At 43.9% G+C, this 60,948-nt stretch overlaps 1 protein-coding gene across 5 annotated transcripts; it reads right to left on the bottom strand.

The window, feature by feature from the left end:
• Positions 1 to 366: 366 nt before the first annotated feature.
• DAO (D-amino acid oxidase) lies at positions 367 to 50,393 on the bottom strand. 5 transcript variants are annotated; one of them, XM_056528796.1, is made up of 11 exons: positions 50,252 to 50,393; positions 22,348 to 22,560; positions 20,643 to 20,757; positions 17,737 to 17,813; positions 12,964 to 13,029; positions 11,994 to 12,048; positions 11,613 to 11,717; positions 8,316 to 8,398; positions 8,056 to 8,173; positions 3,919 to 4,017; positions 367 to 1,324 (listed from the first exon to the last, which is right to left on the bottom strand). In XM_056528796.1, exons 2-11 carry the CDS (start codon positions 22,539 to 22,541, stop codon positions 1,196 to 1,198), a joined length of 1,041 nt encoding a protein of 346 aa, XP_056384771.1. In that variant the 5' UTR covers positions 22,542 to 22,560; positions 50,252 to 50,393; the 3' UTR covers positions 367 to 1,195. The 5 variants fall into 5 exon arrangements, with proteins under 5 accessions (XP_056384771.1, XP_056384773.1, XP_056384774.1 ...); XM_056528798.1 differs by lacking the exon at positions 50,252 to 50,393 and adding an exon at positions 48,768 to 48,851; XM_056528799.1 differs by lacking the exon at positions 50,252 to 50,393 and adding an exon at positions 42,334 to 42,490.
• Positions 50,394 to 60,948: the final 10,555 nt, after the last annotated feature.

Below are 60,948 nucleotides of genomic sequence, written 5' to 3'. Positions count from 1 at the left end.
CATAGCAACCAATCAGATCGCTTCTTTCAGTTTGCAGAGGCCTTGTTAAGAATGAAAGAAGCGATCTGATTGGTTGCTATGGGCAACTGGTCAACTTTGAATCTCCACAGGTTTTTTTAAATCTCCCCCAATGAGAATAAACCTCTTCAAAGGATTTCTACATCTTCTCTTACAATACAGCCCATCTCCTGCAATGAGTCGAATTGAGCTGTTAGTTAGGGAGTGAAGCGCACAGCTGCGTGCTTCTCCTGACTATATCTAATGATCAATTAAGGTCTCAGCACTAACACGACATGTCAAAAATGTTTTAAATGACAGTTATGCTTCAAGAGTCCATTCTTTATTTGTATATATTCATTCGAATAAGGGGTGGTGGGGTGGGAGGGCAAAATGCCCTCAAACACCATAGTAGCCTTCTAGTCAGAAGTAGAAGTTGTATCTGAAGTGCTACCTGAATACTAAAGTGCTATCCGTAGAGAAGCAACAGAGTCATCCATCTCAAAAAACAAGCAAAGCTATTTATTTATTTATTTTAGTACCGTGGTCCCCTAAGTTACAATGGCCTCAGGTTACAATATTTTCAACATATATCTGTCTTTCTTGGACCATTGTTACTTAAAACCATATTCAACATACAATGCCAGGATAGTCTGCATATGCAGCACACGTTAATGGCTGGAATATCTCACCAGTTAGTGTTGGCATTTCAATGGTAAAACATCTGTTTTACTGAAGTTGATACAGAGTGGCTGTCTAGAAGTGCCTTTTTACATTACTGTACAGAACTACATGTACAATACTGCTCTGTACCTGTGCCAGGGTTAGCTGCTCCTTTGAACACTGGGTGTTTATTTTTCCAGTACCCTGAAGAAGCTCCTGTCCTCTACATAGACAGTGATTTACAGCTTCCAGCTGCTTTTCCTGACTTTTCTATGTAAGGACTTGTTTTATCTGTGTTAGTTATTTACTTATTCTCCTTAATTCTTTTTTTCTTATTTTGATATGAAAATTTGGAGGCTTTAGAACCTGTTATTAGTATTGTCTAGTTTTCTGTAGAGTTATAGTTTACAATAGATACAATAATCATCCTGGAACCAATTATTATTGTCATGTGAGGGAACACTGTATCTATACAGTTCATCAGTATTATCACAGATCTCATGGGCTTTGTCATAATTGTTCAGACTATTCATGATCACAGAGAAGATTTAGGTATACTTTTTTTCTTTTCTCCAACAATTTGTGCAAAGATTTTGGCTGCTTCCTTAGCACAGCCCCAATGGATAGTGAGGCCATACCCTCCGTGTCCATAGTTGTGTATGATCTATGAAGAAAAATATATAAAATGGCTGGTTTTAGTGAACAGGTAAATAAAACCTTCAGGCTAAATGCAAGCCAAATGTAGACAAGCCAGCTAATATACTTAAAAACAAAAATGTAACTTACTGTGTAGCTCCACAAACAGTGGCATACACAAAAGAGAGGGGTTCAGAAGGAGGTTTTTCCCATCGAGGACAGAAGGGTCTGGCATTTGTTTAAATTACACTCCCTTTTTATCACCCATGGCATGCAGTTACTTAGAAGGGAGAGCTCCTAAATTGGTTTACACTACCCAGTAGCACACCAGGGTTGGGTCCCTTTTTTCCATGGGCTCATAGCAGCCGCATGGTTTGCCACTATACATTTCCTAACAAGGAAAAATGCACACATAAAGAAGTAACATACAAATTAAAGAAATTCTGGCTCAGAGTCTTGAATATTGGATTAAATTAAAACATTTATTAAATATGATATAAAATTGTACATATAGGTATAATATACTGCGGATCACAGGGCTCTTGTGATCCCACAGTAAAATTAGTAAATATTTAATCCTTGGCAATTTAATATATAATGTTAAAATACAATCATTATAATAAACAAATAAAAATGTATCAGGTTCCAATCCTCTGTGCAAGGGGCTCACTGCCGTCTCCTATATATGCAGCAGCAATTTTGAATGTAAAACAGCGCTTATGAGATAAGTTCCGATCCTCTATGCAGAGGGCTCGCAGCTGGAGACACTGCTGTCTCCTAGTATGCAGCGGCAGTACGATGTAAGGTACAATGCTTATGTCTTATAATCAAAGTGGGTACCTTATGTGGTTAGCACTGGTTGTCAGACGGGTCCTGGTCCCTAAATAGAGGGTGCGCTGCTGGAGGCTCGGCAGCCTCAGGTATGCAGCGGCAGAAGTGGGCTCCGTTTATGGGTACTGCAGCAGTTGTCCTGCTGGCAGTAATGCTGAGCCAGCGGTCTCCTCGTGGTGGGAAGTAGCACGTACTTTCAGAGGTTGATTGACAGATATGGTGAATCCTTTTAAAAAGCTGTATTCTTTGATAAAGATAATGTGGCACTTAGAATAAGTGGTTAAAGCTGGACGCGTTTCAGGTCCTCTGTAGGACCTTTCTTCAGCAGCAAAGATAAATTTATACTGCGGATTTATACTGCGGGTCACAACTGCTGCAGTACCCATAAACGGAGCCCACTTCTGCCGCTGCATACCTGAGGCTGCCAAGCCTCCAGCAGCGCACCCTCTATTCAAGGACCAGGACCTGTCTGACGACCAGTGCTAACCACATAAGGTACCCACTTTGATTATAAGACATAAGCATTGTACCTTACATCGTACTGCCGCTGCATACTAGGAGACAGCAGTGTCTACAGCTGCGAGTCCTTGGCACAGAGGATTAGAACTTATTACAAAACACTGCGATTTTATTATTCATTTGTCATATTGCCGCTGCATAAATCAGGAGACGGCAGTGTCTACAGCTGCGAGCCCTCTGCACAGAGAATTGGAACCTGATACAAAAGTATATACAAATTGATACAATTACCATTCATTTTTGCTGTATTCTATTCAAGACTTTAACCACTTTCTCTTCCAACTGGATACAAATATTTGTGAAAATAGCAACTCAAACTGTTATATTACCGCTATTCACAAATCACCAATTCCGATCATCCTTATAGATACGTGGACACTTATTTATTGTTGTACATTTTTATTTGTTTATTATAATGATTGTATTTTAACATTATATATTAAATTGCCAAGGATTAAATATTTACTAATTTTACTGTGGGATCACAAGGGCCCTGTGATCCACAGTATATTATACCTATATGTACAATTTTATATCATATTTAATAAATGTTTTAATTTAATCCAATATTCAAGACTCTGAGCCCCAATTTCTTTAATTTGTATCTTCCCCTTTTTCGGCACCGTGGGTATAGGTGAGATTTGGGTAGCTCGAGCCATTGGTCACTAGGTTAATACGAGCCTCTCTACCATTTTTTTCCACACATAAAGTGTCAGAGGAAATATGAGGGAATATAAAGAAAGAGAGAGAAATCATGAAACTTTCCTGGTCGAAAGTCAAAGCTTGATGTGTGGGATAGAAGAACACTTTGTCAACTTGTAGACATAAAATACATCTTTGTGCAGTACATGCCTTACAGTTTTCACTGGTGCTTGTGTCCTTAGGCTCGGTTTATGCACAATATTTTGCTCAGTATTTTGAGCAGTGTCTTTATTACTATGTTTTGGAGCCACTCCTGGTATTGGCAAAAAGACTAACCAAAATACTGACCATAATACTGTGTATGAACTCAGCCTTAACTTGCTTTTAACTCAGTAACTCAGCAGTAATATAAGGGCCTGTAGTTTTGTATTTTTTGGCTACATAGTACTATGTTATAGTTCTTTTGACCAACCCCTGTATAGCCCTAGTGGCTTGTTGATTGTAGAGGGTGATATTCAGTCAGAGCCTTCCATGCAACATGTATAAAGAGCTAGTTTCAGATCATTAGTAAAAACTCTGGGTGACGTGTATACAAAGTAAAGTGCATTATTTGCTGCAATGTGTACTTACATCACTCCTAATAGATCCAGACACAAATGGCTCTCTCTCCAGCCTTACTTTGCTGCGTGATGGTCTCAGTCCTGCCCAGTCATGTACAATCTTTGCCTTCTACAATAGTGACTGTGGTTAGCACAACTATCAGTCAACACATCACATTTACACTAAACTCTCAAGAAGACAGAAAAAACGGCACCACACGTAATTCCTTGTGCGGCAAACAGGTATGACAGCCTAAAAATGGATTCAGGTGTGTTCAGGTAGCAACGGCGGGGCAGCGCTGCACGCCGACTGTAGAAATAATGTATATGTCACCAAAGAAAAGCAAAAGCGGAGTGCTCACCGTCAGTAGTTGCAGACAGTTCACCGTAGATCCTCGGTGAACTGTCTGCAACTACTGACGGTGAGCACTCCGCTTTTGTTTTGTTTTTTTGTGACATATACATCACATTTACAGTTTGGTAATAATCCATATGCCTGCATGAATTTTCAGAATGAACCAAAAAGGTGTAAAAGAAAAATATGTATGAGATGGATCTGTTTGTTCCCTGACATTTGCCATTGGGATACATGGATGGATATAGACATGCATGATCCTTTATTATCTGAAATCTAGACATACATGCTTATGACACAGTAGAAGGATATGGCCATGAGTTAAAAAAAAGTGTTTGGCTCACAGCCATATGTATTGCTAGATTCAGTCTGCCCATAAATACTATATAAGTGCAGACCTAAAGTTGATTTGCTGGCAGCTTTCTCTCTTCATCCCTATTATCTATCTATCTATCTATCTATCTATCTATCTATCTATCTATCTATCTATCTAGCAACAGAAGAATGCAGCAGCACACTGCCAGCACAAGGATATAGGTGCAACATGAATATGCAGTTAAAACATGGAGAGCTATACAGCTATGGTGTAATAGATGCAAATGTGAAACTATGAAATAGTGAGGCACTTAGCTCGCAAATTTGTCTCCGCCGGCGGTCAAACACATGTACACATGTACACATGTTAGGGCGGCTGTCTGCTCCCATTAATTAATGCCTGTTCTGCAATCATTTTGATAATTTTTCAAACACGTTGCAAATGGCTGTAAAATAATCCCATTGATGTCAACGGGATTTTTTTTTCAATCCTTTATCACCCGTTTGCTTCCTGTTCCGTTTTTTTTGATGGGGGAAAAGACTTTGCATGCAGTATTTTTTTCTCGTGAAAAATAACGGAATAGAATTTTTTTTAAATTGATGTCTATGGCAAACGGATGAGCATATAATGTTATCCGTTTGCACCCAGTTTAAATATCCATTTTTGAACCGTTATTACTTCTGAGCATGCTCAGAAGGAGTGAAATCAGCAAACTCTTGCAGTGCTACGGGATTACTACTACCATTATGGAACAGACTTGTTTCCATGATGGGAGTAGTAGTTTCCAGGCTGCAGAGTCTGGGGAGGCTAGATTAGTGCTTGTACTACTACCCCCATCATGGAACAGAGTCTGTTCCATGTTGGGGGTAGTAGTACAGGGGCTGAGAGATTGATCACACTGGGTCTCACTTCTGAGACCCGATGCGATCAGAAGTTTTTAACCAGGGGAGCAGGCGGCATGCTCTACTCCCCTGCGATGTAGATCGTGTGTGATCATTTTACTTTCATTTTCAAATACCCCGCCGGGAGCCCTGAATAGCTGGCCCCAAGGAGCCATTCAGTGCTCCCAGCGAGGTTTTTAAAGTCATTAGCGAAGATTGTTATGTTGCACTACACTGGCGGCTGGGGAAGCATTGTGCTGCAGGAGGGTAAGATCTATAGGTAGCGCAGCGGGGGGCAATATTCATAGCTAGCGCAGGGGGGGGGGCAGACATATAGCGCTATATGTCTGGCTCCCCACTGCGCTAGCTTTGTATATTGCCCTCTGCTGCGCTAGCTATGTATATTGCTATATATATTTGCCCCCCGCAACGCTTACATATGTCCCCCCCCCAGCGAGCACATACATATGTCCCTCGCAGTGCTATCTGTGAATAGTATGCTATCAGCAGCGCATCTGCCGGCATTGCGCTGCCAACCCCGGCAAGCAGCATGATGCGCTGCTGATAGTATGCCTCACAGATAGCGCTGCAAGGGACATATGTATGCGCTTGCTGGGGGGGGGGGGGGACATATGTAAGCGCTGCGGGGGGGGGGGCAAAATATATAGCTAGCGCAAGGGGGGGCAATATACATAGCTAGAACAGCGGGGGGCAATATACATAGCTAGCGTAGCGGGGGGCAGACATATAGTGCTATATGTCTGGCCCCCCCACTGCGCTAGCTATGCATATTGCCCCCCGCTGCGCTACCTATAGATCTTACCCTCCTGCAGGGCAATGCTTTCCCAGCCGCCAGTGTAGTGCAACATTGCAATCCTCGCTAATTACTTTAAAAACCCTCGGTGACAGCCATTCAGGGCTCCCGACGGGGTATTTGAAAATGAAAGTAAAACACACACAATCTACATCGCAGGGGAGCAGAGCATGCCGCCTGCTCCCCTGGTTAAAAACTTCTGATCGTATCGGGTCTCAGAAGTGAGACCCGGTGTGATCAATCTCTCAGCCCCTGTACTACTACCCCCAACATGGAGCAGACTGTGTTCCATGATGGGGGTAGTAGTACAAGCACTAATCTAGCCTCCCCAGACTCCACAGCCTCCCGCAGCGTTTACATATGTCCCCCCCAATGGGCGCATACATATGTCGCTCGCAGCGCTATCTGTGAAGTATACAATCAGCAGCGCATCATGCTGTTTGCCGGGTATGGCAGCACAATGCCGACGGCTTCCCGGCTGGCAGATGCGCTGCTGATAGCATACTATTCACAGATAGCGCTGTGAGGGACATATGTATGCGCGGGAGGGACACATATAAGCGTTGCAGGGGGCAAATGTATAGCTAGCACAGCAGGGGGCAATATACATAGCTAGCGTAGCAGGGGACAAAATCTATATAGGAGATGTGAATGTATGACGTATGAACGACATGTGAACGTAGCCTTACTTATATGTCAACAACAAACATAGGCTAGATAAATTAACCCTTACCCACTCCCATTTGTGACAGTCAGGGTTTTCGTTTAAAGTCCCATACAAGTCTATGGAAAATGTATGTTCCAGCATAACTTCCAAATGGCTGGATATATTTTGATGAAACTTAGTACATATGATACTTTTATGTCAATTAAAAATATATGATAGTTAAATTAACCCTAAACTACCCCCTTACGTGAAGAATGGGGTTTTTGTCTTTAGTCCCATGCAAGTATATAGGACTTCCCGTATCTTACTCCATAAGCTCTGCTCTGCAGATCCTGGTGGGTGCGTCAGTCTGGCCACACCCCTACCACATGCCACACCCCATCTCACAAAGCCACACCCACCATTTAAGCCACACCCCTTTTATTTTCCACCCTTTTTGTGCATTGGTCCAGCTTGCAAGTCATGCCCACTTCCACAAAACCCCGCCTCCTTCTATTTATATGATATGAAGTCGGGATATGAGGACGGGATATGAGGTCCGCATATGAGGATGGGATACGAGGCCCAGATATGAGGACAGGATATGAGGTTGGGATACGAGGACGGGATAAGAGGTCGGGATATGAGGTCGGGATATGAGGACGGGATATGAGGACGGGATATGAGGTCGGGATATGAGGACGGGATATGAAGACCAGATATGAGGATTGGATATGAGGACGGGATATGAGGTCGGGATATGAGGACGAGATATGAGGACTGGATATAAGGATGGGACATGAGGAGAAGTACTTCCTCCTATGTTGCTTTTCCTCCCCCACAAGAATAGGTAGGAAAAACTGGGCAACGCCGGATACTCAGCTAGTGATTTATATTATACGCTGATGATAATGTGAAGGGAGGAGAGACTAGGGGTTACTGGGCAACTTCATCTGCACTCATCCCCAGAATGATCAAAAGACAATTGGCCTATTTAGAAATCCAACATGGCTGATGCCCTGTTTTGCTGACAAGGAAACCCCCTGTTACCCCCATATCACCCCCTTGTAATATTTTTCTGCATGTATTATAAATAACTTTACTCTGAGGAACTAGATAGAGCTAGAAGTAAGGAAGATTCAAGCTAATTTTTTACCTTTAGGCTAGGTACCAGTTTACAGCAATTCTCCCAGATCCAGTCATGATCAGTAGACACTTCCTCTTCACTCCAGTTCCCCAGCTGGTAAATACCTCCCAATGTCACCATCTGAGACCTGCATGAGCATAAGACAGGAAAATGTGTAAGACTTTATCTCCATAGGGATTACGCATTAAAGCCTATGCATAAAATTATGGATTTCAGTTTTTGTATGACAAAATGAAATGTATCTATAATAGATTTCTTATAGGACTCACCCTGGAATGATATAAGGTGTGGTATATACTCCTGTCTTCAGATCATGGGTCACTATAAAATGTTTCATCCATGGAGCAATGACCTATTACACAAAGTAAAGTAATGCAAATTATTTAAAATCCTATGTATGGTACGGACATTTTTTTTTTCTGCATGACAGTTAAGTTTCCGATTTGTATGCAAAATTTTATATTAGATATGCAAATAGCTGGAGCTTGTTCGTTCTCCTCACTTTCTCAGCAAGTATACCTGCTGTTTATAGGCTATGTCTACTTCTGCATGTGCTTTTATTGCTACAAATGTTCTTGTTAAAAAAACAAGTACTGTTCTATGTGAACAGTTTCTATACAGGTCTATGTATCTGACTAAAAAACTGTCCACTACCATTTCCTTCTCCTAACCTAGGTCAGTGGTCGGCAAGCTGCGGCTCGTGAGCCACATGCGGCTCTTCACGCACTTTAATGCGGCTCTTGCAGTGCCGTCAGGCCGCGGCGGCTGCCCATGCACACTGGTAACATACAAGGGCCTGATACTAGTATCAGGCCCTTGTATGCAGAGCAGCAGCGGCCGCATAGTGCCGACCACTGCTGTATACTAAAAACCAAGGTGCCTCCAGCTGTTGTGAAACTACAACTCCCAGCATGCCCGGACCGGCAATGGCTGTCCGGGCATGCTGGTAGTTGTAGTTTCACAACAGCTGGAGGCCCCCTGGTTTTTAGTATACAGTATTAGTTTTTACCTGCTCTGGCCGGCCCTCGCCTGCAGCCGCACACAGGAGCCGACCCGGGCAGATAATCATAGGTTTTCCTATGCCGGACATCCCTGTGTCCCGAAACATCTTTTCGGGACATAAGGATGTCCGCAGGTCACTAACCATTCCCCGAACGCCGCGCGTCCTCCTCCGGTCCTCCTGCGGTCTTCCTGCGATTCTCCGCCTCTCTATGGTTGTACGCAAGGGACCTCAGTGACGTCCCGTGCGTACAACTATAGAGGCGCAGGAGGACCGGAGGAAGACGCGTGCCGGCCGGAGCCTGGTAAGTGACCGGCGGCACGTCATCTTCAGTGTTCCGGTCACCGCTCCTCTGGTCCCGGCACCTACTGCTATGGTCCATAGGCCATAGCAGTAGATGGTGACCCCGGGCCGGAGGAGCGGTGACCGGAACACTGTGGGGGGCAGACATATAGCCTCCAGACGTACACTGTATATGGCTTGAAGCTGTATGTCTGTGGGGGGGAGCGGCCTACCATTGTGGGGGGAACTATACTGCCAACTATTGTGGGGGGACTATACTGCCAACTATTGTGGGGGGACTATACTGCCAACTATTGTGGGGGGAACTATACTGCCAACTATTGTGGGGGAACTATACTGCCAACTATTGTGGGGGAACTATTCTGCCAACTATTGTGGGGGAACTATACTGCCAACTATTGTGGGGGAACTATACTGCCAACTATTGTGGGGGAACTATACTGCCAACAATTGTGGGGGACCTATACTGCCAACTATTGTGGGGGGGGGGGAGCTGCCTACGATTGTGGGGGAACTATACTGCCAACTATTGTGGGGGGGAGCTGCCTACTATTGTGGGGGAACTTCCTAATATTGTGGGGGGGGGGGGAGCTGCCAACTATTGTGCGGGAGTTACTGACCTAATGTGGGGGAGCTGTCTACTATTGTGGGGGAGCTGCCTACTATTGTGGGGGAGCTGTTGACCTAATGTGGGGGAACTGCTGACCTAATGTGGGGGAGCTGTCTACTATTGTGGGGGAACTGCTGACCTAATGTGGGGGAGCTGCCTACTATTGTGGGGGAACATGCTGCCTACCTAATGTGGGGGGAACTATACTGCCTACCTAATGGGGGGGGACTACAAGGTACCGTACATCACGGTAGGAGGGGTAGTCTTATACTGCGAGTATATCCCAAACTCTATATTTTAACTGTGCAAGTTGGGGGTCGTCTTATACACCCAGTCGTCTTATACGCCGGCATATACGGTATATGTGAGGGGCATTATATGTGGGGGCACATGACAGGGGGCATTATAAGTGAGGGGCACATGACAGGGGGGCATTATATTGTGAGGGGCACAGGACATGGGGTATTATATATAAGGGGCACATGTCAGGGGGGCATTATATATGAGGGGCACATGGCAGGGGGGCATTATATGTGGGGGCAAATGACAGGACCCCCCCCTGTCATGTGCCCCCACATATAATAAAAACTTATTTAAACTAAAAACAGTGTACCATCCTATGTATTTTCGGTTTTAAAAATGTGGCTCTCAAAATAAATTTCAATCGTTGTTTTGGCGAGATTTGGCTCAGTTGAAAAAAAAGGTTGCCCACCACTGACCTAGGGCATCCTAACCTGCTGATAGATGCTAATGTTGCCATGATCACTATAGTACATTTAATATGGTGCTGCACTGTGTCGTTTATCTGTCATTTCAGCTTCATTTATATGCATATCAGGTCATTTGGTGCACCTTCCTTTACCCCATGTGTAACAATATGGCCACTTGCCCATTTCTGTAACAATTTTCCTAATGAATACTGAGCTGTCTCTTTGTAGTGGCCTTAAGTTATGTTACTGCGGATAAGTGGCTCATTATCCATGAGGGGACATTGTTAAAGGAGCTGCCGGGTGTCCAGATTGGTGTACCAAGGGGTGAATCCTTTTCCCCCCAGATCTCCAGAATGGGGCCAGAATCTTCCCATTGCATGGAGCATGAAAATACCAAATATGTACTGTACTTGGTGTATACTGTACTAAGGTATCCCTTGTGCTCCTATAGACAATGCATGGAGCGCATGCTGACCTTGGACTTTGTGCTGTGGCAAGATTTACACCCCGTTCTGGAAATTGCAGAGGGTCCCAGAGGTCAGCCCAGGATCTTTTACCTTCCTGATAGGGGATATGTTTTTAAATGATGGAGTACTTCTTAATATAAGTTCAGAGGCTGAAGCTCCAATTTACTGTTACAGACCTCAAAATCTTCTGCTTGACCATATATTTAATAAATAACATTTTGACTGACTAATGCTGCCAATAATGGGAGTTTACTGCATCCTGTTAGGACAATGAGATCAATAATAAGCCAGTTATGCAGAAAGCTCCACAGTTTCATGTAGTTGTGGTTAGAAGAAGTCGGCATGTTATCTATTAATTGAAGGCTATTGAGGACATTTGGAGGTCTGTACCTGACATACTGAAGTTTACCTCTATAAGATATAATAAAAATAATCAGCATGGAGTTCTGAATATACTTACATTGGATCCAACTTACCTTCAGGATCTGTCCTCTTCCTGGTTTTAGATCTGGGTCAGGCTGCAGCTGCCCTGAGCGCATGCCTGTACAGTTAATAATGACATCTGCCCCTAGTGCCGCCAGCTGTAGGTTAAGCACAAAATCCACGACAATTCATCTTGTAACATGTAACACTAGATGCTATGGCTAGCGCTTGTGAACCAGAATTATAGGTGGGACCTGGGCTTGACTCTTTAAGCAGTCCAGGTGCAGCCTGCAATAATGGATGATTCACAAGTGATACCGGCCACAGATAGACCATTATCGGAACAATTCAAGCAGCAAGCCCGGGTCTAAGCCCGGGTGTAAGAGCACCATAAAGCACATATCTGAATTACTTAATATAAACAATGAACTTACCTCACCAAAGCTTTTAACTGTCTTGTGGATAAACCTGACCCCTCGGTCTTCTAGTCTACAGACAAATCCCAGACAGAATGAGCTATGAACATTTTGCTAATCCAGCTTCTTTACAGCAAATACTCTAACTATGAAATTCTACTGTCAGAACCTGGATCTGATCTGTATCTAAAGTGTTTAGGTCGGTGCAAATGTAAGTAATTAGACCAGGCGATAAGGAAGACTATAAATAGGCCCCAACCAAGAGGGACGTACATTCATAATAAAGATAGGGCAAAGTTTCGGGAATGATACTACATTTAGGATGTTGCTAGACAAAGTCACAGAACCTGAAAAAAAAAAAAACTGGAAAATATTGCATGAGAGGTCTCTCGAAAAAAGAATCTGTCAGAAGGTTTCACATATTATAAGTAATCATTGTGCTAGACAGGGCTTAACCTACCATTAGAGTTCTCCATTTCTGCTTCTTAGCTAAGCAATGTCCTATATTTTACAAATGAAAATGAGCAGCAAGTGTCCACAGGCCGATCCTAACACCCCAAGTGTCCACAGGCCGATCCTAACACCCCAAGTGCCCACAGGGTGGAATCAATCTCCTTAAGTGCCCCTAAGGTGGGGTCCAATTACCCTAAGTGCCCAGCATTACCATCTCCTACAGCACAGACTGACAAACACAGGACAAGGAGACAAAGCAACAATAGGGAACAGAAATGCTGGCACTTGAGACAATCGGCCCTATCCTGTGGAAACTTGCTGCTCATTTGTATATATGAAATAAAGTATATAACTCACACACAAGCAGAAGTACATATCAGGCTGTGGTTAAAAGTAACACATTAGGACCTAAAATGTTCCAATGTATATTGTACTATTATACATCCTGAGAACGGGAATTTATCACGTATACAGTGCCCTTTGTGAAAACAGGTTTACTGCAACATACAAGACTGTTTTAGTAATGGAGACATACTTTTTGGTAAGCCATGGCAAGTAGCTCTTCCCCTCAATCATCAGCGCAGTGTTGAACCACCCATAGCTGTAATAACAAAGATATAAAGAATAATGAATAGATACAGTAAGTGTACATGGTGTCCCAAGAAGAACAAGGCCTGTGTAGTCTCTTCATGTAATCGTGGAATAATAAACAATAATATACACCTTTTTTCCTACAGTGCATCAGTCAGCAATAAAAAGCCTAATGTACCAGCAGCAACAAAGGCTGTGAATTCTGGGACCCAATCTGTCTTCAATAGCAAACATTCACGTATAAGTTTTATATTGCTTTATCCAAAATGTCCTCATTTATTCTCAAGTTTTTATAACTAACATGTTCTGTTTATGTGGTTAGGGCGTGATTAGGGGGAGATGAAATTACCCTAGGGGCAGATGGCATTAACCCCTTGTGTTCGTGACACCAGGTCGTAATTTACCTTCCACACCACCCGAAGGTTTACCGCTGGATCCTGGGCTAGGCACGGGGAAAAATAATGACTCCGGTGCCAAGTTACGGAACAACGACAGCTTTACTGAGTCAGACAAGTGTAACAGTCTATACAGCTTGGCTAGGCCTACGGAGGTGACCAGTGACTTCAGAGACCACAGGGCTTGCTGGGACTTATAATGGACTTGGACAATTTGATGCAGGGTCACGCTGACTGGAGACAGATTTATTTTGACTGACTTGACTATGACAGACTTCACCCCATTTGTAGCTTACCAGGTTTTGACTTTCACCTGTGGGGTTGTGGACATGTGGATTCATGGCTACATGGCAGACTTTAGGCCTCCTTAAGACACTTGACACTCTCAACGGACTTGACCTCACTGCAACTCAGCTAAGCAAGAAAAGAGACTGGACTAGCTCCACCCAGCGTTTATATGGAGGAGACTGTGGAGGGGTCCCACAGGTCACTCTGTAGGTCACATGGTCACTGGTACCTTCCTTGGTTACAACACTTAGCAACATTACTTAAAGGCATATAACAATATACGTACATTACAATACATAACATAGGCACTGCTTTAACTAATTAGGGCACATAGGTGAAGGGGAGGGCTAAGGAGTCACTGAATGGGGTCTGCCTGACAGGGCAGCAAGGGTACAGGGGTGCAACTCCTGTACTGGGCCACCACATTTACATGTAATGCACTATACAGAAAATTACAGTTAATTAAGTGTTTATTTTATTTTATTTTTATTATTAAGGATTGAACAATTATGTTGTTTTATTTAATACAGTGATGGAGAAAAACATAAAAATACCCAGCATTGTCCACTAGATGGCACATATTCTCCAACCTGGACTAGATTTGTACTATAAACCACTTAAAGGGGTATTCCAGGAAAAAACTTTTTTATATATATCTACTGGCTCCAGAAAGTTAAACAGGTTTTGTAAATTACTTCTATTAAAAAATCTTAATCCTTTCAGTACTTATGAGCTTCTGAAGTTAAGGTTGTTCTTTTCTGTCTAAATCCTCTCTTATGACACCTGTTTCGGGAAAGGCCCAGTTTAGAAGAGGTTTGCTATGGGGATTTGCTTCTAAACTGGGCGTTTCCTTAGACAGGTGTCATCAGAGAAGATTTAGACAGAAAAGAACAACCTTAACTTCAGAAGCTCATAAGTACTGAAAGGATTAAGATTTTTTAATAGAAGTAATTTACAAATCTGTTTAACTTTCTGGAGCCAGTTGCACGAAAAGCCTTTTGTTTGAGATACTTTTTTTAAGTGAATAGGCACGTTGCAGAACAACATTTTTATGTTTTACGTTATTTTTACTGAATGCTTATTCATGGCTACAATGCACTACATAATGCAATGTGAATTGAGCCGAACTTCACAATGTATATGTTGCATATGCAGTTTAAGCCCATATAATTTTATAATATATATATATATTATGCACATAATATAAATTAACAGTCATGTGTAGTATACTGTATATACACAATAGTTTTTCTTCTGTATGAAAGAATAATCTGGAGGGCATGTATAATGGTATTTGCTCCTCAAATGGAACAGCTAGTTAGCGACCATTCATGCCACTTTGTTTATTCTATTTTATATATAATCTGAAGATATTTTGTGCAATGTATGTATCTAACACAATAAACCCATCATTTTTACCTATGAAATGAAGAAATAAAAGGAAGCCCACTATACCATTTTGTATGTAGCAAATATAGAGGAAAGAAAAAGAAGTTGTCACTCTAGCTTTTTATCTTGGTCCATCTGGTACTTATCATGGGACACACATGGAATTAGAAAATTACAGTATCAACCAATGTCCTGGCTATTATATCCTCGGCCAGATCAGAAATGGAAAATGAGCACCATGGTGTAAATACACAGTAGGCAACTGTAGGCAAGGATTGCCATTAAAGGGGTACTCCGGTGGAAAACTTTTTTTTTTTTTTTTTAAATCAACTGGTGCAAAAGATGAACAGATTTGTAAATTACTTCTCTTTAAACATCTGTGATATCCTGGGGGGTGTAGGGTATGGGGAGTGTAGCTGTGCAGTAATCAAAGGGTGCTTGTTAACCCTTGCTATTCGTGACGCCAGGGTGAGGGCTCCCCAATAAAGCTTTTCCTACCGCCGCCTTTCCCAGGAACGATAGAGAGGTAGATGATAATGGGTTAGGTCCGGTCCAAAACCGCATACAGGTCAAAACTGAGCTGACCGGAGTCACCGTTTGACTCCGGTCGGCTCATTAAAGTAAATGGAGTCAGGGGCTGATCCGGCTAGGATACGGGAGCGCCCGGTTTGCCCCTCCCCCAGCCGGATCCGTTGCCCGTATGTACAAAACGAGATGTGAATGCAGCCTTACAGATTTGCAGCATGTAGAACCAGTTACAGCTGATGTGTATATTGTATATCATTATTTTCAGCCAGTACATAATGCTTAGTGAGTGACTGAATTTTTCTTAACTATCTCTATGCTATTTTGACACCTATCATACTATGATGACACTGTGATACATTGTGTAGCAATCAGAAGAATACATTCATAATTAACCCCTTAAGGACCGGGGAGTTTTCCGTTTTTGCATTTTCGTTTTTTGCTCCTTGCCTTTAAAAAATCATAACTCTTTCAATTTTGCACCTAAAAATCCATATGATTGCTTATTTTTTGCGCCACCAATTCTACTTTGTAATGACATCAGTCATTTTGCCCAAAAATTTACGGTGAAACGGAAAAAAAAATCATTGTGAGACAAAATTGAAAAAAAAAACGCCGTTTTGTAACTTTTGGGGGCTTCCGTTTCTACGTAGTACATTTTTCGGTAAAAATGACACATTATCTTTATTCTGTAGGTCCATACGATTAAAATGATACCCTACTTATATAGGTTTGATTTTGTGGTACTTCTGGAAAAAATCATAACTACATGCAGGAAAATTAATACGTTTAAAATTGTCATCTTCTGACCCCTATAACTTTTTTATTTTTCCGCGTATGGGGCGGTATGAGGGCTAATTTTTTGCGCCGTGATCTGAGATTTTTAACGGTACCATTTTTGTATTGATAGAACTTATTGATTGCTTTTTATTCATTTTTTCATGATATAAAAAGTGACCAAAATTGCAAAAATGCGTACGCCATTGACCGTGCAGTTTAATTAACGATATATTTTTATAATTCGGACATTTCCGCACGCGGCGATACCATATATGTTTATTTTTATTTACACAGTTTTTTTTTTTTTTATAGGAAAAGGGGGGTGATTCAAACTTTTTATGGGGGAGGGGTTAAATGATCTTTATTCACTTTTTTTTTAAAACTTTTTTTTTGCAGTGTTATAGGTCCCATAGGGATTTATAACACTGCACACACTGATCTTTCACATTGATCACTGGTTTCTGCCGCTTGACTGCTCATACCTGGATCTCAGGCACTGAGCAGTCATTCGGCGATCGGACAGCCAGGAGGCAGGTAGGGACCCTCCTGCTGTCCTGTAAGCTGTTCGGGATGTCACGATTTCGCCGCGGCTATCCCGAACAGCCCACTGAGCTAACCGGCATGGTTTCACTTTCGCTTTAGACGCGGCGTTCAACTTTGAACGCCGCGTCTAAAAGGTTAATAGCGCACGGCACCGCGATCAATGCCGTGCTATTAGCCACGGGTCCCGGCCGTGGCCCCGCATTATAGATCGGGAGCGGACACATGACGTTCCAGTACGTCATGTGTCCTTAAGGGGTTAAATTTAAATAAAAATGTATGCAAAATAGGGCCGTAAAAATCTGACCTCTGGACAAACTGATAATAAAAAATAATGGCAGTAAGCTGATCTCTTTCCTTTTGTGGGCATACAATTAAGTGCCATAACATCTTTTGGGCCTTTTTCGTGCCAAAATATATTGCATTTTTGGCACATACTGTATTTCTGCACGTGTTTTAGCACATAAACATTTGCAAAGAGCCATTTTTGTTTTTCATTTTTTGGGGCAAAAACTTTTTCAGAAGCCAAAAATTTATGAACAAAATGTCAAGAAAGTTTAAAAAATGTCTCAAAAACTGTGCAAATGAAAAGAATAAGGCTTAAAAAACATTTTGAAAGGCAAAAAAAAAAAATCTAAAATGTTTAATGTTTTTAGCCTAAAAAATAGACATTTGTTTCACTCTCATAAGCGAGACAAAAACTTAGTGGGTACGGAGAGAGAGAGGTAAAAAACAACCCATACACACACACACATATATATATACATATATATTCATAGTTTGAGATAACACTGACAAACCTATATCCAGGGAATAATTCCAATTCTTTTGCTGTAAGATGCCGAAACCCAAGGACATCATCTTTCCATGAAGGTTCCTTGAAAACACAAATCACAAGGATAATAAGCAGCAGGTAAAATCACTTTTTAGTCATGAAGAATATGGTTATATTATTAGACCATTTTATATGTCTATAGATAAAGTTTCTGATGCTGTACATGACATGACTTATCTTGCACTGACCCTTTTTTGCCACATGTATTTTAGCCCAGAGTTATAGTCAGACTTCTGGTTACAACTCATATAGTTTTCCACATGCCAACTAAATTCTTTCCAAACTTTCTACAAAGGTACTTTAGTTCCTAAATATTACAGCAGAGTCATCCAAGTGCAATGCCATCATGCAGTAGATTTCAATGGTCCCTCAACTTACCCTCAAGTACAATGGTCCCTCAACTTACAACGTCCTCAGGTTACAATATTTTCAACATACAATAGTCTTTTCTGGACCATAGTAACTTGAAACCAGAGTCAACATACAATGCTACAGACAGTCTAGATCTAAAAGAACTGACCAATTAGAATAGACATTTAGCTGATTAAACACCTGTATTACTGAAGCGCATGCACTGACAGGCTGTCTGGTTGTCCTTCTCTACCCTACGATATGGTGCGGAATGACCTATACCACTCTTTATCTGTGTCTTTCAACTCCAGGTAAGGGCTGCTCCATTTTACTTTTTTGGGACACTGTGTGTACAGTACAGAACCCTGAAGAAGCTCCTGTCCTCACTATAGACAGTGATTTACAGTTTCCAGCAGCTTTTTCTTTTATAAATAAGGACTTGCTTTATCTGTACTAGTTATTTACTTATTTTTCTTTAATCCTCATTTTCCACTATTTTTGGTTGAAATATTTGGGGCTTCAGAACTAATTACCGTTTTCCGAAATTGGAGAATAGGTAATGCCACATTATTTACCCTCATATTTATTGTTGTTGCACAGAGCTCTCAGGTAAATAAAACTGCTTTCACAGTGCACAGGCTGCAGAAGAACACAATGGGCTCATGTGAAGCACTGCTATATATATATTTGCATTATATTTGAGCCCTATGATGGTGCTACTACGGCCGGACACATTTTTGGACAAACTGTCTACATTTTGTAGTGTCTGGATATACTAAATTCTGTAGGTTGGAGTTTGTGCAATGTATGAATTTTACACAATAAACCTATCATTTCTACCTATAAATATGAGACAAGAAATAAAAGCTAGTCCCATTGTACAACTTATAGGGGGAGATTTATCAAAGTCTGTGCAATGGAAAAGTTGCCCAGTTGCCCATAGTAACCAATCAGATCGCTTCTTTCATTTTACAGAGGCCTTGATAAAAATTAAAGAAGCGATCTGATTGGTTGCTATGGGAAACTGGACAACTTTTTCTCTGGACAGGTTTTGATAAGTCTCTCCCATAGTTTTTATGTAGTAAGTGTACTTACAGTTTAGTAATATTTTGTGAATATAGGGGAAAAGGATGTACTTACTTCTACTCTACAAAATTGACTTTTTATCTTATTCCACCTGGTACTTATCATGAGACACACGTGGAAATAGGAAAATTATAGTACCAAGCAATGTTCTTACTATTATGTCCCCTGCCATATCAAATGGAATACACGCATGCGGCCATGGTGTACATACACAATAGGTAACTGTAGGCAAGGATTACCATCAAGTCAACTTTTATCTTGACCTACATAAAGGCAAAGTTGAATCTCTTTAATAGGCCAGTTACACAAGAAACATTCATGTAATGATATAGGCTTAATCTTATTGAACTATCGCTGTAACCTGAAGCTGGATTGTAGCACAGAATCCATAGTATGACTCAAAAGAGATTAAAGATCCACAATATGAAGAACTAGTTACAGCTGATGTGTTTATTCTGGATAAATGTATTCAGTCAGGACATATGAGGGCATTTATCATTGTTAGGTGTAAGGCTGGGTTCACCTATGTCTGGCATCCGGCATAGGTGAACTCAGCCTAGATCTCGACACAACTGATGCCACAACTGATGACAACATGCATCAGTTGTCATCAGTTGTGTGGCATCCAGCGTCCAATGTTTCCTCTGTCCGGCGTGTCTAACCATACGGCATTTAAATAAAAACGCTGGATGATTGTGAGCTGTCCCATTCAAGTGATGGGGATCAGTTCTAGAATCAGAGGGAAACTGTGCCGGATGCCGGACATATGTGAATACAGCCTATGTGAAGCATTTTTCTACACCTTTTTTGTGTTCTGGTAATGTGTAGGAGCACCAAATCTATTAAATGGTCGCAGGGCATTTGCAAAATTTTGTCCAGGTCACATTTTCTGAAATTTCATTCTTCACATACACCAAAAAGCCAAACTAAGTCTGGACTGGTGTATTTTTGCAACTTTTTGGTGGCTTTTGCACCAAAATTCTAAACTTTTTTAAAAAAAAGTCCCAGTTAATTAATTCAATACCACTGCATAAGCCTAACCTTAACAGCTGGTCTGTACACACTAGTGTAAACCAAAAAGTCGTAAAAAATTGCCCTAGGTGCAGCTATGCACCAAATGTGCGACAAATATACACACAAAAACAGGTGTGTAAATGTCCCCCATAATCCTCAGTGAGTAACCCTCACCCTTTTTCCCTAAATATCTCTATGCTACTTTGACATTTTTCATACTGTGAGGACACTATTATACATTGGGTTGGCATTCAGAAGAATACATTCATATTTAAATTTTAATAAAACCTAATGAAAAAGGTTTCTTTGAATGTAAATTTTGACACGCATGACGTGCGCCTAAATTCAGCCGCAAAACCTGACAAACAAAAAATCATCGAAAACACATTAGTAAATAATCCCCAATGTTTCCTTACGTACAGGTGCAGGTTCCGTCAGCAGATTGTATCCAGACTGTAAAAATATCCCCATGTCTGGGGCTTCGGCAGAGTGCACAAATTTTAGCAAATAGTCAAACGTTTCTTTGTTCCATTGCCTAAAAAGGAAAAACCATTAAAAATGTATAATAAATACAATAAAAAATCATACATAAAACCAATTTAACAGTAAATGTGATTGTTCTTTATCTCTATCATACTTTCATTGAAAAGGTTATCGCACCATAAAAGAACAGGTGTATCAACAGTTTTTATTGTGGTTTGCCCACATATGAGGCCACACTTTTTTGAATAGAAACAGTGCATACCATAGGACTGCCATTTGAAATATATGGGCCCCATGCATGTAAACACTTAGAGTTCCAAAAACATATTTCTGCAGCAATTTGTGCCGATTACAGATGAAAACGTGCATGTAAAATAGAATATGTGGCCAAATTTTACACTGTGTTAAAAGCCTTAGCGCCTTAAGGAAAACAAGATGATTACAACGCAATACAGAAGTCATGCTTTGCTCTACTTTAGGTTTAATGTAAAAGAATAATATTACAACTGGCTCAAACCAACCTAAAATTTTTTTGTTATGCTTTGCTAGGTTATGTTTAGGCTAAGTTTCAACCTTTGGCGTTTTTTAAAGAATTTGTTGGGTACCAAAAAAAAAAAAGAAAGGATGCCGTAGGGATATAAAAATTGTATTTCTTGGTCGCTTCATTCGGGGACACAGGATACTGATGGGTATATGCTCTAGCCACTAGGAAGCGCTGACACTTGGAAAAAAAAGTCGGCTCCTCCCTGGCAGGATATACCTGCCCACGTGCCATGAGGAACTCAGTTTTAGCTAGTGTCAGTAGGAGGCAGACACAGGTCCTGAGTTCTCCAGACCTGGTCTTTTTCTTGTTTTATAGTTAGGGATGTTTAGTTAGTTTTTTTCATTCCTTTTATTTTCTGTTTTTAGGTGGGGGATCAGGAGCATGGCGCTTCTGCGATGAAGGAGCACGGAACATAAGAGTATGGGTAGTTAACCCCTTCTCGTCAACAACCAGCGCCAGGGTAGTACCTCGGGTCTGGGTCCCCTCTTGCCCCTGCTCGCCCCGCTATGACAGCCTGGCATGATGCAGCGTGGCATTAAGCTAGCCGAAGACTCCATCAGATGAGTATGAGAGGACATCTTCCCGGTAGGTGAGTATTCCTTCCCTCATCTCCACCCCCCCCCCCCTCCCAGACTTCGCTACATCGGCACTTACGCCTTGCCAGCTGCCATGTTGGTCGCACAGGGAAATGGAGCATGGCTCCACTCCCAGTCCTTTCTCCTGCAGCGCGAGAACTAGCGCAGGGGTTTTCTTTTCCCCTACCCCCCCCCCCCCCCCCCCACTCCCGGCGGCCATTATATCTGAGCCGGGGGAGTCAGGGCTTAGCACCGCCCTTCTTTCCCACTTCGGCAGCTGGGGACATTCCTGGCAACAAGTCCCTTATTTTATGGCTGTTATAATTATGGTAATAAAATTAAACTACATATGAACTAACAGATATTTGTTCCCATTTAATTAGATGCAAATGAATGGGTAAACAAGTCATTTTGGGATTTTTTAAGGCATTAGAGTGTGAATATAACTTTAGCATATAGTTACTAATGAATAGTAGAAAATGATGTATTAATAGGAGGTCAAAAGTAGTGTTTAAGAACTTACGTCTCCTGTTTGTTTCCATTGTCATACAGATATGGCTGCCAAAAGCCTGCTGCTCCATCACTTGTGGTGAGTGGCGTAAACTTGTCTGCATACACCTCAATCTTGAGAGGATGTACTGAATGTTCATACTGTTCATGAATACATAGAGCAGTGGAGAGTCCAATCACTCCAGCTCCTATTACAGCGACATGCATGTTCCTGGCTATTATGACCCTGCAGGACAAAGTACAGAATACATAAAGATTGGTCATTTAGGTCCAAAAGCTCAAGTCATCATAAGTGTGGTTACTCTGGCTTCATTAGTAGGACATACAGGAAGGAAAATTATAAGTCCTTCCTTTATACTTCCCATTCATTTCTAAAATATTTTTGGCTTGCGGCTCAAAAAACAATAATAAAACTCTGCACCAAAAATTGACACATAAACTGCATGTGTGATTCTAACTTAAAAAGAAATAAGAAGAGCACCAGCTATTTTACCTTTACAGTCATTAAATTGTAAAGTGCTGCCGAATCAGTTGGAACTATATAAAATTATTATTATAATAATTTTTATTATTACAGTTAGCATTTAGTGTGAATGTTTTACTTTGAACTGCATGGTTGCTTTAAAGGGGTACTCTGCTGCCCCAGTGTTCGGAACATTTTGTTCTGAATGCTTGGAGTGAGCAGTGGGGGTTGTGACATTAACCCCCTCCCACATCCCCTACCATAAACTTGCATTGAGGGGGTGTGGTGTCAAGTCACAAGGGGCATGGCCATGATGTCATGACCCCCGCAACCCGCACGCAATGTTCTAAACGAACACCAGGTGCTGCACAGAGATCAAGGGGGTGCTAGCTATGGGACCCACGCCATTAGACATCTTATCCCCTATCCTTTAGATAGAGTATTAGATGTCTAGGGGCGGAATACCCCTTTAACATTTAGTAACAGAACAAGCTTATTGCAACATATGCATATGCAAATCAGTCATGTCCTCTTCCTTGTATTTGTCATACAGTGAATCATGTTTGACCAAGGGAAACATCTACATGGAGTTTGTATGTACCTCTTGTCTGGTGAGTTTTCTCAAAAAAACAGATTTCCCCCCACATGCGGGAAAAAAAACAAACACACAAAAAAACATACTTCCTATAACATTTGCCTTAGTGTGTGTTTGGAAAATAAGACTGTGACCCCAATTGGGGACAGGGATATGAGTTATAAAGGTGCTGTGGAATATGTTGGCACTATAAAAAATGGAAAATCAATCAATGTGTTGTTCATGTAATGCATGGACATATCAGGTCCCCCATCTTGTCTATCTAATAGATGAGAACTGAGCAGGGAACATCTATTAACTCAACATATGGATTTGAATATTGGTTCTTTAAACTAGGCAATCCCTGTAAATACAGCTTTAAAATAAGGATTAAGATCAAGTGTAGTATCTGTTCTTATCAGTTTATGCCAGTGTCCCGAAACACCAGTATTGGGCTTGTGGGTCTAGAGCCGAGGTACTTTAGTGCCTCGGATAGTGGTGACCCCAAGGTGGTGAAACTCACTGGGTGTACTGGCTCACTGAGTTGAAGCACTGGCACCATGAACTCTTCACCTTGTGGCACTCACCTCTTGATTCCCGGCCTTCTGGCTAGGATCAGAGAAATTTTTATAGATCCGGCCGGATGTCCGGGCAGTATATCTGCACACATTCACTTATTTCTTTCTTTTTGTCACTGTGTCACTTTTTGCTTGTTGTGTGTCCACAGGGTTGTTAGAATGTGGTAGCCCTTCAGGGTTTCCCTCCTGGCGGTCTAGGGGAGGTGTGTGTGGCCATCAGGTTCCGCACCTCCCTACAAAAACCCTGGGTACCCCTGCATGGACAGGGTACGGACCGTTCTTGGCTCTGCAGGCAGATACCATGGCTGATGCCAAGGGGGATGCCGGGAGCATTTGTGGTCCCTTAGTAGCTTTGGCGAAAAGGCACATCGAACCTGGAACCTCGCAGGTACCTTTTGGTCCAGAGGCGAAGGGTAAGGTTTGTTGGGGGGCCTCTCTCCTGTAGAAGAAGGGCTTGTGATAGACCACATCTTTTGTGCACTTTTTTTTTTAATGTAACACGTTTTGCACTTTTTCTTGCACTTTGGGTGATTCGAGAGCACGTTCCTCGGCTAAAATAAAATAAAAAATCTTTAAAATAAGGATTAACCTATCTAAGTATGTGGACGTTCACTCAGGATTCAGGTAGTGAAACAAACGTTTCACTAGCCCAGCCATACAATCTGCCCGAGTCCCTGCTATGTCATTCAGCAGGACTATGGGCCCGTCAGACTCATTGAGTATGCAGAGTGGCACACACTGACCTCAGATGGTTCCTATTATACCATCTTTGTCCAGGCACTGCTTGCTGTGCATATTTTAGTGAATTTAGCCAGCTTTAGAGGGTGATTTTTTTTCCCTATGACCTAGTGTTTTTCAAGAGCAAAGTAAAACATTTGTTCTATGATTAGTTGCTATGGGCAGCAATACCAGTTTTGCTAATAGACAGTTTCTTTTTGTCTTCAACAGATTTATAGGGTTAACCATGTAAGGTTCAGGAGAACTGTGGGAGGTTTTGGTATTACGCCTGTAATTCGGATGCTAAGATATCTATGTTCATCTTACAGCTATCTGAAAGCCTCCTTAAAGCGACTATGCAGTTATCTCAAAATCTTTTATAAGCTGGTTACTTGCTATCCAACATGCTAGATACTTCTTTCCCTCAACAACTGCGGTAGGAGGAATCTTGGAATATATCTATGCACATTTAACTGGCATGTTGGACCTAATTTCATCTATGTATGTAGGCACCTTCAAACTTAGGAAAGCCATTTAGATTCTTTCACTATGACCAGTAACTCCAGATTAGCTAGTATCTTAAGGAAGTCTGAAGTACTTTTAGACAAACGTCTTTTCTCATCAGAGGTGTAGGCTTGCATTACATATTAGCTATCCTTACAACCCCTTCCACATACACATTCAAATTCAGCCTGGCCAAGAGTGCATGTGTTCTTAAAAGGGATAGAGGACTAAGTCACAAAAAAAATGCTGGACTTTTATTGGTCTTCCTGTCTGTAATGTTATTGATGGTTACTTAAATGGGAACAGTCAGACACAATTATGGACATTTATCAACGGGTTTAGTCAGGTTTTCTTTACCATAATAGTCGCAAAATTGTTGCAACTGCGACTACGCGATTTTTCGTGCGACATTTTGACTGGAAAGCGAGAAAAGCAAGTTTTCCAAAAATTAACTACGTGGTAATAATTTTAAAATGGACTACGGGTAGTCAGGTATTTATTAACTGCGACAGTCGCAACTGCGCAAAAAAAAGTCGCAACAGGGTTAAAAATTGACTAAATTTACTCCAGCTCAAACATGGAGCAGAAAAAGCTACTACCAAAGTAAAAAAGTAAAAATTGCTTACGTGAAAGAAAATTATCAACAGGCTGAAACCAGTTGATAAATAAGTCACACATAAGCAAAAAAAAAAGTAAGGAAAAAATTACTAAAAAAAAAAGAATACATAAGCAAACATTGATAAATGTCCCTCAATAACTTTTGATATGTTATAAAGCATGCAAAAAACAATATGTTTTGCAATTGCTTTTATCACAAAATTTTTTGTATCTCATACTGAAAAAGCCACTCAAAAAACTGGCCACTAGGGCCCCCCTGCCTCTTGGGACACATACCAGTCCTGCAGTGTCTAGTGGTCATCGACATGTCATGGACACCATGAGCGATTGACAGGGTTGCAGGCTGCTGTGCTTGCTCCTGGCCCTCTTTGAGTTAGAGCAGAGGGAAGGATGGGGAGAAGGGGGAGGAGTTATCACAGTGAGGAGAAGAGAGGGACATGCCCCATCTACATGGACAGAAACCTCACTGAGCAAATGATGACAAGTAAATAAAGGGAATTCTGAGAGAAATATAGGTCATAGACACATAAAAAATAGATTTACATGATCAGGATGAGCAATATATAACAGATTTTTGTGGGGGATCTGACAGGTACACTTTTAATGAATATAGCCACACCTTAAAGATGTAGTGTATTCTCTATCTGCATTAAAACAATAAAACCCAGCATACTTGCTTACCCTGTTTCCCCGAAGCTGCAGCTGTCAAATCTTTCAGTCCCTGCTACATTTCTGTTCTTTCTACTTCCAATGATGTCCTACTCCTCACTTATGCAATCACAAAACTAAGCGGGGAGAGGAACGTCACTGGAAGTAGAAAGAACAGGACCAGGGCAGGAAGATCTAACAGCTGCAGCTCCTAGGAAGCAGGGCAGATAAGTATGCTGGCTTTTATTGTTTTAATGCAGTGGGAGCCATATACTACATCTTAACATATTCCTGGGAAACCCCTTTAAATTCACGACTGATGATTTAACACTTAAGGTACATTCACATACGGAAGACTTGCATCATGGTTAAAGCGTACATGTCACAAAAATAAATAAACAAATGAATACCCTGCTTTACTGAAGCATCATGCCTAAAGGGGTACTCCGGTGCTTACACATCTTATACCCTATTCAAAGGATAGGGGATAAGATGCCTGATCGCGGGAGTCCTGCAGCTGGGGACGCTCGTGATCATGCACGCGGCACCCCGTTTGTAATCAGTCCCTGGAGCGTGTTCGCTCCGGGTCTGATTACGGTCGTCCGCAGGGCCAGCGGCGTGTGACCTCACGCCCCCACGGCACCAGTGCCCACGGGGGGGGAACGGCCCACTGGCAGAGCGGCCCCAATGCCACTCAAACCAGTCTATGGGCCGTACCTCCCCACAGACACGGTGCCATGGCGGCAACGGATGCCGCACAGCACCACACCAGTGTGAACAAGGTGTATCAGCATACTTACATGCTCTCCCAGTCAGACTGGGAGGCTGCTAGGAAAGAAATGGCCCTTGTGTAGCTAACTACTACTTATATAGGGTTGGGCTGAGGGGGCGGGAAGAGTGCAGGCACATGTTAAAAAAAAAAAAGGAGGGGATAGAAAACACAATGTGAATTCAGGTGGAAAAAACAGACATGGTCGCACATCTACAATCTTGTATCATGATCTAATTGCTTCTCAGCATAATATCAAAAACTAACAGGTTGTTAGTATACATTTTTGATCAAAAAGTACAAGCCTACTCGCCACGTCAAGGCCACCTATTTAGAGTGGGTCCCTAACGTCCCTAGCATAAAATGGCATAGCACTGGGCGGCGCCCACCACCGCCGCGGCACCAGTGCCCACGGGGGGAACGACCCACTGGCAGAGCGGCCCCAATGCCACTCAAACCAGTCTATGGGCCGTACCTCCCCACAGACACGGTGCCACGGCGGCAACGGACGCCGCACAGCACCACACCAGTGTGGACAAGGTGTAACAGCACACTTACCATGCTCTCCCAGTCAGACTGGGAGGCTGCTAGGAAAGAAATGGCCCTTGTGTAGCTAACTACTACTTATATAGGGTTGGGCTGAGGGGGGGGGGGGAAGAGTGCAGACACATGTTCAAACAAAAAAAAAGGTGGGGATAGAAAACACAATGTGAATTCAGGTAGAAAAACAGACATGGTCGCACATCTACAATCTTGTATAATGATCTAATTGCTAATGTATACTAACAACCTGTTAGTTTTTGATATTATGCTGAGAAGCAATTAGATCATTATACAAGATTGTAGATGTGCGACCATGTCTGTTTCTTCTACCTGAATTCACATTGTGTTTTCTATCCCCTCCTTTTTTTTTTTTTTGAACATGTGTCTGCACTCTTCCCCACCCCCTCAGCCCAACCCTATATAAGTAGTAGTTAGCTACACAAGGGCCATTTTTTTCCTAGCAGCCTCCCAGTTTGACTGGGAGAGCATGGTAAGTGTGCTGTTACACCTTGTTCACACTGGTGTCGTGCTGTGCAGCGTCCGTTGCCGCCGTGGCGTGGTGTCTGTGGGGTGGGGGGTGGGGTTCCCACAGACTGGTTTGAGTGGCATTGGGGCCGCTCTGCCAGTGGGTCGTTTCCCCCCGTGGGCACTGGTGCCGCGGCAGTGGTGGGCGCCGCCCAGTGCTAAGCCATTTTATGCTAGGGACGTTAGGGACCCACTCTAAATAGGTGGCCTTGACGTGGCGAGTGGGCTTGTACTTTTTGATCAAAAATGGATACTAACAACCTGTTAGTTTTTGATATTATGCTGAGAAGCAATTCGATCATTATACAAGATTGTAGATGTGCGACCATGTCTGTTTCTTCTACCTGAATTCACATTGTGTTTTCTATCCCCTCCTTTTTTTTTTTTTTTGAACATGTGTCTGCACTCTTCCCCACCCCCTCAGCCCAACCCTATATAAGTAGTTGTTAGCTACACAAGGGCCATTTCTTTCCTAGCAGCCTCCCAGTCTGACTGGGAGAGCATGGTAAGTGTGCTGTTACACCTTGTTCACACTGGTGTGGTGCTGTGCGGCATCCGTTGCTGCCGTGGCGCCGTGTCTGTGGGGGGGTGCAGCCCACAGACTGGTTTGGGTGGCATTAAGGCCGCTCTGCCAGTGGGTCGTTTCCTCCCCGTGGGCACTGGTGCCGCGGCGGTGGTGGCGCCGCCCAGTGCTACGCCATTTTATGCTAGGGACGTTAGGGACCCACTCTAAATAGGTGGCCTTGATGTGGCGAGTGGGCTTGTACTTTTTGATCTAAAATGTATACTAACAACCTGTTAGTTTTTGATATTATGCTGAGAAGCAATTAGATCATTATAGAAGATTAATACAATACAGAAATTTAGGTGCACTACTGTGGTAGATGTATACAATGACATTGGCTAATCCCTCAACACTTATGTTAAAATTGAGACATTCGCCAGTGTATCCTTATATGAAGGACACACCAGAGCCCGCACACCAACGCCAAGGTTTCTCAGATGGCACGGGACCTAACGCTAACCTACCTGTGCGTAATAAGCAAAAACCAGGGGCCAGTGGGCAATTACAGCAGCACTAGGTCGACATGTAGCCTGCGCCCAGTTCCCTCCAGCGTGACTAAGCACACATACAATGGAAGGGGGGAGAGAGGCTACAAGCCCCACCCAAGTTGGCTGATATAGGTGCATGGCCTCACAGGTGCAACCCTAATGCTGCCTGGAAAATGTTCAAGGCACATTAACATATGGAGTTTACACACCTCCACGTATAAATTTACAAACAACAACAAAAAACGTGGTCTCAAATGGCTGGAGGTGCTCAACCCCAAATGCGGTTGTGCATATATACTGGGGGAGCAGATACTGCCCTTGTAGTCCGTTGCTAGGGGCGATCCCCAGCATAAAAATGCATGCAATGGAGGATGCCTGCAGCGGACTACAAGTGCCACAACAGAATCCTACACCAGATAGACAGTGTGGATGTGTAACAATTAGAATAATACAATACAGAAATTATAGAAGATTGTAGATGTGCGACCATGTCTGTTTCTTCTACCTGAATTCAGATTTGTAAATTACTTCTATTTAAAAATCTTAATCCTTTCAGTACTTATTAGCTGCTGTATGCTCCACAGGAAGTTATTTTTGAATTTATTTTCTGTCTGACCACAGTGCTCTCTGCCATAGGCGTGCGCAGCCTATTGCATTAGGGTGTGCACCCTAAAGCACAAACTCACTCCGCGCACGCGTGTGTGTGTGTTTATGTATGTGTGTGTATATATATATATATATATATATATATATATATATATATATATACACATACACACACTCCTGATTGCATAGTGTAGGAGGATTGGATCCAGGGCCGGTTTTAGGCTTAGCATGGCCCTGAGCAAAATCAGAAGTGGGGTCCCAAAAGTCGTAATAGGGCACTAATCAGATTAGCACATTTCTGGTCACTTCAAATACCATAAAAAATATCTAAAAAGCAAAAAAAAAATGGTACCGATTAAAACTACAAATCACAGCGCTAAAAATGACCCTCATACATCCCCATATACATAAAAATAAAAGTGCTATAGGGATCAGAATAGTACAATTTTATATTTTTGTATTCACATTAGGTTAGTAGTACAGTTCCCCCACATTAGGTGCAGTACAGTTCCCCCACATTAGGTGCAGTATAGTTCCCCCACATTAGGTTGGCAGTATAGTTCCCCCACATTAGGTTGGCAGTACAGTTCCCCCACATTAGGTGCAGTATAGTTCCCCCACATTAGGTGCAGTATAGTTCCCCCACATTAGGTTAGTAGTACAGTTCCCCCACATTAGGTGCAATATAGTTCCCCCACATTAGGTGCAGTATAGTTATAATTGTAGGGAGGAGGACAAGTCTAGAATTTACCATGAGGCTTACGGGACTAATTCTACCCCTGATCTTATATTTGCCAAGGGGTTCAATGGGCGGAGCCAAAGGGTTGTCAAAATTAGGTTTTGCCATGTATGATTGTGACTGTCTATTATATGTAGGCTCATAGCTCAGGACTACATTCCCATCATGTATGATTGTAACTGTCTATTATATGTAGCCTACATATAATAGACAATCACACATGATGGGGATGTAGTCCTTAGCTGTGAGCCTACATATAATAGACAGTCACAATCATACATGATCAGGGCTGGTGCAAGGACTTTTGGCACCCTAGGTGAAAGCTAATTTTGCCACCCCCTTGACCCCACACATTGGCTCTGCCCTTTGACACGCCCAACCTTACTACTGGGGTGACACACTGTAACAAACCTACACCTCATGTAATCTCCATACTACAGGGGTGATACACTGTAACCAACCTCCTCCTCATGTAATCTCCTTGCTACAGGGGTGACACACTGTAACAAACCTCCATCTCATGTAATCTCCTTACTACTGGGGTGACACACTGTAACAAATCCCCTCCTCATGTAATCTTCTTACTACTGGGGTGATACACTGTAACAAACCCCCTCCTCATGTAATCTCCATACTACAGGGGTGACACACTGTAACAAACCTCCATCTCATGTAATCTCCTCACTACTGGGGTGACACACTGTAACAAACCCCCTCCTCATGTAATCTCCTTACTACTGGGGTGACACACTGTAACAAGCCTCATCCTCATGTAATTTCCTTACTACTGGGGTGACACACTGTAATAAACCTCCTCCTCATGTAATCTCCTTACTACTGGGGTGATAGACTGCAACAAACCTCCTCCTCATATAATCTCCTTACTACTGGGGTGACACACTGTAACAAACCTTCTCCTCATGTAATCTCCTTACTACTGGGGTGACACACTGTAACAAACCTCATCCTTATGTAATCCCCTAACTACTGGGGTGACACACTGTAACAAACCTCCTTCTCATGTAATCTCCTTACTACTGGGGTGACACACTGTAACAAACGTCCATCTCATGTAATCTCCTTACTACTGTGGTGACACACTGTAACAAACCCCCTCCTCATGTAATCTCCTTACTACTGGGGTGAAACACTGTAACAAACCCCCTCCTCATGTAATCTCCTTACTACTGACGTGACACACTGTAACAAACCTCCTCATGCATGTAATCTCCTTACTACTGACGTGACACACTGTAACAAACCTCCTCATGCATGTAATCTCCTTACTACTGGGGTGACACACTGTAACAAACCTCCTCATGCATGTAATCTCCTTACTACTGACGTGACACACTGTAACAAACCTCCTCATGCATGTAATTTCCTTACTACTGGGGTGACACACTGTTTAGCAGACAGTGTAACAGTATTAGATAGAAATAGTATCACACATTATAGGATTAGATACAGGGGCTCAGCAACCAGTATCAGACATAGGGGGATTAGATACACAGCTCAGCAGACAATATCAAACATAAAGGGATTAAATACACAGCTCAAATCACACATGGGGATTAGATACAGGGGCTCAGCAAACAGTATCACACATGCGGGGGGGGGGGGGTAGATACAGGGTCTCAGCAAACAGTATCACACATGGGAGGATAAGATACACTGCTCATCAGACAGATCACACATGGGAGGATTAGATACACAGCTCATCAGACAGATCACACATGGGGGAATTAGATATAGGGGCTCAACAAACAGTATCACACATGGGAGGATTAGATACACAGCTCATCAGACAGATCCCACAAGGGGGATTAGATACACAGCTCAAACAGTATCACTTATGGGGGGTTTAGATACACAGTTTAGCAGACAGATCACACATGGGGAATTAGATACACAGCTCAGCAAACAGTATCACACATGGGGGGTTTAGATACACATGCTAGCAGACAGATCACACATGGGGGATTAGATACACAGCTCAGCAAACAGTATCACACATGGGGGGTTTAGATACACATGCTAGCAGACAGATCACACATGGGGGATTAGATACACAGCTCAGCAAACAGTATCACACATGGGGGGTTTAGATACACATGCTAGCAGACAGATCACACATGGGGGGGATTAGATACACAGCTCATTACACAGATCACACACTGGGGGATTAGATACATATTTTATCAGACATATCACACATGGGGGATTGGATACACTGCTCAGCAAACAGTATCACACATGGGGAGTTTAGATACACAGCTCATTAGACAGATCACACACTGGGGGATTAGATACACATTTTAGCAGACAGATCACACATGAAAGGAGCCTCACCAGATCAGTGTCTCTTCCCTGTCCGGCTGAGGCTCTGAGGACAGGAATGGCCGATATTTGTGACTGACCTTTTCACCCTGATTTGAAGACACTGTCGCGCAGCAGCTGAGGCAGAGAGAGGCACTTCGGGGGAGGGAGCAGCGCTCCTTGTCAGGATGAAGTAAGCAAAAAAGCAGCCGCCCTCTCCAGCAGCCCAGACTCCAGAGCTGGGGGCCCGGGCTTCTCCTGTCCTGGCAGCGGGCCTGTCCTTGCGGGCTCTCCAGACACAGTGCGTGCGTGCGGGCTCCAGGCACTGCGCACCATGAGTCACCTAGATGTCATGTGCAGCCGTGCGCACTGACGCCTGACCCATCAGCCCCCGGGCGGCATGTAAGGTCAGTCAGTGTATGGATGTGTGTAGTAGCGGTTGCGGCGCTGGCGGGGGGGGGAGGCGATTTTGGGCTAGTGATGTCGGGGATGTCCGGTGGGGCTGGGGTTTAGTAGTGAGAGAAAAAAAAAGTCCTGCAGCAGCGGGCCGCGGTGATTAGGGTGTGCCTGTGCATACCCGACACACCCCGTGCGCACACCTATGCTCTCTGCTGACACCTCTGTCCATGTCAGAAACAATTCCCCATAGCAAACCTATTCTGCTCTGGACAGCTCCTGACATGGACAGAGGTGTCATCAGAGAGCACTGTGGTCAGACAGAAAATACATTCAAAAAGAAAAGAACTTCCTGTGGACACAAAGCAGCTAATAAGTACTGGAAGGATTGAGATTTTTTAAACAGAAGACATTTACAACCTACTCTGCACAGTTATGTTTCCACAACAGCATAAGAAACCAATGGTAGGCTTTGCAGAAGAGAAAGATTTGGGGTAATGCTTACGCTTTACAGGCAGAGGACAGTATAACATTTATGAAAACATCATCTCATGTTTACGCACATGTAGTTACTTCCCTGGATAGAAAACAACTTTTTTTTTTTTTTTTTTTTGTAGACAAACAATGCTGAGAACTCCAAACACCATAAAGTTCCTGAATATGCTGTTCGCTGTGTATTTCTAAATATAATATTACGTTCTAGCTCTTTAATAATGTATCTGTAAGTAGTGCCTGTCTTATGTATGGTCATTTGTATTTTACTTGTACGGTTCCATTGTGATTACTGACCAGTAAGTTGCAGTAAGGGATTTGAATGTGTTCGCCACTAAAATGCTAAACTAAGCATAAAATGGGGCATAGAACAAAGTAAGAGTAACAATGTACCTGGCACCGTAAACCAGACACGAAGAGGCGCCTTTCCATAACATAACTCAGAGTCCCCACAGACATGCACCTAGAAGCTGACACACAAGGAAGTGTCTCTGAACAGTTTCGTTTTCAATTGTCTAACTCTATGGTATAAATCCAGTACACCCTGATGCCTGTGTGTGCAGCACCACAGTGGCTAAAATAATAATTACAACATGGGAGGAACCGGTACCTGTAATAGGGTCATATGGGGCCAATCTGTAGCAGGGACATCTATGACAAGAAGTTTTGCACTGTAAATTCATTAAATTATAACCAGTATTAGAGCCGAGCCTACAGCTGCACACATAATTCAGTTGGTCGTCTATGGAATCAGTTTATACCTTGTCATCAGACGCATTTTGATATAACTTATCACCTATCCACAGTAGATGGAAGTACTTATCCACAGTATCCTCTGTGAAAGTAGCCATATCAACAGTAAAGCCTCTCCGAAAAAACACCTCTTTGAAAAGACCACCCCTTATTCAGACCAGACTTTGTGTGACACACTTTCAGACTACCATACATTCTTTGAGAAGACCACCCCCACTTTTTAAATGAAGTTTTTGGGTGGTCTTTCAAATAGTTTTCCCTTCAGTTTGGCTCAAGGGCATACCGTCCAATAGTACAGAGGGGGAATGTCTGCACAGAAGATTTCTGTGCAGACATTCCACAGACAGCGGAGCCCCGGAATGTTCCACTTGGAAATGCGCTGTCTCATAGACGAAAATGCATTTCCGAGCAGAATCCGCAAAAACATTGAACAGGTTCAGTGTTTTTGTAGGTGCCGGAATCAGGATTTCAACATCGGCTGAGGAAATTCTGCCGTATGAACATTGAAAGCATTGGGACTCTGCTGCTGCAGAATGTCTGTGCAGAGTATTCATGCCAAATTACACACAGACATTCTGCTGTGTGAAATACCATTACAGACAATGCTGCTGCTATGGAGCCCTTGGAGAGAGGGGTCCCATCCTGTTCAGTCTCCTTAGTTTTCTCTCAGAACTCCTCTCTCCAGAGAACTGCATTGTCAACAGATTAATGAAAGTGGGTCTTATGAGACAGAAGTCTTATCAAAGAAGGTAAGATCAAATAGACACCAGACCTTCCTGTCCTGGGGTGGAGGAGGGATAATCAGATGCTATAAAGGGGGGCCCACTTTGATATTTGCTTTATCCAAATAGAGAAGTAGAAAACATTTCTGGCAAGCACTGTTTTTCTGTAAAATCTTCTTTCTTTATTTTAAAAGCACTTACATGTAGTATGTAGTGGAGGTGGGGGGGGGGGGAGGGGGGAGGATGTGGGGAGTGTGAAGTATTTCTCACAGAGAAGGATTGTAGTAACATGTTTATTCCCTTTGTGTGTATTGGAACTAAACCAAAAAAGGGAGAAAAAAAAAAGCAAATTGGACGTAATGTCACAAACCCAGCTTTCTGACACTGGGCTGTACAGTGCGACCCAAAATCCGTTGGTAATCCTCAGATTTCATAATGCCTTATACACGTTCCAGAGGCAGCAAAACAACCCCAAAACATCATTGACCCTCCACCATATTTCACTGTAGGTGCTGTGTTCTTTTCTTTGTAGGCCTCATTCTGTTTTTGGTAAACAGTAGAATGATGTGGTTTACCAAAAAGCTCTATCTTGGTCTCATCTGTCCACAAGACGTTTTCCCAGAAGGATTTTGGCTTAACTCAAGTTCATTTTGGCAAAATGTAGTCTTGCTTTTTTATGTCTCTGTGTCAGCAGTGGGGTCCTCCTGGGTCTCCTGCCTTAGTGTTTCATTTCATTTAAATGTTGACGGATAGTTCACTCTGACACTGATGCTCCCTGAGCCTGCAGGACAGCTTGAATATCTTTGGAACTTGTTTGGGGCTGCTTATCCACCATCCAATCTATCCTGTGTTGACTCCTTTCATCAATTTTTCTCTTCCGTCTACGCCCAGGGAGATTAGCTACAGTGCCATGGGTTGCAAACCTCTTGATAATGTTGCACACTGTGGAAAAAGGCAAATCTAGATCTCTGGAGATGGACTTGTAACCTTGAGATTGTTGATATTTTTCCACAATTTTGGTTCTAAAGTCCTCAGACAGTTCTCTTCTCCTCTTTCTGTTGTCCATGCTTAGTGTGGCACACACAGACACACAATGCAAAGACTAAGTGAACTTCTCTCCTTTTTATCTGCTTTCAGGTGTGATTTTTATATTGCCCACACCTGTGACTTTCCCCATGTGAGTTTAAAGGAGCATCACATGCTTGAAACAATCCTATTTATCCACAATTTTGAAAGGGTGCCAATAATTTTGTTCAGCCCATTTTTGTTGCTTGGTGTGACATTATGTCCAATTAGCTTTTTTTCCTCCCTTTTTTTGGTTTAGTTCCTATACACACAAAGGAAATAAACATGTGTATAGCAAAACATGTGTTACTGCAATCCTTTTCTGTGAGAAATACATCATTTTCTTGAAAAATTTCAGGGGTGTCATCATTTACGACCATTACTGTGTATGTATAAATATATAACATTTCCTATGGGGCCTCTTTTCTTCTATGTATGACACAGGTTTGGTTACTTGTGACAATACATTAATTGTTACCGGCAAAGTTTGTAATATTTGGGGGGTGGGAGGGGGATTAGCTCTTGGAATTGCTACATGCTGAGTTAGATAAACAGTTTGGACTGAAATTATTCGTGTGCTGGTGTGCCAAAGTACCAAAGTACAGGCTTTTCATTCAAACCAGCCTCAACCAGCTTTACAGTATTTGCTTCTCATCAAAGAAAGCGTTTCCTATCAACAGAATAAAGAAAACCGTAGGCTGTCAGGCCACTAACTGTACATTATAACTTTTGGATCTATCGGGTGCAGGTCTACCACTCCACACCTCCACAAGTAGCTTAAAAGCTGTGTGTAAACCTAGCATTACTGTTCTAAAAAGTATAGCTTTCCCTGTACATCCCACTCTAGGAGACAAGTCCTTTCTCTAAGGTTTTCACATTCTAAAGAAAGTCAAAAAGACACTTTCTCCACCTAAATTTAACCTGATTGTCACATTTTGAAGTAGCTTCACTGCTACAAGGGCTTAAGAATACTTTTCTTTAATTGCTGTATCCACACTATACAGCTATACGATCTATTCCACTCATGTTCCCTAGGGATCATGCTTTTACTTAAATGCTCATTTTTGCACGCATAGGGGAAAACCTACTAGCCCCTCTGAACTTTGATATAGTGGGTGTGACTTAGAGTCATGCTTACTTGACACTTATATATTTTCTAGTTTCTCAATGTATCTCCTTGCTATGTTTTTCCTTTGTCACAGTGTTACCTAATATGGAATGTTCTGATGGCCAGGTCAACAAATTTCAACTAGACATGTACAGAACCTTGCCTATTTCTTTATTTTTCTTTTACAAATTTCTCTCATTGTTTAACATTTTTTAAAGTTAAAAAATTTCCTAAAAAAATCCCAGATTTCTAATATGGTCACCACTATAGTCAAATTTCCAGACTCAGTTGTGTTTTTGGCTAAACAGGCCAATATAACCCTGTGTAATAGGGCCAACAATCAGCCAGCAAATACGCAAAAGCTTCTTTTAGACAGGTTAAAAAAATATTGTCGGCCACAATATTAGGGGATGTGCAGCCAACAAATGATGGAAGCAACAAGCCGCACAGACGTTACATACCCTAAGCAGATATGAAAGATGTGTACCATTTTCAAAAATACATGAGTAACCGGGCAAACCACTGACATTTCTGTTTCATACCCCCAAAACTTGCTTTTTTTCCCATTGGCTTGAACTGAATTCAATGGGAAAGCATTTGTCAGTTTACATGTGGTTTGATTTTGTGGCCATAATTATAACAGTCATAAAGTTATGTGCAATGGACTTGTTTTGGACCATTTACACATTTGTCTCATTTATTTCTGGTCCATTTAGGACCTACTGGTCTGAAAATGTAAGACTCAGTTTGCTTGTAGAATTTAGCCTCCAAAATGTGAGAACACAGCCTGAATGACACAATCACGAACCAAACCATAGCAACAAAGGACATGATAAAACATCTGTGCTCAAACGTCTGAACTACAATAAATGTTGGATTAACTTTTATTTGCAATACACGCCATGTTACAAATAATAAATGCAATGATAATCACACCAAATAAAGAATCTAGGTTTTTGGGCAGTGTTCACATTAGCATCATAGCCTCTGTCAAAGATTTTATCAGATTTGCCAGGTAAATTAGCACTGCACGTGCCAGTGGCATCTGTCCCATCGTAGATCTGGCACTGTTTCATGGCTTCTGTTCTATAGAGCCTAATAATAGTAATGACTACCTATCATTTATATAGAAGTAATGAAAACTTACAACCAAAACATTATATTCTTCTTAGCTTATATTATATGTTCATTTTATATTTGCTACAACTGAATAACATACAAAGCAATAAAAATAAATACTCAACACAACCCAACCAAAGAAGACATGGCATCCAGTACTGCTTAGGAAGGGATTGCAGGCATAGCTTCTAACAGATCAAGCTATTGTGTAATCGTACACTAGTCTGATCAGAGAACAAGGAGAACATTCACTAGACACAAAGTACACATTTCACACACACAAACTAGCACACCAATGCAAATTAAGCCCATTTTTGTCTACAAGGTAATAATCCTGTACTCACTTCACTCTCCACTTGGTCAGGACCCTTTGCGGTGATACTGTGCCGCTGGATGTTGTGTAAGGTTACTTATTCATAAACCTGAAGCACTACTGGGAATCTAAATGACTCCACCCTTTGCAATAGTAAATATGCAAATGCTGAATCCTGTGATGCATGTAAAGTATAAAAGAACCATAAACTGAAAAGGCTATTCCCCAGGAACAGAGTGTGTCGACCACCAAACGAAGCAGCGGCAGATACAGCCCCTCCATGTATTTCTATGGAGATACGTGGAGGGGTCATGTCAACATTTGATTTGTGCCAGGGTCAGGCTTCATTCTTAGGGAAAGCCAGGGTGCCGTGCAGGAGATTGCGGGAGGTCCCAGCTGTCGGACCCCGACGATCTGACGCGTATCCCCTATCCTTTGGATTCTATGTTAATAACAGAATTGATAACTGAATTCAACATTTTTCACAAGGTGTAATTTACAGGTTACAGTCAATTTACACATCTATTTGGTAACCTATCATTTAGGAATGGAATAAGAAAGGTGTGGCACAGGTAGTTATTATTCTATATTGTGTGACCTTGCCAAATGTACACACAACTCGTGTGCATTGTATGAACAAGTCTTCCTGACTAATGTAAGAATGCCACAGTGACAGGTCCCATTCTGCATTTTCCTTTTTGACCTAGTCCAGACTTGATAAAATCCCAAAAGCATCATGTAAGTAGCTTTAGAAAGTCAAATTTGAGGTTGGTTATGGAAATCAAGCTCCCGTTCTTTGACTACAAACACAGATCTTGAATATTAGGTGGGTAGTGTGTTGTGTGTGTGTGTGTGTATGTGTGTGTGGGGGGGGGGGGTAGTAGTAAGGTGACGTCACTGCTGTTATTGAGCTTCTGAATGTCCACTTTATGATGACTTATTTATCATTCTCTCTATTTAAGGGGCTGGGACCAAAACTAAGCTGATTGACAGCAGTACTTACACCTAGACTTCCTTTCCCTTACTTGCCTGGCCAATCATAGCCCAGAATATACCCTTGCCATGACATAGTGCTAGAGAAAATGCATTGACAGAGCAAGCTGGCACCTTGTTGGGGGAGGATTTATAGTAAACTATTATAGATGGAATGGGTGGAGGTTATTGGTGCATTGACTTTACAAGGTGCTAAGTGACCAGTAAGAAAAACTGCCACAACATCACAGCAATGCAGGAGTTATATAACAAAAGCCGTGACCGTTTAAGCAGCAAATGGGGACTGATGATGATAATAAGCAAAAAGCAGGGGGAGGAAGAATTATAGCAAGGAAGGGGTTACATCAACAAAGGAGAAGTGAACTGATCATGATGACAAGCCACACAAGGGACAACTCCCCAGACAACTTCCCAGAACACAAGGGGCAACTGCCCAGTCATTAATAATATAATGGAAGCCTTGATTTCTTTTGTGGACTCTCTAGAAGAGGGAGGCACACAGACTTAGATTGCATATACACAGCCCAGACTCTCTATTGCACATCTATAAGCCCCGCCTCCACTTTGTCTCTTTGTCCCTTTTTGGTCTCTCTGCTGCTAGAGATGAAATTCCTCTAACAACAGGCATTGGACAGCAGTTGACAAGGAATTGAGACACCTAGTAGCCAAGACTTTAGGACTTTCTTTTCATTTTTAGCAAATGAAATATGTAAAATATGTTAAAATCACATAGACTATCAAACAGAGTAATGTTCAAATGAGTCACTATATGCATTCAGGAAACAAATAAAAAACAAAAAGTCAATGCAGTAATTAGTATATTTAAGTATATTAAATATTTTTTTTATTATTTTTGTATTTTGGGCAGATGAGGAAATTCTTTGCTTTTTGAATTTCATTTTTGTCTTGTCCACAGTGCTCTCTTCTGACCCCTAATGCCCATATCAGGAACTATTCAGAGCAGGAGTAAATCCTCATAGCAAATCTATGCTACTCTAAACAGTTCTTGACACGGACAGAGGTATGGACATGTGGACAAAAAAAGAAATTCAAAAAGCAAAGAATTTCCTATGTAGCAAACAGCTGCTAATAAGTACTGGAAGGATAAAGATTTTTTAAAAGAAGTAATTTATAAATCTGTTTAACTTTCTGGCACCAGTTAATTAAAAAAATAAATAAATAAATAAATAAAGTTTTACAACGGAGTACCCCTTTAAAGTTTTAATCAAGGTAGATATAGGGTAATTTGTGCTGCTGGCAATTGGGTTGTTTTGTTATTACTATACCCATCACCTTGATTGGGGTATGTTTTGTTCTATTTCACAATGTTCATTTTTTTAATCCCTTGAAACCCCCTTTAGAGCTGGATTAGCAGTAGATTAACAGAGAAGAGGAAAAAGCATTCCTTAGAAGTTAGGCCATGTATTTTTCCATTTTAGGCTGTAGGGTTAATCATATCTTCCTGAAAACAACTTTAGGTGGGGGACATTTTGCCTTAAAGGGGTTTGGCCACCTTTACAGGAAAACTGTCAGCCTGTTCATGCACACTAAAGCCAATACACTGGGTTATAGTGTGGCTGAACATGATTCCATATATGGGTCACTTACTTAAATTGGTCTAGTAGGTCCTGAGATCTTTGCTTGTGAAGACCCTTTGCTCAATCCAGGGAATTTCACGCTGAAGGCGGGGCCCTGCGGGCTGGCCTCTTCTGCCTCCCTCTGTCAGGTCCTAATACCGCCCCCGCTATTTGAACATTCATATTCTTCAACTCCATGTCCTAGTGATGTGGAGTCACAAGTCACGTGAGCGCAGCACTCTGTCGGCAGAGCACATGCGCCGTAAGATTTGACCCTGCTCTAACGTCCTGATGATGTGAGAGCGCTGCGTAATGCGAAGTGAAGCTGCGCTACACCCGACTTTTGGGTGTAGCGAGGGATTGGCGCATGCGCAGTAACACTGCGCAGATCACTCCTATTACGCAGAGCTCTCACATCATCAGGACATTAAAGCTGGGTGAAATCTTCTGGCGCATGTGCTCTGCCGACAGAATGCTGCGCTCACGTGACTTGTGACTCCACGTCACTAGGACATGGAGTTGAAGAATATGAATATTCAAATAGTGGGGGTGGTATAAGGACCTGACAGAGGTGGCCAGATAGCGGGGCCTCGCCTCCACCGCGCAATTACGTGGATTCCCTGAAATTGACAAGCAAAGATCTCAGGACCTACTGGAACGATTTAAGTAAGTGACCCCTCTATGTAATCCTGTTCACTCACACTATAATCCAGTGTATTGGCTTTAGTGTTGATGAACAGGCTGACAGTTTTCCTTTTACACAAATTTTTATATAGCACTGCTGTGAGTATAATGTTTTACTTACACAAAATGTAATGCTTCTATGCTGCCCCAGTCTCTTTTATCATCCGACTCCGCTCCAGCTTGCTTTTCGATCCCTGTTTGCAGATGGACAGTTCATCGTCCATACATGGCTACTGTGGTGTCTGGGGTGTTGCAATGGTGTAGCAGGGTCTGGTGGTATTAACCCTGTGGGGTAAGGTGTTATTAACCCCAGATTAGTCGTGACGCTGGGATGTGGTTGTTTCGGTATAAGGCCCTGCCGACAACCAACCCAGAAATGGCAGGCAATAAAGGAATGTCCACAGCAGGAATTGTGAAAATAACTGGAACTTTTACTTTGAATTCTTATTAAACAGTCTTTACAAATATGCAATTTCTCTAGAGGCAACCGGGATGCAGGATAGTTACCTCACAGGCTTGCTGGGACTTGTAGTATTGAGATGATTTTTTCAGGCCACTGTGCTACTAATATTATTCTTGAGTTGAGTAGTAGTCACTAGAATTGTAGATAGAGCTTGATAACTCATGTTTTGAAGTGGCTGCAGGTTCTTTAGGCTTTGGCCTAGCGGAGATGAATTTAGATTATGAATCCAGGAATCAAGAGAGAGAGTTTAGAGACTACAGCCCCTTATATACTAGGGGGACTGGACTAAAGCCCATTGGTTGCTAAGTCTGTGGTTCCAGTGCCCATGGCACTCTGGGTAGTGACATAACAGTGGTTCACATGACTAACCTCTACACATTTGTACAACTTTATGTATAATGAACAATATGTACACAACACATTTAGAAGGTGAGCAAAAGGTGAGCGCTGCAGGAGAGCCCTATGGACTGCAGGGACTCTTCCGGAGGGGACCTAGAGATGGTACAGGACCATGTTCTGTACCGGGACACCACACTACCTATGTAGGAGCATGTGATTATACATGTCACTGTGCCCATAGCAGTACACTGCTGTTACGCCGAGCGCTCCGGGTCCCCGCTCCTCCCCGGAGCGCTCGCTACACTCTCGTTACTGCAGCGCCCCGGTCAGATCCGCTGACCGGGTGCGCTGCGATACCACCTCCAGCCGGGATGCGATTCGCGATGCGGGTGGCGCCCGCTCGCGATGCGCACCCCGGCTCCCGTACCTGACTCGCTCTCCGTCGGTCCTGTCCCGGCGCGCGCGGCCCCGCTCCCTAGGGCGCGCGCGCGCCGGGTCTCTGCGATTTAAAGGGCCACTGCGCCGCTGTTTGGCGCAGTGGTTCTAATTAGTGTGTTCACCTGTGCACTCCCTATGTATACCTCACTTCCCCTGCACTCCCTCGCCGGATCTTGTTGCCCTTGTGCCTAGTGAAAGCGTTCCCTTGTGTGTTCTTAGCCTGTGTTCCGACCTCCTGCCGTTGCCCCTGACTACGATCCTTGCTGCCTGCCCCGACCTTCTGCTACGTCCGACCTTGTTTCTGTCTACTCCCTTGTACCGCGCCTATCTTCAGCAGTCAGAGAGGTTGAGCCGTTGCTAGTGGATACGACCTGATCACTACCGCCGCAGCAAGACCATCTCGCTTTGCGGCGGGCTCTGGTGAATACCAGTAGTGATTTAGAACCGGTCCACTAGCACGGTCCACGCCAATCCCTCTCTGGCACAGAGGATCCACCTCCTGCCTGCCGGCATCGTGACAGTAGATCCGGCCATGGATCCCGCTGAAGTACCTCTGCCAGATGTCGCTGACCTCACCACGGTGGTCGCCCAGCACTCACAACAGATAGCGCAACAAGGCCACGAGCTGTCTCAACTGACCGTGATGCTACAGCAGCTACTACCACAGCTTCAGCAATCATCTCCTCCGCCAGCTCCTGCACCTCCTCCGCAGCGAGTGGCCGCTTCAGGCCTACGACTATCCTTGCCGGATAAATTTGATGGGGACTCTAAGTTTTGCCGTGGCTTTCTTTCACAATGTTCCCTGCACTTGGAGATGATGTCGGACCAGTTTCCTACTGAAAGGTCTAAGGTGGCTTTCGTAGTCAGCCTTCTGTCTGGAAAAGCTCTGTCATGGGCCACACCGCTCTGGGACCGCAATGACCCCGTCACTGCCTCTGTACACTCCTTCTTCTCGGAAATTCGTAGTGTCTTTGAGGAACCTGCCCGAGCCTCCTCTGCTGAAACTGCCCTGCTGAACCTGGTCCAGGGTAATTCTTCCGTTGGCGAGTACGCCATACAATTCCGTACTCTTGCTTCTGAACTATCCTGGAATAATGAGGCCCTCTGCGCGACCTTTAAAAAAGGCCTATCCAGCAACATTAAAGATGTTCTGGCCGCACGAGAAATTCCTGCTAATCTACATGAACTCATTCATCTTGCCACTCGCATTGACATGCGTTTTTCCGAAAGGCGTCAGGAGCTCCGCCAGGATATGGACTTTGTTCGCACGAGGCATTTTTTCTCCCCGGCTCCTCTCTCCTCTGGTCCTCTGCAATCCGTTCCTGTGCCTTCCGCCGTGGAGGCTATGCAAGTTGACCGGTCTCGCCTGACACCTCAAGAGAGGACACGACGCCGCATGGAGAATCTCTGCCTGTACTGTGCCGGTACCGAACACTTCCTGAAGGATTGTCCTATCCGTCCTCCCCGCCTGGAAAGACGCACGCAGACTCCGCACAAAAGTGAGACAGTCCTTGATGTCAACTCTGCTTCTCCACGTCTTACTGTGCCTGTGCGGATATCTGCATCTACCTTCTCCTTCCCTACTATGGCCTTCTTGGATTCCGGATCTGCAGGAAACTTTATTTTGGCCTCTCTCATCAACAGGTTCAACATCCCGGTAACCAGTCTCGCCAGGCCCCTCTACATCAATTGTGTTAACAATGGAAGATTGGACTGTACCATACGTTACCGCACGGAGCCCCTTCTAATGTGCATCGGACCTCATCAAGAAAAAATTGAGTTCTTGGTCCTCCCCAATTGCACTTCCGAAATTCTCCTTGGACTACCGTGGCTCCAACGCCATTCCCCAACCCTGGATTGGTCCACGGGGGAGATCAAGAGCTGGGGTATCTCTTGTTTCAAGGACTGCCTTAAACCGGTTCCCAGTACTCCCTGCCGTGACCCTGTGGTTCCCCCTGTAACCGGTCTCCCTAAGGCCTATATGGACTTTGCTGATGTGTTTTGCAAAAAACAAGCTGAGACTCTACCTCCTCACAGGCCTTATGACTGTCCTATTGACCTCCTCCCGGGCACTACTCCACCCCGGGGCAGAATTTATCCTCTGTCCGCCCCAGAGACTCTTGCTATGTCTGAGTACATCCAGGAAAATTTAAAAAAGGGGTTTATCCGCAAATCCTCCTCTCCTGCCGGAGCTGGATTTTTCTTTGTGTCCAAAAAAGATGGCTCCCTACGTCCTTGCATTGACTACCGAGGTCTTAATAAAATCACGGTAAAGAACCGCTACCCTCTACCTCTTATCTCTGAACTCTTTGATCGCCTCCAAGGTGCCCACATCTTTACCAAACTGGACTTAAGAGGTGCTTATAATCTCATCCGCATCAGGGAGGGGGATGAATGGAAAACGGCATTTAACACTAGAGATGGACACTTTGAGTATCTGGTCATGCCCTTTGGCCTGTGCAACGCCCCTGCCGCCTTCCAAGACTTTGTTAATGAAATTTTTCGTGATCTCTTATATTCCTGTGTTGTTGTGTATCTGGACGATATTCTGATTTTTTCTGCCAACCTAGAAGAACACCGCCAGCATGTCCGCATGGTTCTTCAGAGACTTCGTGACAATCAACTTTATGCCAAAATGGAGAAATGTCTGTTTGAATGTCAATCTCTTCCTTTCCTAGGATACTTGGTCTCTGGCCAGGGACTACAAATGGATCCAGACAAACTCTCTGCCGTCTTAGATTGGCCACGCCCCTCCGGACTCCGTGCTATCCAACGTTTTTTGGGGTTCGCCAATTATTACAGACAATTTATTCCACATTTTTCCACCATTGTGGCTCCTATCGTGGCTTTAACCAAGAAGAATGCCAATCCTAAGTCCTGGTCTCCTCAAGCGGAAGACGCCTTTAAACGGCTCAAGTCGGCCTTTTCTTCTGCTCCCGTGCTCTCCAGACCTGACCCATCTAAACCCTTCCTATTGGAGGTTGATGCCTCCTCAGTAGGAGCTGGAGCGGTTCTTCTACAAAAAAATTCTTCCGGGCATGCTGTTACCTGTGGTTTTTTTTCTAGGACCTTCTCTCCGGCGGAGAGGAACTACTCCATCGGGGATCGAGAGCTACTGGCCATTAAATTAGCACTTGAGGAATGGAGGCATCTGCTGGAGGGATCTAAATTTCCAGTTATTATTTACACCGATCACAAGAATCTCTCCTATCTCCAGTCTGCCCAACGGCTGAATCCTCGCCAGGCCAGGTGGTCTCTGTTCTTTGCCCGGTTTAATTTTGAAATTCACTTTCGCCCTGCCGATAAGAACATCAGGGCCGATGCTCTCTCTCGTTCCTCGGATGCCTCGGAAGTAGAGCTCTCTCCGCAACACATCATTCCTCCTGACTGTCTGATCTCCACTTCTCCAGCCTCCATCAGGCAAACTCCTCCAGGGAAGACCTTCGTCTCCCCACGCCAACGCCTCGGAATCCTCAAATGGGGTCACTCCTCCCATCTCGCAGGTCATGCGGGCATCAAGAAATCCGTGCAACTCATCTCTCGTCTCTATTGGTGGCCGACTCTGGAGACGGATGTTGTTGATTTTGTGCGGGCCTGCACTGTCTGTGCCCGGGACAAGACTCCTCGCCAGAAGCCTGCTGGTCTCCTTCACCCTCTTCCCCCCCTCCCTACTCCCTTGCCCTCTGGTTTGCCCGCTGTGGATGAAATAACTCGTGATCTTTCCACCATATGGAAAGAGACCCAAAATTCTCTCTTACAGGCTTCATCACGCGTGAAGAAGTTTGCTGATAAGAAAAGAAGAGCTCCCCCCATTTTTTCTCCCGGAGACAAGGTATGGCTCTCCGCTAAAAAGAGGGGGAGACCCAAGGGGGGGGGGGTACTGTTACGCCGAGCGCTCCGGGTCCCCGCTCCTCCCCGGAGCGCTCGCTACACTCTCGTTACTGCAGCGCCCCGGTCAGATCCGCTGACCGGGTGCGCTGCGATACCACCTCCAGCCGGGATGCGATTCGCGATGCGGGTGGCGCCCGCTCGCGATGCGCACCCCGGCTCCCGTACCTGACTCGCTCTCCGTCGGTCCTGTCCCGGCGCGCGCGGCCCCGCTCCCTAGGGCGCGCGCGCGCCGGGTCTCTGCGATTTAAAGGGCCACTGCGCCGCTGATTGGCGCAGTGGTTCTAATTAGTGTGTTCACCTGTACACTCCCTATGTATACCTCACTTCCCCTGCACTCCCTCGCCGGATCTTGTTGCCCTTGTGCCTAGTGAAAGCGTTCCCTTGTGTGTTCTTAGCCTGTGTTCCGACCTCCTGCCGTTGCCCCTGACTACGATCCTTGCTGCCTGCCCCGACCTTCTGCTACGTCCGACCTTGTTTCTGTCTACTCCCTTGTACCGCGCCTATCTTCAGCAGTCAGAGAGGTTGAGCCGTTGCTAGTGGATACGACCTGATCACTACCGCCGCAGCAAGACCATCCCGCTTTGCGGCGGGCTCTGGTGAATACCAGTAGTGATTTAGAACCGGTCCACTAGCACGGTCCACGCCAATCCCTCTCTGGCACAGAGGATCCACCTCCTGCCTGCCGGCATCGTGACAACTGCATTCGAACAAGGAGTACAGGCCCAGTGGAGAAAGCGCAGTGAAGTGTATCATCACATGATCCTCCATAGGCAGCTATTTATGGCATCCGACTGCAGGCAGGGTTTGAAGACCAAGCAGGAGTGGAGCCGGGTGATGAGAGAGAACAGGGCTGAAAAAAAGCCTTGCATTATGTGTAGGTAAAACATTATACTCACAGCAGTGTTATATTAAAATTTGTGTTAAATGTTTCAGTATTTTTTGCTATTTATGTAAAATCTATTTATTTCATGAAGCTGTAGTGAAAATGCATTCACATAAATATAAAGTTTATGAAAATAAATATCCCTTTCTCACATAATTTTACATTAAAAGGAGTTTCCATGTCTTAAATTTTAAATGCCTATCCATAGTAAAGGCAATAAATGTCTTATAGCTGGGGTCTTCAGATTATGGACCCTCTACCTATCAGATCATGGCAATTTAGCCATTTATTATGCACCTTTTTGCACCAGCTCACCTGGCAGCAAAGCGGCAGAGCACTCCTATTATGAAGACAAGTGGGGGTTTTAAAGATAAGGCCATGTTCACAAGACGGAATTTCCTTGCTAAATTCTAGAGCTGGGCGGTATGGCCAAATATGTGTATCTCGGTATTTTTGTAACTTATGGCGGTTCCACGGTATATAACGGTATCCCCCCCCAATAAAATAAAATTATTATTAGCCCCATCGGGGTACTACTCACGTCACCCGCAAGCGCTGCCTCCCCGTCCTCCTGTTTGTTGCGGACGCCGGTTCTGACACTCTATACTGTATCCCTATGCCCGGGCTGCAAAAGGTAAACAAAATAAACTTTAACGCATGGTCCTACGTTGGCCTTACGCTCTTCCTGGGGACGTGAACGCCGGACAGCCGTCAGCCTATCACCGGCCGCAGCGATGTTCCGCCTCGGCCGATGATAGGCTGAGCCCACTGTCATGTAAGAAGCCGGCTGTGATGACAGTGGGCTCAACCTATCACCGGCCGAGGTGGAACATCGCTGCGTCCGGTGATAGGCTGACAGCTTTCCGACATTCCATTCCCTTGGAAGCTGGTCCGGACTGACGGGGAAGGTGCAGCCCGGGCATAGGGATACAGTATAGAGCAGTGGTCTTCAACCTGCGGACCTCCATATGTTGCAAAACTGCAACTGCCAGCATGCCCGGACAGCCGTTGGCTGTCCGGGCATGCTGGGAGTTGTAGTTCTGCAACATCTGGGGGTTGAAGACCACTGGTATAGAGTGTCAGCGCCGGCGGCCGCAACAAACAGGAGGACGAGGAGGGCAGCGCTTGCGGGTGACATATGTGAGTATTTACCCCGATGGGGACAGTGCAGCGCTGGGCTAATAATTAATGGCAGGGGGGGGGGGGGAGAACAGCACTCGCGGGTCACATATGATTAGTTCCCCGATGTGGGGACAGCGCTGGGCTGACAATTCATTCCCGAGGGGGAGGGGCCAAACTGGTATTGCGGTATGGGTTGAAATTCATATCGTGCAGCACAAAAATTTCGGTATTCGGTATGAACCAGTATACCGCCCAGCCCTACTGAATTCTGCATTGGAATTTGGCACTGAGATTCCGGTGCAGCAGAGTCCAGTTGAATTCAACAGGAATTTGCTGCGCTGTGCACATGGTGGAATTTCTGTGCCAGATGTTTCCTGCACAGAAATTCTGTTTTCCGTGTCTGCAGAAAGAAAGAACACGTTCATTCTTTCTGCGGACCCCGAGTGCAATGCAAAGCCTTGCGGACTTTCCGTAATGTGAACATGGCCTAAGACCCCACATATTAGAAATGTATGCCATTTCATCAGATATTATTGACATGCATGCCCTATTGTTCTCTAAGGAATCAATAAAACTACAAACTGTATGTTCCTGGACTGTGGGAGAAATCTGTGAAACCACAGAAAACCCCATGTGAATGTAGGGAAATATGAAGGCTGAAAACCCACAGAAATTGTTATTTACAGTCTTGGAAATCAACAAGTGATGTAAACTGTCCAGAATAACATGTCGACCACAAACACTTTCCTATTCCACTCAGCACAGCACAAGCACATTTCCACGTCAGACAACCCCGATTAAACTAGACTATTAGGAAAAGTGTTAAAAAGACTGAAAAGTATAAAAAAAGACTACATAATAAACAACATACCATCAAAAAGTAACAGACAGAGATTTACTCACTTATTTAACCATGGTTCTTTCCAGGGAACAGCGGAGGTGTCGTGTTGGGTTACCAGTAACACCCCTTGTCTCCAGAAGAAGTTATTGGCTGTAGAAACATGTCTGACAGGACAGAGCACCAATACAAACGTCTTTGCAATGAAAGATTATCTGTTAACTACGTCAGTGCCAAACATGCTTTAGTACAGTGCATGACAACTTATATTTGGTATTTTTGGCAATAAATAGCTAGTATAAAGGCTGTAAACAAACTCCAAAAATATTTATAATCACATGAAGCAAAATATTAAAAACAGAAAAAAGTTAATTGCAGCAAAGTATAAAAAGGTCTCCTAGGGCATCACTGTAAAACATACTACATATGCATCAATAACATTCACTGGATAGTAAATTTCATCCAAGTGACCTACAAAACGTTATATAAAAAAGTAGAGAAGATTACATCTGATTCAGGAGACTGAGTAAGCTTTTAAGGTACCTTATCACATAAGGCTTTTTCATGAGAGACAGAGAGGACACACTTACTGACCAACCAGCTGTAAAGGAACACTTATGGCAAAGCCTATTATGCAGAACAGTAAACAAAAAATCCCAACTTCCTACACTGCCCCCTAAGGCCCTGCACTAGGTACAACACTGTATATCAGTTCTGTGTGTTTTTATTTTTATACTATTGATGATTATTGAGTGATGGTATATCTGCACTAGAGAGACGATCCAGGTAAATGTAAGCGTTCCTAGAAGGAACCTATATCATGTTCAGGGCTGCAAACATGGCCGATGGGGGGGGGGGGGAAAACAAATACTTTCCTTTAAATAATGGCTATTTGCAAAGTTTCTTCTAAGCTCAGCAGGTGTAGAGGCTGTCCTGAGCTGCAGCATGAAGGGTTACAAATACTGATGCAAAATACTTATTGAAAAACTGCAGTGTGAAAGTGGCGTAAGGCTGGAGATACACTGCAATTTTGGCCACGACAGGTCACATATCCAAAAATTGCTGTGCCGCCCAGTATGGATCGTGCAGCGTTGCACCTAAGGAAAGTAAATGGTGCGGCACTACAATCCACAAGTAGCCGCAAAATCTGCAACTGCCTGGTTACTGTTACCTTGTCATGGCCAAGATCGCCATGTAGCCCCCGCTGAAGGGTACACATAGGCTTATTACAGACACATTTTTGCATCTATATTGAAGTGTATGGGAGCAGAGCTGCAGTTACCCAGCGCCATCACTATACAATGAACGTTGTAGGGCTTCCTGCCCCGTTAACTGTACACTGCTCAAAGAAATAAAGGGAACACTTAAACAACACAATGTAACTCCAAGTCAATCACACTTCTGTGAAATCACACTGTCCACTCAGGAAGCAACACTGATTGACAATCAATTTCACATGCTGTTGCTCAAATGGAACAGACAACATGTGGAAATTATAGTCAATTAGCAATACACCCCAATAAAGGAGTGGTTCTGCATGTGGTGGCCTCAGACCACTTCTCAGTTCCTATGCTTCCTAGCTGATGTTTTGGTCACTTTGCTGGCGGTGCTTTCACTCTAGTGACAGCATGAGACGGATTCTATGTTCACACAAGTGGCTCATGTAGTGCAGCTCATCCAGGATGGCACATCAATGCGAGCTGTGGCAAGAAGGTTTGCTGTATCTGTCAGCGTAGCGTCCAGACCATGGAGGCGCTACCAGGAGACAGGCCAGTACATCAGGAGACATGGAGGAGACCATAGGAGGGCAACAACCCAGCAGCAGGACCACCACCTCCGCCTTTGTGCAAGGAGGATCAGGAGAAGCACTGCCAGAGCCCTGCAAAATGACCTCCAGCAGGCCACAAATGTGCATGTGTCCACTCAAATGGTCAGAAACAGACTTCATGAGGGTGGTATGAGAATCCGACATTCACAGGTGGGGGTTGTGCTTACAGCCCAACAACGTGCAGGATGTTTGGCATTTGCCAGAGAACATCAAGATTGGCAAATTTGCCGCAGGCACCTTGTGCTCTTCACAGGTGAAAGCAGGTTCACACTGAGCACATGTGACAGATGTGACAGAGTCTGGAGACGACGTGTAGAACGTTCTTCTGCCTGCAACATCCTCCAGCATGACCAGTTTGGCGGTGGGTCAGTATTGGTGTGGGGTGGCATTTCTTTGGGGGGGCCGCACAGCCCTCCATATGCTTGCCAGAGGTAGCCTGACTGCCATTAGGTACCGAGATGAGATCCTCAGACCCCTTGTGAGACCATATGCTGGCATATTGGCCCTGGGTTCCTCCTAATGAAAGACAATGCTAGACCTCATGTGACTGGAGTGTATCAGTGTAACACTCACGTTTCTGAAGACAGGAACTCCGGTGTATGTGGATCCGCTGGACCTGTGTGGCAGATGACTCGGACCGTGCCAGGGAGCGGAGTCTAAGGTGCTGCTGGTCTTCACCAGAGCTCGCCGCAAAGCAGGATGGGCTTGTTGCTGCAGACGGCACCCAGGTCGCAACCCCCGGCAACGGCTCGACCACACAGGCGGCTGAGGAGATGCGAAGCACAGAAGGGATGAGACAACTCGTAGTCAGGATAGCTGTAGGTCAGGGCAGGCGGCACAGTAGCGTGGTCGGGACATAGCAGAAGTTCAGTAGGCAGGCGGCAAAGAAGCAAGGTCAAGGTCACAAGAGCAGGAGATCTGGTACACGGCAAGGCAATACAAAGGAATGCTTTCTCTAGGGCACAAGGCAACAAAGATCCGGCAGAGAACTGAGGAGGGTGGAGGAATTTATCAACAAGACACAGGTGGTTACACTAATGAGCGTACTGGCCCTTTAAATCTTAAAGCTCCAGCGCGTGCACGCCCTAAGGGACGGGGACACTCGCGCCGGAGCAGAGAGGCGGAAGCAGAGGCAGGGGAAACACCCGGAGAGTGACGGACTGGGGCTCGCATTCGGGTGCGTCCCGCAATGCGAGTCCCAGCCCCGTCGGCAGCAGAAGGTAAGGGGACCATGCGTGTGAGGCAGGAGCGCATAGCGTAACAGTCAGCAGTTCCTGCAAGAGGAAGGCATTGATGCTATGGACTGGCCCGCCTGCTCCCCAGACCTGAATCCGATTGAGCACATCTGGGACATCATGTCTCGCTCCATCCACCAACTGAGGAGATGCACCACAGACTGCCCAGGAGTTGGTGGATGCTTTAGTCCAGGTCTGTGAGGACATCCCTCAGGATACCACCTCATGAGCATGCCCAGGCATTGTAGGAAGGTCATACAGGGAACGTGGAGGCCAGACACACTACTGAACCTCATTTTGACTTGTTTTAAAGGGGTTCTCCAGTGCTTACACATCTTATCCCCTATCTAAAGGATAGGGGATAAGATGCCTGATCGCGGGAGTCCCGCCGCTGGGGACCCCCGTAATCTTGCACGCGGCACCCCGTTTGCAATCAGTCCCCGGAGCGTGTTCGCTCCGGGTCTGATTACAGGCGACCACCGGGCTGGCGGCATGTGTCGTCACGCCCCTCAATGAAAGCCTACGGGAGGGGGCGTGATAGCTGTCACGCCCCCTCCCGTAGGCTTTCATTGAGGGGCGTGACGACACATGCCGCCAGCCCGGTGGTCGCCTGTAATCAGACCCGGAGCGAACACGCTCCGGGGACTGATTACAAACGGGGTGCCGCATGCAAGATCACGGGGGTCCCCAGCGGCGGGACTCCCGCGATCAGGCATCTTATCCCCTATCCTTTGGATAGGGGATAAGATGGCTAAGCACGGGAGAACCCCTTTAAGGACATTACATCAAAGTTGGATCAGCCTGTAGTTGGTTTTCCACTTTGATTTTGAGTGTGACTCCATATCCAGACCTCCATGGGTTGATAAGTTTGATTTCCATTGATATTTTTTGTGTGATTTTGTTGTCAGCACATTCAACTATGTAAAGATGAAAGTATTTCATACGATTAGTTCAATCATTCAGATCTAGGATGTGTTATCTTAGCGTTCCCTTTATTTTTTGAGCAGTGTATAATGCAGGGCACCAAACAGAATGAACTGAATCAATAGACAGCTATATGTAGCCTGTTGCTATGCTTTCCTATGCTTACTTTGGTTCGACAGTTCTCCTTTTTCCTCATAGTTCAGAAAAACCATACTGTAGATACTAATGAATAAATTATATTTAGCTTAAAATGGGTGAAAGAGTCACAGTAGACACGTCCATGTCTGAACATTGGCCTGGTATCTTAAAGGAGTAGTCCAGTATTGGAAAATGTATCCCCTATCCTAAGGATAGGGGATAAGTTTCATATCGCGAGGAGTCCAGCAGCTGGGACCCCCCAGGATCTCCTTTTCGGGGCCCCGGCCAACATGCCCCCTCAATACAACTTCAGCAATCTCTGGCCCTGCTATTGCGCTGTATTGAGGGTACGTGTCAGCTGCAGCTTTGTGCATCGGTTGACACACGCTATCTGGCTGGAGAGGCGGGGCCCCATACACAAGCTAAGTTTTCCAATACTGGACTACTCCTTTAAGTTAGAAGGGTTCCATATTATTTGTGACTTACACAACTGTCATTTACCTATTGCTTTATTATCTTAGTAATATAATTTTTCTAAAAAATGGTTTAATTTTTAACTAAACATCCTGGTAATGTATTAGATATACACTCAATTGCCTTTTATTAGATATACCTGTTCAATTGCTTGTGAACACAAATAGCTAATAAGCCAATCACATGGCAGGTGACTGGTCTGAGTATTTCAGAAACTGTTGATCTACTGGGATTATTATGCACAAACATCTCCATGGATTACAGAGAATGGTCTGAAAAAGAGAAAATATCCAATGAATGGCAACTGTGTAGATGAAAATGCCTTGTTGATATCAGAGGTGAGAAGAGAATGGGCAGACTGGTTTGAGATTACATAAAGGCAAGAGTAACTCAAATAACCACTCGTTACAAACAAGGTATGCAGAATACCATATCTGACTGCACAACATGTTGAACCTTGAAGCAGATGGGCTACAACAGCTGAAAACCCCAAAGGGTGCCACGCCTGTTAGCTAAGAACAGGAAACGGAAGCTACAGTTCACACAGGCTCACATAATTTGAACAATGGAAAACTTTGCCTGGTCTGATAAGTCTCTATTCCAGCTGCAACATTCAGATGACAGGGTCAGAATTTGGAGTAAACAACATTAACCCCTTAAGGACTGAGCCCTTTTTCACCTTAAGGACTCGGCCATTTTTTGCAAATCTGACCACTGTTACTTTAAACATTAATAACTCTGGAATGCTTTTAGTTATCATTCTGATTCCGAGATTGTTTTTTCGTGACATATTCTACTTTAACTCAGTGGTAACATTTTTTGGTAACTTGCATCCTTTCTTGGTGAAAAATCCCAAAATTTGATGAAAAATTTAAAAATTTTGCATTTTTCTAACTTTGAAGCTCTCTGCTTGTAAGGAAAATGGATATTCCAAATAATTTTTTTTAATTCACATATACAATATGTTTACTTTATATTTGCATCATAAAATTGATGAGTTTTTACTTTTGGAAGACACCAGAGGGCTTCAAAGTTCCGCAGCAATTTTCCAATTTTTCACAAAATTTTGAAACTCGCTTTTTTTCAGGGACCAGTTCAGGTTTGAAGTGGATTTGAAGGGTCTTCATATTAGAAATACCCCATAAATGACCCCATTATAAAAACTGCACCCCCGAAAGTATTCAAAATTAGATTCAGTCAGCGTTTTAACCCTTTATGGGTTTCACAGGAATAGCAGCAAAGTGAAGGAGAAAATTCACAATCTTCATTTTTTACACTCGCATGTTCTTGTAGACCCAATTTTTGAATTTTTGCAAGGGGTAAAAAGGAGAAAATTTTTACTTGTATTTGAAACCCAATTTCTCTCGAGTAAGCACATACCTCATATGTCTATGTTAATTGTTCAGCGGGCGCAGTAGAGGGCTCAGAAGGGAAGGAGCGACAAATGGTTTTTGGGGGGCATGTCACCTTTAGGAAGCCCCTATGGTGCCAGAACAGCAAAAAAAAACACATGGCATACCATTTTGGAAACTAGACCCCTTGGGGAATGTAACAAGGGGTAAAGTGAACCTTAATACCCCACAGGTGATTCACGACTTTTGCATATGTAAAAAAAAAATGCTAAAATGCTTGGTTTCCCTAAAGTTTTAAATTTTTAAAAAGGGTAATAGCAGAAAATACCCCCCAAAATTTGAAGCCCAATTTCTCCCGATTCAGAAAACACCCCATATGGGGGTGAAAAGTGCTCTGCTGGTGCACTACAGGTCTCAGAAGAGAAGGAGTCACATTTGGCTTTTTTGAAGGAAATTTTGCTCTGGGGGCATGCCGCATTTAGGAAGCCCCTATGGTGCCAGGACAGCAATAAAAAAAAACACATGGCATACCATTTTGGAAACTAGACCCCTCGGGGAACGTAACAAGGGGTAAAGTGAACCTTAATACCCTACAGGTGTTTCACGACTTTTGCATATGTAAAAAAAAATAAAAAAATGTACCTAAAATGCTTGGTTTCCCAAAAAATTTACATTTATACAAAGGGTTAAAGCAGAAAATACCCCCCAAAATTTGAAGCCCAATTTCTCCCGATTCAGAAAACACCCCATATGGGTGTGAAAAGTGCTCTGTTGGCGCACTACAGGTCTCAGAAGAGAAGGAGTCACATTTGGCTTTTTGAAAGCAAATTTTGCTCTGGGGGCATGCCGCATTTAGGAAGCCCTTATGGTGCCAGGATAGCAAAAAAAAACCACATGGCATACCATTTTGGAAACTAGAGCCCTCGGGGAATGTAACAAGGGGTTAAGTGAACCTTAATACCCCACAGGCGTTTCACGACTATTGCATATGTAAAAAAAAAGATAAAAATTTTTACCTAAAATGCTTCTTTTCCCAAAAACTTTACATTTTTAAAAAGAGTAAAAGCAGAAAATACCCCCCAAAATTTGAAGCCCAATTTCTCCCGAGTACGGCGATACCCCATATGTGACCCTTAACTGTTGCCTTGAAATACGACAGGGCTCCAAAGTGAGAGCGCCATGCGCATTTGAGGCCTAAATTAGGGATTGCATAGGGGTGGACATAGGGGTATTCTACGCCAGTGATTCCCAAACAGGGTGCCTCCAGCTGTTGTAAAACTCCCAGCATGCCTGGACAGTCAACGGCTGTATGGCAATACTGGGAGTAGTTGTTTTGCAACAGCTGGAGGCTCCGTTTTGGAAACCGTGGCGTACCAGACGTTTTTCATTTTTATTGGGGAGGGGAGGGGGCTGTGTAGAGGTATGTGTATATGTAGTGATTTTTATTTTATTTTTTGTTAGTGTAGTGTAGTGTTTTTAGGGTACAGTCGCACGGGCGGGGGTTCACAGTAGTTTCTCGCTGGCAGTTTGAGCTGTTGCAGAAAATTTGCTGCAGCTCAAACTTGCAGCCCGATACTTACTGTAAGCCTCCGCCCATGTGAGTGTACCCTGTACATTCACATTGGGGGGGACATCCAGCTGTTGCAAAACTACAACTCCCAGCATGCGCTGACAGACTGTACATGCTGAGACTGTACATGCTGAGAGCTGTAGGTACACTGGTTATGTATCACGGAGTTTGTGACCTTACTCAGTGTTTCAAAACCAGTGTGCCTCCAGCTGTTGCAAAACTACAACTCCCAGCATGTACGGTGCATGGTGTAAGGTGACTGCTGGGAGATATAGTTTGCAACAGTTGGAGGCACACCGGTCGTGAAACACTGAGTTAGGTAAAAAAAAAAAAACTCTAAGTTTCACAACCAGTGTGCCTTCAGCTGTTGCAAAACTACAACTCTCAGCAGTCACCGACAGCCAACGGGCATGCTGGGAGTTGTAGTTATGCAACCAGCAGATGCACCACTACAACTCCCAGCATGCACTTTAGCTGTTTGTGCAAGCTGGGAGTTGTAGTTATACAACAGCTGAAGGTACACTTTTCCATAGAAAAAATGTGCCTCCAGCTGTTGCACAACCATAAGTCCCAGCATGCCCATAAGGGAATGCTGGGAGTTGTGGTGGTCTGCCTCCTGCTGTTGCATAACTACAGCTCCCAGCATGCCCTTTTTGCATGCTGGGAGCTGTTGCTAAGCAACAGCAGGAGGCTGTAACTCACCTCCTGCTGCTGCTTCATCGCAGGAAAGTCCCGCAGCCGTCGCCGCTCCTGGGGCCCCGATCCCAACATGGACGCCGGGGATCGGGGTCCCCAGCACCCGGGGTCGTCTTCCCGCACCCGCCCTCCGGAAGAGGGGCGGAGCGGGTGCGGGAGTGACACCCGCAGCAGGCGCCCTGATTGGTCGGCCGGTAATCCGGCCGACGAATCAGGGCGATCGTGAGGTGGCACCAGTGCCACCTCACCACTGCAGGCTCTGGCTGTTCGGGGCCGTCAGAGACGGCCCCGAACAGCCAGTAATTCCGGGTCACCGGGTCACTGGAGACCCGATTGACCCGGAATCGCCGCAGATCGCTGGACTGAATTGTCCAGCGATCTGCGGCGATCGCCGACATGGGGGGGCATAATGACCCCCCTGGGCGATATGCCGGGATGCCTGCTGAATGATTTCAGCAGGCATCCGGCTCCGGTCCCCAACCGGCTAGCGGTGGGGACCGGAATTCCCACGGGCGTATGGATACGCCCTGCGTCCTTAAGGACTCGGAATGCAGGGCGTATCCATACGCTCTGTGTCCTTAAGAGGTTAAGGCATGGATCCATCCTGCCCTGTGTCAATAGTTTAGGGTGGTGGTGGAGGTGTAATGGTGTAGGGGACATTTTATTGTTACACTTAATACCACTTAGTACAAACTGAGCATTGTTTGCATGAAACAGTCTACCTGAGTATTGTTGCTGACCATGTCCATCCCTTTGTGACCACAGTATACCTATCTTCTGATGCCTACTAGTGTTGAGCGGCATAGGCCATATTCGAATTTGCGAATATTCGCGAATATATGGACGAATATTCGTCATATATTCGCGAATAATCGCATATTCGTTATATTCTAGTTTTATTTTCGCATACGCGACAATTCGCGTATGCGAAAATTAACATATGTGAAAATTAGCATATGGAAAATTAGCACATGCGAAAATACGCATATGTGAAAATTAGCATATGCGAATTTTCGCATATGCGAATTTTCGCACGCCAGTCTCACACAGTAGTATGAGGGCCTTCTTTACACCACACAAGCTGGAAGCAGAGAGGGATGATCACTGTGATGTGTACTGTGAAGAAAAAAAAAACAACGAATATTCGTAATTACGAATATATAGCGCTATATTCGCGAAATTCGCGAATTCGCGAATATGCGATATTCGCGAATAATATTCGAATTGCGAATATTCGCGAGCAACACTAATGCCTACTTCCTGCAGGCTAGTGCACCATGTCACAGCTCACATTATCTCATGTTTCTTGACCAGGACAATGAGTTCACTCTACTCCAATGACCTCCACAGTCACCAGATCTCAATACAATAAAGCACCTTTGGGATGTGGCGGAACAAGCCCATTATTGTCCACATTGTTTCCTAGATTCACATCCAAAAACAATCTCTGTAAACGGACTTCTTTGTCTGGGAACATTGGTGCTGATGTCAAACGCCTACACCGTACAAACATCACTCCTACTGCTCCTCGGCATCACTAATCTCCTTATTGGCTTTATGTGTACAATGTGTTCTTTTTGTTCTCTGAACAGATTTTGACCAGAATGGATGTCCATGTATCAGAGACGTTATGTTTTATTATAGTTTGAGGATGCACAAAAAAAAAAAAAACAACAACAAAAAAAAGACGAATGAAGAACAATTTGCCAGTAATTGTTCCCATGGTCAAACAGTGAGGAAATGTAAGCTTCTAGTAGTATGCAGACATATGTATCTGCATCATCTAGGAATACAAAGTGCATATATTCCTACAGTTAACAATCCTGTTGTTACACTAAAGGATATCTATAAGCCACAGACTGTTCAGATATGTGCAGTCTAAACATATGGATGCTTTTCCCTAGAGAATCTTGCTCATAGGGAACAGAACTGACTGCGTGCCACCAAGGACAGAGTGCAGATGCCCGGAGCAACTGCTACAGACAAAACCCAGGAGCGAAATTTAAGACCATCTGTCATGAAAACGCTATTTGTGTATGTTTTAGTGTAAATCATTATAGAGTGATGTCATAAATATTATTTAGCACTATAAGGAGATTGGGATTTACAACTAAATCACTGAAAAATGCAAAGGTTTCAGCAATGTATCCAGGCAGTAAATCAGAAAACATATTTTGTATTCAGTTGTAGGTTGTTTCAGCTATAGGAATAATAATAATATGTTGGTTTATTATGGGTACTATAACAGGCCAATAGGATTAGTGTACTAATAAACCAGGAAGAGGAGCCTAAGTAGTTGTGCATCTTTTGTCTTGAGAAGTCTCTTTTACCAGTGCCTGACACATAGGAGTTCAGAAAACATCACGTTTTGGCACCAAGGCATTAGAAAGGAAACATAGTTGGAATGAGCAAGGATTAAGTCTGGCACAATAATTTGATAAATGGAGAGCAGGCCCAGGGCTTGCATCAGACAGGAGAATGTGGTCCGAGAACAACAAGAACAAATGCACATCAAGGCAGACTGGACCCAAAGATCCTTATATAG

This window comes from Hyla sarda, chromosome 1 (genome assembly GCF_029499605.1).
Source record: "Hyla sarda isolate aHylSar1 chromosome 1, aHylSar1.hap1, whole genome shotgun sequence".
Taxonomy (NCBI): domain Eukaryota; kingdom Metazoa; phylum Chordata; class Amphibia; order Anura; family Hylidae; genus Hyla; species Hyla sarda.
The sequence above is the reverse complement of the archived record's forward strand: the minus strand, read 5'-3'. Positions and strand labels throughout refer to the sequence as shown.

Excerpts from the sequence above, each read along its gene's own strand:
- DAO (XM_056528795.1), bottom strand. The coding sequence starts at position 34,315 with ATGTTATGGAAAGGCGCCTCTTCGTGTCTGGTTTACGGTGCCAG. Across the intron at positions 8,399-11,612 it reads GAAGAGGACAGATCCTGAAG|GTCATTGCTCCATGGATGAA; the intron begins GTAAGTTGGATC and ends TTTGTGTAATAG. Across the intron at positions 8,174-8,315 it reads ACACCTTATATCATTCCAGG|GTCTCAGATGGTGACATTGG; the intron begins GTGAGTCCTATA and ends ATGCTCATGCAG.